Below are 72,089 nucleotides of genomic sequence, written 5' to 3'. Positions count from 1 at the left end.
CAAAATTGGACAGTTGAAGACTGGAAAAATGTTGCCTGGTCTGATGAGTCTCGATTTCTGTTGAGACATTCAAATGGTAGAGTCAGAATTTGGCGTAAACAGAATGAGAACATGGATCCATCATGCCTTGTTACCTTTGTGCATGCAGGCTGGTGGTGGTGGTGTAATGGTGTGGGGGATGTTTTCTTGGCACACTTTAGGCCCCTTAGTGCCAATTGGGCATGGTTTAAATGCCACGGGATACCTGAGCATTGTTTCTGACCATGTCCATCCCTTCATGACCACCATGTACCCATCCTCTGATGGCTACTTCCAGCAGGATAATGCACCATGTCACAAAGCTTGAATCATTTCAAATTGGTTTCTTGAACATGACAGTGAGTTCACTGTAGTAAAATGGCCCCCACAGTCACCAGATCTCAACCCAATAGAGCATCTTTGGGATGTGGTGGAACGGGAGCTTCGTGCCCTGGCTGTGCATCCCACAAATCTCCATCAACTGCAAGATGCTATCCTATCAATATGGGCCAACAATTCTAAAGAATGCTTTCAGCACCTTGTTGAATCAATGCCACGTAGAATTAAGGCAGTTCTGAAGGCGCAAGGGGGTCAAACACCGTATTAGTATGGTGTTCCTAATAATCCTTTAGGTGAGTGTATATATACTATACTATAACATGTACACATATCTATCTATCTATCTATCTATCTATCTATCTATCTATCTATCTATCTATCTATCTATCTATCTATCTATCTATCTATACTGCTCAAAAGAATTAAAGGAACACTTTTTAATCAGAGTATAGCATAAAGTCAATGAAACTTATGGGATATTAATCTGGTCAGTTAAGTAGCACAGGGGGTTGTTAATCAGTTTCAGCTGCTGTGGTGTTAATGAAATTAACAACAGATGCACTAGAGGGGCAACAATGAGATGACCCCCAAAACAGGAATGGTTTAACAGGTGGAGGCCACTGACATTTTTCCCTCCTCATCTTTTCTGACTGTTTCTTTACTAGTTTTGCATTTGGCTACAGTCAGTGTCACTACTGGTAGCACGAGGTGATACCTGGACCCTACAGAGGTTGCACAGGTAGTCCAACTTCTCCAGGATGGCACATCAATACGTGTCATTGCCAGAAGGTTTGCTGTGTCTCCCTGCACAGTCTCAAGGGCATGGAGGAGACTCTAGGAGACAAGCAGTTACTCTAGGAGAGCTGGAGAGGGCCATAGAAGGTCCATAACCCATCAGCAGGACCAGTATCTGCTCCTTTGGGCAAGGAGGAGCAGGATGAGCACTGCCAGAGCCCTACAAAATGACCTCCAGCAGGCCACTGGTGTGAATGTCTCTGACCAAACAACCAGAAAGACTTCATGAGGGTGACCCAAGGGCCCCATGTCCTCTAATAGGCCCTGAGCTCACTGCCCAGCAGCATGCAGCTCGATTGGCATTCGCCATAGAATACCAGAATTGGCAGATGCACCACTGGTGCCCTGTGCTTTTTACAGATGAGAGCAGGTTCACCCTGAGCACGTGACAGAAGTGAAAGGGTCTGGAGAAGCCATGGAGAACATTATGCTGCCTGTAACATCATTCAGCATGAGCAGTTTGGTGGTGGGTTAATGATTGTCTGGGGAGGCATATCCATGGAGGGTCACACAGACCGCTACAGGCTTGACAAAGGCACCTTGGCTGCCATTAGGTATCAGGATGAAATCCTTGGACCCATTGTCAGACACTATGCTGGTACAGTGGCTCCTGGTGCACAACAATTCCTGGCCTCATGTGGTGAGAGTATGCAGGCAGTTCCTGGAGGATGAAGGAATTGATACCATTGACTGGCCACCACACTTTCCTGACCTAAATCCAATAGAATACCTCTGGGACATTATGTTTTGGTCCATCCAATGCCACCAGGTTGCCCCCAGACTGTCCAGGAGCTCAGTGATGCCCTGGTCCAGATCTGGGAGGAGATCCCCCACAGCACCATCTGTCATCTCATTAGAAGCATGCACCGATGTTGTCAGGCATGTATACAAGAACACAGGGGCCATACAAAGTGCTGCGTACAATTTTGAGTTGCTGCAATTAAATTTTGGCAAAATGGACTAGCCTGCCACATAATTTTTTCACTCTGATTTTTGGGGCGTCTTTGAATTCAGGGCTCTGTAGGTTGATCATTTTCATTTTCATCAAACGATTTGGCATCCTTTTGTTCCTAACACATTATCCAGTCTATATCAGTATAGATATCCAGGAGGATTTCTTTTTCCCATTGAGATCTGATGTGTTTTCAAAGTGTTCCTTTAATTTTTAATACACACACATATATATATATATATACACATATATATACACACACACACACACATATATTGTAAGTATTAAGTATTGACTTAACAGGGTGTCCAAACATTTGCAAATGTTGCGTTTACTTTTATGTATGTATGTATTCATTTATGCATTTTTTTTAGTTCATCATATAAATCATAACTGTACTTATTTTTCATAACATGCTATTTTAACATGTAATTTTGCCAGGAGTGTCCAGACTTTTCAGTGTAACTGTATTTCTAAATCTGCTTATTTTGTTTCTAGGTGTCCGGGTGCCAGGGCCTATCTTGGCAGCATAGTACATGAGGTAGAGTGCCTGCCCAAGATGTGGGACATGCATGCATAATGTCCAAGCTCACATAACAGGAAGAGTTAGAGTCGTCATTATTCTAGCCAGTTAATATAATGATGTGGCAGCTTTGTATTTTTGAAGTAATAAAAACGTTTTTTCAGTAATGAAAATTTTAACTTTTTACAGGACAAAGAGCAGGCTTGGTGTAAAGGCTCTAAATGTGAAACTCCACTCTTGGAAATCATCAGGCTGATGTCGATCCAACTTTGAACGTATTGTCGTTTTCCACTTAACACGCGGCATGAAGCCAGGAAAGGTCCAGATCAAATAAGAGGACTGTAAATGGGAGGCTTTTCACCCTTCTTCGTGTCAGGATGTTAACATGAAGCTGGAGGAGTCTGAACCGGAGAATGCTGATAGGAAGGAGAAGCCTTTTCAGAAGGTACCAGTCACCACTGAAGCAAAGCATTGCGAGCAAGTGTCTGCCAACTTTGAAATTTTAGACCATGAGATTGTAAATGCAGTCAAGAAAGGCAGTGTCCCATGACAGACAAGGAGAAAAGTGAATTAGGGTCTGTTCAAGGGAATGGGGGCTGCCATGTATGGCATTCAGTCCATGCTCAACCTGAAACCCGGGACTTTAAAGAAAAGATGATTAAGGAGATAGGAGAGAGGCAGGAAGAGCCAAAGGAAAAATCCTGTGCAGAGAAACTATGGACATGTAAGTAATTAGGTTGGGAGCATTTGTAATTTGTATTGTAAATTTGAAATCAGTGGTAATTGTTACATTTTAATGATAAACGTCACAACTTGGAAGACAAACCTGCCATTTCCTCCCATTTTTCATTCTTCTCAAAGTACATGTTGGCTCCTCATTATAAGTGAATTAATTTCTACCATTAGGTGTTTATTATGTCACAGGCCCCAAACCCCAACCGCACAGACACAAGTGCGGAGTTCAAACAGACGCTTTTTATTTGCCCCAAATTCCTTTTCATAAAACAGTAAATTTCTTTTCTTCTTTTTCCCCCTCCACTCCTTCCCATTTGAGCTTCATCCTCTTCCTCCTCTCTCAACACCAGCTCCCCTCAGTGAGATGGTGGGCTCCATTTTAAGCCAGGCCTGGGAATACTTCTGGCACATCAAAGCCAGGAAGCTCTTCTGGATCAGGTAGAACCTCCCAGCAGCTTCCTATGGACCGCAACAGGGCTGACCTACAGCTCTGATGAAGCCCTGTGGGTGTCAAAACAGAAGCCACACTAGAGGGAGGCTGCCATTCAGCATACTTGGGCAACTCCTGTCTCGCGTCCTTCTGTTAATACCTGCTTTCCAGCTGGAATGGTTCCTATTCCCTTTTCCACACTTCTGCCCTATCCATCCATTATTAGGGCCTCCCAACCAGGAAAGGGAGGATCAATCTTTCAGACCAGGATGCCCAACCACCCAGCCTGCCCATCTGTAATGATGGTCTCCTGGCCAGGTAAGGAAACACCATCAAAGCCCATCCATGACACTATGTATTGAACTTTTGAAAGCACTCAACTCTTTCACAAACACAAATCCACAACAAACATCAAACATTAACATTTTAAGATTGGTGCTTGTATCCTGTGATGATTGTTCTTCTTTACTTACACTCTTCTCATGACACTTTCTTTTTTCCTTCGCTGTCTGCATGAGATGTGGTTTGGTTAGGATTGGGCACATGTGTTATATTTAGAATCATATTTTACTATTTATTTTGTATTGATTTAATCATTTAATGTTGGCTTGTGGTTCTCTTCAGGACATATTTCTTCCTCACTCTTATACAGTAGCTACGTGTATAGGTTAACTTGTGATGTATAACTGCTGATTTGTCTTATTACACATGAAGCTGTTAATATTTTCTGTGATTTGTCTTTCTATTATATTTATCAAAGTTAATTTCTTGTTTTCTTTTTTTAAAGCTGATTTTGAAGAAAGTTGGAGTAGCTCTCAGTACCACACTAAATTGGCCTTTCATTGTGCTGAAACATTGAGAAAAATAACAGAAACTGAGAAATTAGCTCCTTTACAATACAATAAAAGATTCTCAAGTTTGAGATATGTTCAGAAGGCAAGGAGATCCGGCACAGAATTATCCACTACAGTAACTCTTCAGAGTGGCCATGCTGAAGAGTTCACCATGGGGGTCCACCATGTTGTTCAGAATGTGGTAAACAATTTTCCTGCCTAAGTTATCTTAAACACATATGAGAATTCACACGGGAGAGAAGCCGCATTGCTGTAGTGAATGTGGTAAGCGATTTTCATACATGATTACTCTTCAGAGGCACATGAGAATTCACATTGGAGAGAAGCCACCTTGCTGTTCTGAATGTGGCAAGCAGTTCTCCTGCATAAAAAATCTTCGCACCCACATGAGGATTCATACAGGAGAGAAACCCCTTTGCTGTTTTGAATTTGGGAAGCGGTTCTCATGTATAAGCAGTCTTCATATACATGTGAGGATCCACACAGGAGAAAAGCCGCATTGCTGTTCAGAATGTGGTAAACAATTTTCCCTACTGAATATTCTTCAACGACATATAAGAGTTCACACTGGAGAGAAGCCTCATTGCTGTAGAGAATGTAGTAAACCATTTTCATACATGACCACTCTTAAGAGACACATGAGGATTCACACTGGAGAGAAGCCATATTTCTGTTCCGAATGCAGCGCACAATTCTCATACAGCATTAACCTCCAGAGGCACAGGAAAATTCACACTGGTGAGAAACCATATTACTGTTCTGAATGTGGCAAGTGATTTCAAATAACAGTAACCTTCAGAGACACCAGAAAATCCACACAGGACAGAAACCACATTGTTGTTCTGAGAGTGGGAAACGATTCTCACAAATAAACGCTCTTCAGAGACACATGAAAATTCATACCGGAGTGAAGCCATATAGCTGTTCTGAATGTAGCAAGCAATTCTCAGACCGATGCAGTCTTCAGACACACAAGAAAATTCACACGGGAGAGAAGCCATATTGTTGTGCCAAATGTGGCAAATGATTCTCATGCATAAGTAGCCTTCAGCGGCACAAGAGAATACATACTGGACAGAAGCCCCACAGTTGTTCTGAATGTGGCAAACAGTTCTCAGAAATAAGAAGCCTTCGGATACACATGTGGATTGACACTGGGGAGAAGCCATACAGCTGTTCTGAATGTGGGAAAAGATTCTCAGAAATAAGTCGTTTTCACAGACATGCTAAAATTCATAGTGGGGATTGCCAATTGTTTATTGCTTGGATTTTGTTCCAAGTTGTTAATTAGCTTTTGAGAATTATTTGCCTCTATGGATGTATTCACTACTACTTCTAATTTTATAGTGTTTTTATAATATATGTTTGCACTGTCATTTATCGTTATGTATTAGTGGTCAGATAACTTTCATCATCAAGATGTGATTTTGCCACAATTGTCAAACACCAAAGCATAAAACGAGATGTGGAGTGAAAGCAAGGTATGAATATTTGATTACCCAAAATGCTTCTGTTAATAAATGAGAAAACAAATAACTGCAAATTCCACTAAATGTCATTAAAAGCTGCCTTACGCTTTGTTGCTGGGGCTAAAGTACTGATGTTTGAAGTTTTGTCCCTAAATTCTCTTGCATTGAATATTTTGAAAATCCAACATGCTCCCAGAATTAAGATGTTTGGTTCAATAATCAGAAATAATAACAGACAAGTATGAAATGCTCACCACATGGGATGTTACAGTTGCTACAGTAAGGAAACAGTAACAAAATGGCTAGTTAAAACATGTGGAGCATAAACATACACATAAACTGGTGTAACAACCTACTTAATCCAATTCAGTGACACTTAGTGTGTCAGAGCCTATCCTGGAAAGATTGAGAGATCAATGTAGGGCCAGCATAGGGTTAGTAAACCCCAAATAGCGGTAGTGACCACCAAAAGAAATCATCAAGTTAGTAGTGTCGTGGCGAAAAATTCATCATCAGAAGGCTTTTTACCTACAAATAAAGGCTATTAGAACTCAAGATAGACACACAGAGATTTAAGGATTTATTGCAATAAATAAACACAAAAAATAACAAGGACTCAACCCAATATGGCCAAATTAGATTGAGCGACGATCATTTCAGCCATTGAAGCTTTTATAACAATTTCTTATCATTTTGGCTCATTCAATTAGCTGACTCTGCACCTGGTTCAACTGTTCATTGTTCCTCTTGGTGTCTGTTTGGCTTATTCTGATTGGTCTAAGACTGGGTGGATGGTTTCCTCTTTCCATCTTTGGGCTTTCCTGATGTAATCTAATGAGCTGGTTTGCTTACCTCCGCTGACTCCCTCTTACTTCCATCCGACCAAATCTTGAGTTTCTATGGGAACCCTTATCATCTCCTTAGACTGGTCTGCTAGTGGAATATGTTCTCTTTCTATTCTGTTCCCATTTTTTCTAACTGGCCAAGGCTACTAATCCATATATGGGTTTTCCTCTCTTAGGCTTTCCAAACTTTTTACTATAGTGACCTGAAGCTTAAGCTTTAATTAAAAAGAAGTATAGTATGTGCTTTCATTTGATCATTGCTTGCCACGCTTGATTTGTCTTAATTTCTACACTAAAGTTAATTGCTAATATATTCTTATAATATTTTTGCTAATGCCTGCATTTGCTAAGATGCATTACAGTGTGACCTTGCTTGTAGTAAAAGGCCTTTTGTTACCTTTACTGCTGATTCAACAACTCAGCTGAATACAGAGGCCTTTTTTGTAAGTTATCTCTTCCTAGCCTTGAATCACAGGTGTCCTCCACTCTTATCCTGTCCAAAACTGGTTTTGCTGTATCAGTTTAGCTGTTCTTTTCTTTACTTTGGAAAATCTGCTGTAAGCCTATAAAATAATGCAATATAACTGATTTTTTTAGTTAACCATTTGCTAGACCTATCGTATTTTGCTTTTATACTCTAATTTATGCTTAATCTAATGTTTTAGAAGCTTTTAATTACTTTCTATGGCTCGTATGCTAATTTGCTATTCTCTTATGCTAATAAAAATTTTTCCTTCTACAGTAGTTCTCACAAAATCAATAGCTAGACATCTCAAAGTTAAAGCTGCAATGAACGAGGCAAACGATTTCCATAAAAGAGCAAACCATGATTTTAAAAGACCTGCAAAGAATTCATGCTGGATAATGGAGCACTGCTTCTGTGTGGTTCCTGGACTTAACCGAGATCCATAAAAGCTATAGAAAGGGGCCTTATGAAGGACGCAGTGCTTCTGACAGATTTAGGAAAACACTAGAAAAATGTAAAGAAAAGACTAGTGAGTGGGGCTCGTCTACTGATGACAGAGCAAAAACAAACCCACAAGGAGAAAGTATAGAAAAATGTATTCTTATACATTTCTATTGTGAGCCACTAGGGGGTGTACCGTCACCCTAACCCAGACGGGCAGGAGACAGATGATGCCACACTACACACGTTTTGTTTGCCATCGAGTGTTTCACCCTGCTCCCCACAGCACAGTACATAAGCACCAGCACACAATACTCAGTCCCTTCTTCCTCCACTCCTCTCCCAGCAAGCTCAGTATTCCTTCCTCCCGACTCTGGCCACCTGAGTTGTGGCAGATGTCTCCTTTTATAGAGGACCCGGGAGTGCTCCAGCTGTTCCATGAACACCTTCCAGGTGTGACAGCAGCCCTGCACAGGTGGGCTCAGCCGTTTTCCACACGCCCCTGAGGGTGTCCATAGGCCACAACAGGGTGGAGCTTCCATGCTCCGTGGCAGTGTAGCAAGCCAGGGGGGCTGCCCTCTGTCATCCCGGGGGAAGTATTGCCCTGTGTAAGCTCCTTCCCGGCTGCTCATTACACGATGTATTAGAAAAGTATTATAGACAAATGAGAAAAGAAGACACTATATTTGATTAAGTTTTAAGATGTAAGAGGAGTTTAAAAGCTCATTCCTATATATTTTTATTACCCTGTATACCGGTAAGCCACAGACCACCATTATCATCTAAAGTTAAAGTCTGGAAGTGCAGGTGAGTTGAGAAGAGATGGACCCCTTGATAAGGGGTTGGGTTGTAAATAATGGGTCGGTGCTGGGCAAGAAGAGGAGTGCAGGTAGGGGCTTGTCAGACAGATATGATGGACAGTGAAGAGTTTGACACCCACCCGGCCGAGAGATAACAGTAGATTAATTAGGGGCAGGACATAGACCAATGGAATATTGAGGAGGCAGATGAGGAAGAATAATGACTTGTGTGATAAGAATTGTAATGAAAGTAAAAGGTGCCCATTGCTGGGGGCTCATTGTTCCATCTTAAGTGAGTCTGTATGCACGCCATACAATAAAGCTTAATTCTCTGAGTGCGTTCTTGAGGGTGCCATGCTTTTCAACAAAAACAGCCTCTGAGAGACGAATAAATTTCAAAGTTTGGTTGTAGGTTTATTTGTAGTTGGTAGTATTGAACAAATTTACAAATAAATGCAGAACTAGAGAAGTTATTAGTTGTTAAAGAAATGCCAGTGTAAGTGAAACATCCATCCATCCATTATCCAACCTGTTATATCCTAAAACAAGGTCATGGGGGTCTGCCGGAGAGAATCCCAGCCAACACAGGGTGCAAGTCAGGAACAAACCCCGGGCAGGGTGCCAGCCCACCGTAGGGCACACACACACACACATACCAAGCACACACTAGGGACAATTTAGGATCGCCAATGCACCTAATCTACATGTCTTTGAACTGTGGGAGGAAACCAGAGCACCCAGAGGAAACTAAGTGAAACATATGGATAATATTTCTGAGCTATATTTACATATTAAAGTTTATGTTGATTTTGAGATCTAAGCAGCTAATGTTTCACATGGTCACTGAAAAGGTTTAATTTCTTTTACGTGTTTGATGCTGCATTTTTCAAAGGGTAGCTATTCAAATACAGCACTGTGGAAAAGTATTAGGCACTTGTAACAACTGTGTAGAGTGGGAATGTTTTTGAATTCAATGCTATGAATAGCTTTTATGAATCAATAAAATACCTAGAAAGTGCAATAAACAGAAAAAGAAAACCAACTCATTGATCTCTGTATCTGCTGTGCCCACCTCTTACCTCGTCTTTGCTCCAGTGTCATGTAGTTTCTGTCAGCCTTCTTTTAATTTCTCTTGTTCGTTCACCACACTTCCACCACACACTTTGGCGCTCGTCTCTTAAGTAATTTCAGTTTGGCCCATTATGTGGCTAACTGGTGTGCCTCTCCTCCATTTCCGCTTCCCACTGGTTGTTAAGTGACCTTTTAGAGATGAGGAATTTTTTTTTTGGAAATGAGAAGAGATCTTTTAGTCCTTCACACTGCGTTTGTTTAGCTCAGCGGTTCCCAAACTCGATCCTTGGGGACCCCCTGGGGCTGCAAGTTTTTGTTCAAAATCAATAATAATAATCGATAACAACTGATCTCATCTAATTAGCTGGTCTCTTTTTTTCCCTCTTATTCTGCATTCAGAAAAGCACAGCAGTATGTTTTTCTTTTTTACATTAGAAGACATTTAGAAATACTTCTATTTTTTCTAAAACTTTATAATCCTCTCGTTTTATTTTCCTATTATTTCCCCTGTGATAAGGTGCTATATAGGTGCACGACCCAACACAGACCAACAAAAGAGGCACGTGTACAAGCCAAAGAAAAAGATTTTATTTTTCTTCTCCACCTGTGGGGCACGTCTTCCCCATGTCCCACAGGCACTACACAGTCCCATCACCACAAGCCCACAAAAGCAGAAACCCAAATAACGTTTCTTCCTCCACTCCTCCCAGGCAGCTTCATCCTCCTCCTCCTGACTCTGGCGCTTTGAGTAGTGGCTGCAGGCTCCTCTTATTGCCCACCCGTAAGTGCTTCAGGTGATAATTAACCTAATTCAGGCTGCACTTCAGGGAGTGGCTGCATTACAGCCCACATGGGCTCATTAAGCCGGGCAGCTCCCCCTGGTGGTGGCCACGGAGCCCAACAGGGATGAGCTCCAGTGTTCCAGAACAGGGTGTCCCCAGGACTGAGTTTGGAAACCACTGGCTGAGCTAATAGCTAAGCTGTCCCAATGTATCACCCAGGGATGTGCGGTCAGGGAAGGCATCACCTTTCATCAAGAAAAGTAAAAAAAAAAACTAATAATGATAGCTTAAAATAAATGTGTCCACTGGTCTGTGCAATACATTTGTTTTCTGTATGAGTCCAATAACTTTGATCATTTTTATAGTCAAAATTGCTGAATTGGTGCATTTCCTGTTCAAGAACAGCAGAGAAACGTGAGATGTGGCAGCGACGAAACTCACCTCAACTCGGACTTGCTTTCCCTCACACACTGGGCTGATACCAGTAATTGCATGACTGTTGCTGTCTCTGTATGTTGCCAATATAAGGTTTATTATACCCCCTGACTTTCCACAGTCTGGCTAATATCTTTAATGAATGTGTGTGACAGATCTAGTCTTGCTGATCGAACATAAAACCTCAGTGAAAAGGCACAAGGTGAGGCAGACAGTACCGTGCCGCCCTGAAGGGGGAGCATGTGAGCCCAACAAGTGCTCGTTGCTGCTGCTCTTCTATGCTGAGGCACCAATAAGTTAGTGATATCAGAAAGTCAAGTGCGTTGCAGCGGTCTGTTTATTTATATTTTTTGTTTTGACTGATTGCCAAAATAGAAGATTAACATTTTTACAACTAAAGGAAAACAAGAAGGACTTTTACAAGAAAGTGACGGAGATTTTCGTGGAGAAGGATAAGCAGATGGACTTAAGTTACAAATAAAGGTAAGACCATAAATGATCTTCAATTTTAGAAAAAATTTGATCAGACTAAGAAAAAAAAATCCAATATTTAAAAACTAAATTTTGACCTTAAATAAAACACTGTATCTTTTGTTTTTCTTGTTATCCTTTTGTTGAACAGTCTGCATTAAAATTGATTAAAACATCAGAGATAAAAGCAACTAAATATTCCAATTAAGGTCAAAATTGAAATCTGTTTTTTGTACAGCACTCGGTTCTTTCATTTGTACTGAATGAGTATGAATTGTGGAATTATAACGGCAAATTTAGATGCGCTCTCTCCACTCCCGCTCGCCACTATAAAAGTAACATTTGGTACGTGTGTACTAACCGGACGGCAGTTCCTACCCGTTCTACTATTGGGCTCCATGGGGGAGGCGCCCCTGTTGAATAATTTTGGATTTTAAATTATTAGACTGACCTACCCCAACCACAAATACTGACCTTAAAGTAAGTGAGGGGTACTAGTTTTGGGTTATGTAACACGCCGCAATTAAAAAAGGACTAATTCCAACAAGGGAGCTAGTGCCCCCTGCTGGATACAACCTGGTGCTACTCTGGATGGGGGCTCCAACTGCAGTTTTTTTTTAACAAAACATAACCTCTATGTTCCCCTGTAGAAATATGGAAGTTATGCAGAAATGTAGTGGAGGTGTGTATTTGCATATTTAACGACTACACATTCATCTTTGTTTATTAAAGTTGCCCTTGATATGGTCAGCTATCGGATCCTCCTGGTCACCCTCTCTGATTCTGGTATCTCTGGGTCGGTCCTAAGGTGGTATGAGTCCTACCTCTTGGGCAGTTCCTACCATGTGTCCTGGTGATGAGAATTGTTAAGGGTTCATGGGGTGGCCCAATGATTGGTGCTGGGCCCTCTTCTCTCTGTACACCACCTCACTAGGCCCTATTATCCTGTCCCTCGGTTTCAGTGCTGCACTGATGATGTACCACTCTATCTTCAGTTCTCTCCAGTGGACCACATGGTATCAGCTAGAATTCTAAGTTGTCTCAGTCATCTCCAGCTCAACCTGGCAAAAACAGAACTGCTTGTTATCCTTACCAATCTATCTATTCAACATTACATCTTTGTAAAGGTTAGCTTGCTGAGACTGACTTGATGGGTCAGCACCTACAGTTTTTTTTTTTTTTTATGTTTGTTTGTTATATACAATGTCTTGTATTAGGAATTTGTTAGTTTTCATATACCCCTTGCGGTCAGGGTGCAGGGTCAGCCATTGTACAGCGCCCCTGGAGCAATTGTAGGTTAAGAGCCCAGCAGAGTAGGATCTCTTTTGGCAGTGACAGGGATTTGAACCGGCAACCTTCTGGATACCAGCACAGATCATTAACCTCAGAGCCACCACTCCACCCTAGCTGTGGGGCTTGTGTGGTCTTTTGCTACTTCTCATCAGGTCTGCTGCTGAATAGCATCTAATGATGCAACCTCTTCATGCAATCGTAAAACCAATCCAGTCTCTTTTCAGAAGCATCTCCTAGCCGGTGGAACAACCTACTGATGTCCATTTGAAGCGTTTGAAGACTCTCTTGTTTGGTGAATTTCTTCCTAATTGATGTTAGCTGTTAAATTTTGTAACCTTGGAATTGTAATGCACTTGTGTTTGTCCAGAGCTCTTCATTTGTGATTATTAATTTTGTACCCCTATCCTATAACACTTGTTCCCAGATAGTCCACCAGGCTGATGTTTGCTCAATTATGTTGACCTCTTTTATAAGTAACTTTGGATAAAAGCATCTGCTATGCTAATAAAAATAAATGTATTAGATGATACATGGACACATTTTTGCTTGTTGAAGGTCCTATAGGGCTAGGACAATGCGGGTTCTGCTCCATGTTCCCATCTTACTTCTGAGAGCTCTCACACCCGACACTGTCGGTAATGTCACCGATGAGTTGGACAGTGAGGCACAATAAAGCAAGGGGATGGTGCAAAAAGAGCAAAAGTACTTTTGTTTAAACTCAACAAACCAAAACCAAAGTGTCTAAATTAAAGTGCAGTGCATCAAAGTTAATAAATAAATCTAATATATACAGTAAAGCAGAGTCGATGTATGTATGTGTCTAATTATGTATGTTTTGTTTGTCCGCCATACAAATCTGCACCGGGCGTCCAATAGCCACCAAACTGGAGATGGAGCTCCTTTGTGCTGAAGGGCAGGGCACCTGTCCATCACACACCTACCTGCACATTACACTTGATACTTCTGTTTTTAAACTTTATGCTGCCTCTGTTAGTTATTATCTATTTGCTACTTATTATTTATGTTTATCTTTATACTTTGGTTTGTTAACTATTGGCATTTGATGTGGACAGCAAAGTAAGAATTTAATTGTACAGGAAAACGTGTTTCCTTACTGTGCACATGACAAACTTTGAACATTGAAATGATTCAGTAGCCTGTGTACACTGGGCATGTGCATATCGGCAGAAACATGAAGAACAAGTGTCCTGCTTGAAGGCATGGAAACGTCACCAGCCACAGCATTTATCACAAAACTGTAGTGACAATAGATTATTTGCATTTTGCAAACACAATTGAGGTGCATACTCATAAGCAAAACACCAATTGGTGTGTCTTTGTCTTCTGTGTTGGATTACGGTTTTCTTCTGTGAAGAGTCAGAGAACAATCAGGTATTATTTGGCTGATGCCTTAATCCAAGGTGATTTACACATTTGAGATATAATTAGTTAGGTTTTGTTTCTTTTTCCAATTGAAATAAAAGGTACGTGAAGTAACTTGAACATTGACACACAGTGTTAGGATTTGAAGTCCAAAACCTTAACTACTATGCCATACTGCCTAATGACACATTGTAGCAAGCAGGATCCAATTAGGGAAGGGCCATGCAATTAGCATGAACCAATCAGAGTGTGACTAGAGTCTGTGTTTTCAAATTCTGCTATCCACACAATGACGCTGAGCTTTTTAAGAAATTTGTGGCTTTGGAGAGCATTTTCAAAAGTCTCCATTTTTTAAGGGGTTCAAAACGCCAGGATAGTGTGGATGAAAGCTGAAAACAGAAGGAAATGTCTGCCTTTCAAAACAGAAATGTAGTAGTGTAGATGTACCTTTTATTTCTTCCTTGATCCTACCTATCCAAGGTGGACTGTGGCTTTCTTGTTTTTCAGGTTCTCCTTTATTACAGTGCCTATGGCAGTTAGTTTAATTAAACAATCCAGATCTGGCTGTTCGCACTGGGCACATTACTTGAAATTCATAATAGCCATGATAGCTTTGGTCATGAGACTTAAAATGATTTTGTTTACAGTTTTGCTTGTCATTTTTCCTGTCTGTCTAGTTCTGTTCATTCTTCCTGTTACAATGTATTGAATACTTTTTATCCAGACTGCAGACTGTATTGTACTATTATTCATTTCTTAGTTTCTGACTTTTTCAACCCTTACATTATTGAGATTTTTTTGCTTTTTGGCTTTAATTCATATTGCTTTTTTCAATCTCTTTACTCATGAATGGTTTCTGATGTTCTTTTTCTGTAATCCCTATTTGCTCATGTGGCACTTCGCCACACCAGGAAGTGCAGCTGGAAGACCGTCACAGAGCACTTGGAGCACAACCGGCTGGCTATAAAAGAGGCCGCCTCCCTCGAGTAGATGAGCCGGAGTCGGGAGGAAGAAGGCAAAAATTGGGAGCAGAGGAGTAACAGCAGCAGAAGGAAGTCAGAGGGAGCAAGAGACGGACTTTTGAAGGGTGTTTGGTGCATGGGCACTGTGTTGTGTGCATAAATTGTAAATAAATGTGTGCGATTCTGGACATTCTGTGTATGCCGGTTTGTGTCCGGGCTGAACTACCACATTTTGGTTCCTGGAATGTGAAATGTTTCCTCAGGAAGTGCTGAATGAACAACACATCACTCAGACAAGCAGAGCTCACGATTACACTAATCACTTGGGGCAGAAGACTTCAATTCACAAGGAAATTTCAGTGAGATAATATTTAAACTTTAAATGAATCTTTACTTATATTTATTTGCAGGCATTACCAGGCATCAAGTATTAGAAGTCAGAAGAAAAAGTAAACATACAAACTGAATGATTCAAATCAACGTCTGTGTAGCCAAGTGAGAGGCCATTCTTCTTAATCCAACTGAGGAATTCTTTAAACGTATTTGCAATGGCACTGCTTTGTCCTTTTTGTCCGCTGGGAAGCATTTTCATTTAGTAGACGGCTCTGTACTTTCATCTTGATGTTCCGTTGCATCTGCCTACATCATCTCTCTCTCTCTCTCTAACTGCATTTCACATCCCTTTTTCTTTTTTCTTTTTTTAATTAGCAATTTTTCTTTCATCAACTTAAATTTGCTGGTCAAGTTCAGCTGGGTCTGCTTCTATCATTCCTAAGGAGGATTCATGTAAGCAAGTCTGGAAGTTTCTCTTGGTAAGTCTAGTGTGTACACAAGATACTGGAGCATTTTCCACATAATGGAGATTTTAAATAAATAGTGTTGCAATACTTTTTGTCTTTTGGGGTTAATTTCTTTAAAAGGGTTTGGTGCAAAAACTGTCAAACTTGTCTTAAATTTGCACACAAGGTTCAGTGTACTATCTAGATTGCACCTAACAATTTTATATAGTGAAAAAGTGTTCAGAAAAGACACTTTAACCCTTAATGGCTACTTTTATATTGGTCAAGACTGGAAATGCCTGAATTATTAAACTTGTGTTACAGTTAGGACCGTAAATATTTGGACCGAGACAACATCTTTCTAATTTTGGTTCTGTACATTACCATAATGAATTTTAAATGAAACAACTCAGATGCAATTGAAGTGCAGACTTTCAGTTTTAATTCAGTGGGTTGAACAAAAAAGATTGGATAAAAATGTGAGGGAACTAAAGCATTTTTTTAACATAATCCCTTCATTTCAGTGAGATAATATTTAAACTTTAATTGCATCTTTACTTATATTTATTTGCAGGCATTACCAGGCATCAAGTATTAGAAGTCAGAAGAAAATGAAAACATACAAACTGAATGATTCAAATCAACGTCTGTGTAGCCAAGTGAGAGGCCATTCTTCTTAATCCAACTGAGGCATTCTTTAAACATATTTGCAATGGCACTGCTTTATCCTTTTTGTCCGCTGGGAAGCATTTTCATTTAGTAGACGGCTGGCTCTGTGCTTTCATCTTGATGTTCAGTTGCATCTGCCTACGTCATCCCTCTCTCTCTCTCTAACTCTACATTTCACATCTCTCATATCAAAAGCCATATGTCATCGGTCTTTCTCAAAAGCTGTATCGTGTTTGCATCACAACAATAGAGGTGCCTCTTCTTTCACCACTTTCAATGGTTATTTTAGTAAGTGATAGCAGTTAAAAAGTGGACAGCTGAGAAATTCCTGTGGTTTTAATATTTGTTCATGTAGTTATTTTAAGCTAATTATGAGATGCAAGTTAACAAAGTTCAGTTCCCATGCACCAATTTCACATCTTCTAACAAGCATGTACACATTGGTTAGTTTATCCAAGCTTAAACCTATATATTCTAATAGATAACATATGTTTTACAACATTTGTATATTTCTTCCCAGAGTTCTTATGTATTTTACATCCCAGAAATCAACACTGTGAAAACAAATGAATCTTCCAATCAATTTGTTTAACTGATGGTTCAATAGAAGAACAGATCTCATGGCTCCCTTTTCTATAATATCCTCTAAAACTTTACCTCTCTCGCTGGTCCTTGTACCTTAACTTCATTTGCAGTGCCTCTTCAAAGTGGTTTCTGCAGCTTTTCATTCTCTGACTCAGGGTCATCTCTAGGCAGCATGTGCATTATGAATCATTAGCACCGGGGCTACATTTTGCTTTTCCCAGACTTCTGTTAAACTCCTGTTGAAATATACACAATCGCAAGTTACGCTGGTTTTTCACTTATGTGCTCTAAAATATATTTATAGTCTTGGTCCTGCTGTATATTCATTTAAAAACTACATCTTATCTAAATAATGCTAAAACAAAAACAAAACTTAAATATTATAATCTTATTTAATCCAATTACAATGACTATTTTTGCTGTTTGTAATAAGTGATCATTTTTGGGACATGAAGATGGACTTGGGTCTGTCTTTCTCTATGTTATTCTTAACAAGGGGTAAGGCACAAGGAAATGGATGGGGGCGAAAAACAGAGTGAACATTGAGAATATGAATGATATGAAGTAATTAACATAGGGTCCGCCCAAATTAACTTTACATCAATATTATAATAAAGATTTATAGACTATTGCCAGAAATATGATTTACATTTCAGTTAGACAACCTAAGAACCATTCCCATCCACACTGCCAATTCTTTGTATTGTACCCAAAAATTCAGATGAGCAAGAAGTGCACAGCACCAACCTTTTATCCGGTTATGATAATCTTCATCTTCAGGTGATGTTGCATAGTGAAAATAAGAAGATTTGATAACAGTCTTCAAGAAGAAAAAAAAAATCAAAATTGGATATTGATAGCCAAAAAAATAAATAAAATATTTGCATATAAAGGTAACTCAGAATAGGTTTAGGAAAATGCAGAAAAAAAATCAACCATAAACATCAATCATGATGTTTGGCGATTCATTTCACAAAATTATTTTTTGTGCATATTATTAAAACAGGAGGGAACCTCACTCTTTGGTTACTGACATAATATTATACTGCTGTAAATGTCTTTCTTTGCACCGCGGGTTTGATGTCATATCTTCATGGTTCCAAGTAATGCTTCAGTTTATAATTCACATGAGGTTATGGGGACTGGTGGGATATCAAGATGGGCCTGTATCTTCATTGTGGACCTTCCTGTGCCTATCAAGATTGTATTTCTTTGTGAATTGTTTGCCACATTCAGAACAGCAATGAGGCTTCTCACCAGTGTGAATTTTCAGATGCGTCTTGTAATTGCTTCTACTCGAGAATTGCTTACCACATTCGGAACAGGAATGAGGCTTCTCACCGGTGTGAATTTTCATATGCACCCGAACACTGCTCATGGCCGAAAATTTTTTGCCACATTCTGAACAGCAGTAGGGCTTCACTGCAGTGTGAACCCACATGTGATGCTGAAGAGTTCCTATTCCAGAATAACGTTTTCCACATTCAGAACAGCAATGTGGCTTCTCTCCAGTGTGCATTCTCATATGTGTCTGGACTTGGCTTCGGGACAAAAATCGTTTGCCACATTCAGAACAGCAGTGTGGTTTTTCTCCAGTGTGCATTTTACTGTGCATCTGAAGATAGCTTTTATGTGCAAATTTCTTTCCACATTCAGGACAGCAGTGTGGCTTTTCTCCAGTGTGAATTTTCATATGTGACTGAAGATGGCTTCTACATAAGAATCGTTTGCCACATTCCAAACAGAGGTGAGGCTTTTCCCCAGTATGGATTTTTATGTGTCTGTAATAAGAGCTTATGCACGAGAATTTTTTGCCGCACTCAGAACAGCAATGTGGCTTTTCCCCAGTGTGAATTCTCCAGTGCATTTGAAGATTGATTTTCTGAGAGAATCGGTTCCCACACTCAGAACAAAAGAATGGCTTTTCACCAGTGTGACTCTTCATATGTGCGTTAAGGCGGCTTATGTATGAGAACCGTTTGCCACATTCAGAACAGCAATATTGTTTCTCTTCAGTGTGAGCCTTTGTGCACCTCTGAAGACTGGCTACATCTGATGATCTCCTGCACTTCTTATGCTTCATAACACAACCAGTATTTGAAAAACTTTCTTTAGAGTTTAAATCCTTTGTTTCTGACACATATTTTCGTTTTCTTGAATATTTAGGATGTTGAGATGCTGGAATAAATGAAGAGAAGGAAAACATGTTATTTTAGAAATACACTCTAAACTAAAACACAGGTAGATGAGTACAAATAACCATTGTCGTCAGGTTTATATTAATGTAAGAGCCATTTTCCTAGTTCTATAAGATTCATGAATACTTTACTAGATGATAATGCATAAAATATGGGAGGTTCCTATAACCCCCGCGAATAGAATTGTGTTGGTATTTTCCTGTCATTTTCGAACAGCTTTGAGTGAACAATGTTCTCCTGTTAGTGTCTAGCCTTGCCTTGTGTAAGGTATGATGGAAGGCATATGGTTTTAAACCGTGCCTGGGCACATGCCTATGAGCCAATCGGCTTATGGGCCTTTTGAGTGTGTGAAGTACAAACCAGATTCTAAAAAAGTTGGGACACTAAACAAATTGTGAATAAAAACTGAATGCAATGATGTGGAGATGGCAAATGTCAATATTTTATTTGTAATAGAACGTAGATGACAGATCAAACGTTTAATCCGAGTAAATGTATCATTTTAAAGGAAAAATATGTTGATTCAAAATTTCACGGTGTCAACAAATCCCAAAAAAGTTGGGATAAGTAGCAATAAGAGGCTGGAAAAAGTAAATATGAGCATAACGAAGAGCTGGAAGACCAATAAACACTAATTAGGTCAATTGGCAATATGATTGGGTATAAAAAGAGCTTCTCAGAGTGGCAGTGTCTCTCAGAAGCCAAGATGGGTAGAGGATCACCAATTCCCACAATGTTGTGCAGAAAGATAGTGGAGCAATATCAGAAAGGTGTTACCCAGCAAAAATTGCAAAGACTTTGCATCTATCATCATCAACTGTGCATAACATCATCTGAAGATTCAGAGAATCTGGAACAATCTCTGTGCGTAAGGGTCAAGGCCGTAAAACCATACTGGATGCCCGTGATCTCCAGGCCCTTAAACGACACTGCACCACAAACAGGAATGCTACTGTAAAGGAAATCACAGAATGGGCTCAGGAATACTTCCAGAAACCATTGTCAGTGAACACAATCCACCGTGCCATCCGCCGTTGCCAGCTGAAACTCTACAGTGCAAAGAAGAAGCCATTTCTAAGCAAGATCCACAAGCTCAGGCGTTGTCACTGGGCCAGGGATCATTTAAAATGGAGTGTGGCAAAATGGAAGACTGTTCTGTGGTCAGACGAGTCACGATTCAAGTTCTTTTGGAAATCTGGGACGCCATGTCATCCGGACCAAAGAGGACAAGGACAACCCAAGTTGTTATCAACGCTCAGTTCAGAAGCCTGCATCTCTGATGGTATGGGGTTGCATGAGTGTGTGTGGCATGGGCAGCTTGCATGTCTGGAAAGGCACCATCAATGCAGAAAAATATATTCAGGTTCTAGAACAACATATGCTCCCATCCAGACGTCATCTCTTTCAGGGAAGACCCTGCATTTTTCAACAAGATAATGCCAGACCACATTCTGCATCAATCACAACATCATGGCTGCGTAGGAGAAGGATCCGGGTACTGAAATGGCCAGTCTGCAGTCCAGATCTTTCACCTATAGAGAACATTTGGCGCATCATAAAGAGAAAGGTGCGACAAAGAAGGCCCAAGACGATTGAACAGTTAGAGGCCTGTATTAGACAAGAATGGGAGAGCATTCCTATTTCTAAACTTGAGAAACTGGTCTCCTCGGTCCCCAGACGTCTGTTGAGTGTTGTAAGAAGAAGGGGAGATGCCACACAGTGGTGAAAATGGCCTTGTCCCAACTTTTTTTGGGATTTGTTGACACCATGAAATTCTGAATCAACATATTTTTCCCTTAAAATGATACATTTTCTCAGTTTAAACTTTTGTTCCGTGATTTATGTTCTATTCTGAATAAAATATTAGAAGTTGGCACCTCCACATCATTGCATTCAGTTTTTATTCACGATTTGTATAGTGTCCCAACTTTTTTGGAATCCGGTTTGTAAATATGTAAGAAAACAGTACTTAATTCATGTGCTGTGCCGCATGCTTAAAGCACACAGAAGAAGAAACTAAGAATCTTTAAGTATATAAGAATTTAAGAATCTTTAAGTAGAGAAGAAGTAAACTTCTTCTAGTACAGAAATAACTAAAGTCTATCAAGAAAAGCTAAGTTTTAGACAAGATACATTTTTCCCTTTTTTTGCCTTTTATTCTACATGTGTAACTATTTTTTCTTTAATTCTTGTGTGGATTATTTGCTTTTAACTTTCACTAAATATTTTCAAAACAAACTTTTGGACTGTGAGATTTCTTTAGACACGAGTTTTACCCGTGCTTGACCATATCTTATTTCGGCAGCTACAATTAACTTTATTAAACTAGAACAAAAATGAATCACATAGAATGAAATAGTAATTCTAGAAGGCCATTAATCCAACTCCAATTGCCAAATCCAGCAGAGGACTGGTAAAGTTTGTCTATACCTCAGTCATACTGAAAGAATAAAAGACAATATTTAGAAAGCATATTCCAGAAATCACATCAGATGCTGGAGGACCATGAGATTTATTTAACCCTATGCCTCACTCATATAACCTGCTTTTCTACATATGCTACATAACTTGCTCTTTCCATTTTATAGGATTATAGGGTATTTATCTTTTACATCATCTTTGGATCAAATCTGACATGGCTTTCTGATTAACCATTTATGCATGCCATATTTCAAAGTGGTTTGTATATGATGCAATGAACCTGCAAATCAGTCAAAAGAAATAATGGTATTTTTACATACCCAAAGTTGTCTTCTTTCAAACAAATCATAAGTTTCTATGCTGCCTGTTCTCTTTCATTATTAAACTATGCAATTTGCACATGTATACTCTGAGGTGAACAGCAAGTCACAGCTGAGTTAGTCTGCTTTTAACAAAAGATCCCACCTATGATGAGTGGTATACAGTGAAAGGCTAATTACCATTGGACAGCTGAGGTTCAGAGCATTCTAAAGATTTATAGTTGTCTGTGATTGGTCATTTGTACTACTTGTCACAGCTGTGAATAAACAGCAACAAATATAATGCCTATGTAACATCTCATCTTTATGCACAAATCTTGAGTCAAAAGTACTGACTACTGAGAAGGCCTTGAGGCAACACTTGATTTATAAAATCTGCTTAGTATGACTATGAAGTGTTGCAGTGTGACAGTTTGAGTTCAATAATTATGGGTTCAAGTACTATACCCAGAGGCTGTCTGCTGCCTGTTCTAATTATGTTAGTTAACCAAGCACACTCTTTCAATTCAACTTAGTGTACATCAGCAATGTTCTTATTGTACCAATAGGCAATTATGTCGTACTTTTGCCTCCTGAAGTTTTATGCAAGGAACCACCTCGCCCGATGAAATTTGACTTTATCACACCGCTTGCAAGATTTTATTGAGATCATATGAGGGTGAAAAAAAAAACACTTCTTCACGGTATAATCACAACCCCAAGAAGGGATTGACTGTGCCACAAAGTAAGTTTAATCACACTTGCTTCACTCCCAGCTCCTTGACCAACACCAACATCCCAGGAACAGAGAAACCAGCAAAACTTCAAAAGAGAAATAAGATTGAACAGCGGCCAGGAAGTCAGGGAGATTGAAAGAAGCGTGATTAAAAACAGGATAAAAAGTCTTGCAAGGCTGTGTCGATCCCTTTGGTGGTATTGTGGGGAAAAAGTGGGGAGGAAATTATACTGTCTTATACATCTTATTTAGTCGGGAGCCAGCGGCAGCCTTATGTGAATCAAACTGCTGAGAAACACTGGTTTAAGTGTGTGTGTGTCTATATGACTAACTCTGGGCTCAAAGCTGCCTGCTCTCTGTCCTATAACATGTAGATGGAGTGGTGACTCTGAGGCTAGGGATCTGCACTGGCAATTGGAAGGTTGTCAGTTCGAATCCTGTAAATGCCAATAGGGACTCTGCTCTGTTGCGCTCTTGAGCAAGGCCCTTAACCTGCAATTGCTGAGTGCTTTGAGTAGTGATAAAAGCACGATATACAGTGCATCCGGAAAGTATTCACAGTGCATCACTTTTTCCACATTTTGCTATGTTACAGCCTTATTCCAAAATGGATTAAATTCATTTTTTCCCTCAGAGTTCTACACACAACACCCCATAATGACAATGTGAAAAAAGTTTACTTGAGGTTTATGCAAATTTATTAAAAATAAAAAAACTGAGAAATCACACTACATAAGTATTCACAGCCTTTGCTCAATACTTTGTCGATGCACCTTTGGCAGCAATTACAGCCTCAAGTCTTTTTGAATATGATGCCTTTTTGAATATGATGCCACAAGCTTGGCACACCTATCCTTGGCCAGTTTCGCCCATTGCTCTCAAGCTCCATCAGGTTGGATGGGAAGCGTCGGTGCCCAGCCATTTTAAGATCTCTCCAGAGATGTTCAATCAGATTCAAGTCTGGGCTCTGTCTGGGCCACTCAAGGACATTCACAGAGTTGTCCTGAAGCCACTCCTTTGATATCTTGGCTGTGTGCTTAGGGTCGTTGTCCTGCTGAAAGATGAACCGTCGCCCCAGTCTGAGGTCAAGAGCGCTCTGGAGCAGGTTTTCATCCAGGATGTCTCTGTACATTGCTGCAGTCATCTTTCTCTTTATCCTGACTAGTCTCCCAGTTCCTGTCGCTGAAAAACATCCCCACAGTATGATGCTGCCACCACCATGCTTCATTGTAGGGATGGTATTGGCCTGGAGATGAGAGGTGCCTGGCTTCCTCCAAACATGACGCCTGGCATTCACACCAAAGAGTTCAATCTTTTTCTCATCAGACCAGAGAATTTTGTTTCTCCAGGTCCGAGAGTCCTTCAGTGCCTTTTGGCAAACTCCAGGCGGGCTGCCATGTGCCTTTTACTAAGGAGTGGCTTCCGTCTGGCCACTCTACCATACAGGCCTGATTGGTGGATTGCTGCAGAGATGGTTGTCCTTCTGGAAGGTTCTCCTCTCTCCACAGAGGACCTCTGGAGCTCTGACAGAATGACCATCGAGTTCTTGGTCACCTCCCTGACTAAGGCCCTTCTCCCCCTGATCGCTCAGTTTAGATGGCCGGCCAGCTCTAGGAAGAGTCCTGGTGGTTTCGAACTTCTTCCACTTATGGATGATGGAGGCCACTGTGCTGGGACCTTCAAAGCAGCAGAAATTTTTCTGTAACCTTACCCAGATTTGTGCCTCGAGACAATCCTGTCTCGGAGGTCTACAGACAATTCCTTTAACTTCATGCTTGGTTTGTGCTCTGACATGAACTGTCAACTGTGGGACCTTATATAGACAGGTGTGTGCCTTTCCAAATCATGTCCAATCAACTGAATGTACAACAGGTGGACTCCAATTAAGCTGCAGAAATATCTCAAGGATGATCAGTGGAAACAGGATGCACCCGAGCACAATTTTGAGCTTTATGGCAAAGGCTGTGAATACTTATGTACACGTGCTTTCTCAATTTTTTTTATTTTTAATGAATTTACAAAAACCTCAAGTAAACTTTTTTTCACATTGTCATTATGGGGTGTTGTGTGTAGAATTTTGAGGAAAAAAATGAATTTAATCCATTTTGGAATAAGGCTGTAACATAACAAAATGTGGAAAAAGTGATGCGCTGTGAATACTTTCTGGATGCACTGTAAATGCAAAGAATTATTATTATTATTAAGGGCTTTCAACAAAGACATTTTCCTCACCCTAGTCACCCAGCACTTGCGGAAGCTAGGATGAAAATGTATGTATGTACTGTTGTGGAGAAACCTTCTTTAGAAAAAAAACAAACTGAGTTTACAAATAGGCAGTCAGAATAGACTTTATTGCACAGCATAGGAAACCATTGCAGAGCACATATAGCCATCTCAGTTCAATGAAGTGAGCCTTATGACTTGGGCGAACCTTACATTTATTACACTTCTTATCTCAAAATATTCCCGTTTCACACCATTTCTCATCATCTACTCTTCAGGGTTTCTCATATATGATAATGACCTTGCGCAGTACCTATTCTCATAACAATTACCTGATCCTGTGGACTTCCTCACAATAATTACCCTACCCTTTCAACTTTCTCATAACAATCATCTTCCTGGTAGACCTTCTCAGAAAAAAGTTTTCTTTCTAGTCCACTTTTTCTCTTAACAACCACTTTGACTCAAAGCACAAACTGAAGCAGAAAAAATTCCAACCATGCACCTGTAGCTTCTTGTTCCAAATGCAAAGTTTCAAGAATTCCGCCCAAAAATCAAGTTATAGAGAGTAAAATGGAAAGGTGACATAAAGAGTCAAACATGGGACTCTATGGCTAAGGTGGTTAAAACGTGTGTCTAATAAATCAAAGATCTTGATTTCGAGCCTCAGAGGTGCCTCCTCCTTGTGATATTCTTTTCAGTTGTTTTACTTCTTGGCCCTCACAAGGAAGATGACCATATTTCCCCAGTGCAGAGTGTGGACTCAATATAGATGATGGAGGTGAAACCTGTCTTTGCTTAGGCAAGTGGAAGACAGTGAAAAAAGTGAACGCCTGCCTGGTTTGTAACAGATTTCTTGGTTGTTTAAGGTCTGTGCTAAAACCAAAATAGCTTGGGGTGCACGTTTACCAGTAAAGACCATCTGAGTTTGGGCAAAATCATTAAGAAGGAAAGTTAACAAGTAATCACTCATAATTGGAGACCTAATTCATGCTGCACAATACCAATCATGTGCTTTTGTAGTCTTTGTCAAACGTCGTTGTACTAATGAATGCTGCTGTATCTTTGGGCCATGGACTACATACTGTTGTTTTTGTTGTCATTATTAAGCAATATCTGACAATGAGAAAATATTTCTTAAGCCCAGCAAAAGAAACAGCTCATAAATGTCTTTTACTTTAAAGAGATTTTGTAGCATGTGGCAGTGAAACTTCTAGTTAAACATCAAATTGGTTTAGTGTAGCAAAACGCCATTATCGAAAAATGCAAAAATTGTTACCGTACCCTGGAATTTTAAGGACCCCCAACCACTGACACACTGACTTGCTCAGCCCCAGGACGTTTGATTTTTCATCCCTCCATAACCTTGCACCAGCCAAATTTCTTAACATGATATTGGAAGCATAATGCTTGGAGCACTGAGAGCACATCTGTTAGCTCTAACTCTCTTTTATCAGTGATGTGCTGGCAGAGCCTGATCATGGATTGTACTGAACGCTTCTTTTAGTTTAATCTTAGTGCAGTGGTACCTCTGGTCACAACCAAAATTCATTCCAAAACTCTGGACGCGACCCAAATGTAATTTCCCCATAAAATTGTATATAAAAACAATTAATCCATTCCTGACTGTACGAACTGTATGTAAATATATATTTATTTAAGCAAAAAAATAGTTAATGATACCATAGAATGCACTGTGTAATAGTACACTAAATGTAAAAACATTTAATAACTATACTATGTGTATTATTAATGTGTATCCTTTGTCAGAATGCCTCAAATCTAACAGACTTACCACTGTTTATAAGGTATTGTATCATATAACACCTCCGCACTTTCCATTCTGCATTTCTAACATCAGGCAATTAAGTGTAGTAAAAGACAAGCAGGAGGTAATTTACAACTTTAAATGATGTATTATTAGTACTATTCATAAAATAATAACAATAAGCAAAGTACAAGTGAATATTGGCAACCATACAACCTGATAAATGCTGTTGTGTAGGTTCAGGCAGCACACAGACTTGTTTGTTACTTAAAATGTCTCTAGTTAAGGCATCATATTTGGTCAGCTTTCTTGAGGACAGGCCGCATGCCTGTCTCAATATGGCTGCTGAGTTGTGCTTCTCATTGCAATGGTGTGACAGAGAGATGCTTGTTCATGGTGATGTTTGTAAGAGAGATAGGGAGGGATAAAGCAACCGAATTTATGCATTCTTTGTTCAAACCCTTACACTATTTTGCTACAGAATGGCCTCCGATTCAGGCCAATCCCAAACAGCCATACTTCAGACCAATGGGGCACACAATACCTTTCATACTTGCCCCCAAAACCATTTGCTCAGCTGATGCGTGCCAGCTCGGTAGATTGGCTTTCTTGTGGGGGTTGACTGAGAGAACCGTGCAGAGAAACACTTGCCAAACTGGTTTCATGCACTTCCCCCAGCCCTTTCATAAAATTACGAAGACTCAGTCCTAAAAGGAGGTGGTTGTTAACCATCAAACCATTGCTGTTCTTATTAATAATGTAACACTATCTATTGCTTTGTCTAAGTTACAAATAAAGACATACAAAATATTTATCAATTTATATACAAAATCTCACACCACAACAACCTATGAAAGAGACACAGATAACCAGAGTTTTCCTCTCAGACTTGTTTCTAGACACTAGGGAGACTGCATGTGGAGTATTGTGTGTAGTTTTGGTCACCATGTGACAAGAAAGACAAAGTGGGAGAGCATCCAGGGGCATCCCAGGACTTAAGGACATGTTGTACTCTAACAGAGGATTAAACCTGTTCAGTCTCAAACACAGAAGACTGTGTGGAGACCTTATCCTAGTCTAAAAAAATCATCAAAGGCATTAGTAAAGTAGATCTAAAAGAATTCTTTATTTAAACACTAAATTAAGCAAAGAAGAACATCCATGGAAACGAAGGGGAGAGTACAATAAAGATTGAAGCCAGGAAGACCTCCTTAACGCAGTTCTGTTCTGGGAGTAACTACTATGTCATCAAGTTAAATCTTGACCACTTGTAGATGAGATATTGGGAAAACGTAGCTATTAAGTAACCAAACAAGCACAACTGGCTGGCTAGTCTACCTTTGTGTTTTTTACATTCTTACTCAAAGACTGAAGATTTAATAAGCAACAGGTCAGCATGCTTTGATGAACACAACATAGACATTAATGTCCACCTCCAAACATGCACAGGTTGGTCTAGTCCAGTGGTCGCCAAGTCCAGTCCTGGAGTACCACTGTGGCTGCAGGTTTTCATTCTAACACTTTTTTAATGAGTGCCCGGGTTGTGCTGCTAAGTAACTTCTTGTGAATTTATTTTAATTGACTTATTTTTTAAGATTTGCTCCCATGGATTTCTTCATCGTTCCTCTGAATTGCTTCAGTTCTTTCCTTAAATGGCACCCAAACAGAAGTGAAATGTGAAGTGAGTGAGCCAACAGAAGTCAGGGCCTCAAACTCCAATCATTTACACTCCAACCAGCTGCTTAATGAGGTGCCAATTCTTGTCGTTAATTAAACCAATTCTTTAATTTCGTGGCTTGTTGCTCCTCTAGTGGAGCATTAGCAGACTTTTCTGATGTTGTTGATTTTCTCTTTCTAAGAGCACTATTAAAATGTTTTGAGGACCTGAGAAGATCGACATTCCCGAGACCTTCATCTTTCATTATTTTCAGATATTGTATGATGGACACCATTTGTTTGGCTCATTTTGTATCTTGTTATTGTTTGGCTGCTAATTAAGGAAAAAAACAATTAAGGGGTCAGAGTCTTCAAGAGCAAGTCAATTAAAATTAGTTCAAAAGAAGTTAATTAGCAGCAAAAACTGGTCACCAATTAAGAAAAGGGTTAGAATGACAACCTGTAGCCACTGCGGCCCTCCAGGACTGGAATTGGCGACCCCTGGTCTAGAATGTCACTCTAAACTGGCCCTGTGTGGGTAATCCCTGAGTGATTCATTACATTATAGTAAGCAGAAATTTGGGTTAGTAATATCAACAATACCACCTTAGCCGAGGCCACACAAATAACACATTTTGACAATCTTCTGAGGTATTAATATTGGATATTAATACAGAAATAAATACTATTTCTAGTTTATTTGCAAATATCCAGGGCCATACTCATTGTATTTATCTATTTTAATAATCAGTAGACATTGGGTGCAAGGCAGGAACTATACCAGGACAGCAATCCATTGCAGGGTTCATTATACACTCACCTAAAGGATTATTAGGAACACCTGTTCAATTTCTCATTAATGCAATTATCTAATCAACCAATCACATGGCAGTTGCTTCAATGCATTTAGGGGTGTGGTCCTGGTCAAGACAATCTCCTGAACTCCAAACTGAATGTCAGAATGGGAAAGAAAGGTGATTTAAGCAATTTTGAGCGTGGCATGGTTGTTGGTGCCAGACGGGCTGGTCTGAGTATTCCACAATCTGCTCAGTTACTGGGATTTTCACGCACGACCATTTCTAGGGTTTACAAAGAATGGTGTGAAAAGGGAAAAACATCCAGTATGCGGCAGTCCTGTGGGCAAAAATGCCTTGTTGATGCTAGAGGTCAGAGGAGAATGGGCCGACTGATTCAAGCTGATAGAAGAGCAACTTTGACTGAAATGACCACTCGTTACAACCGAGTTATGCAGCAAAGCATTTGTGAAGCCACAACACGCACAACCTTGAGGCAGATGGGCTACAACAGCAGAAGACCCCGCCGGGTACCACTCATCTCCACTACAAATAGGAAAAAGAGGCTACAATTTGCATGAGCTCACCAAAATTGGACAGTTGAAGACTGGAAAAATGTTGCCTGGTCTGATGAGTCTCGATTTCTGTTGAGACATTCAAATGGTAGAGTCAGAATTTGGCGTAAACAGAATGAAAACATGGATCCATCATGCCTTGTTACCACTGTGCAGGCTGGTGGTGGTGGTGTAATGGTGTGAGGGATGTTTTCTTGGCACACTTTAGGCCCCTTAGTGCAAATTTGGCATCATTTAAATGCCCCTTACTACCTGAGCATTGTTTCTGACCATGTCCATCCCTTCATGACCACCATGTACCCATCCTCTGATGGCTACTTCAAGCAGGATAATGCACCATGTCACAAAGCTCGAATCATTTCAAATTGGTTTCTTGAACATGACAATGAGTTCACTGTACTAAAATGGCCCCCACAGTCACCAGATCTCAACCCAATAGAGCATCTTTGGGATGTGGTGGAACGGGAGCTTCGTGCCCTGGCTGTGCATCCCACAAATCTCCATCAACTGCAAGATGCTATCCTATCAATATGGGCCAACATTTCTAAAGAATGCTTTCAGCACCTTGTTGAATCAATGCCACGTAGAATTAAGGCAGTTCTGAAGGCGAAAGGGGGTCAAACACCGTATTAGTATGGTGTTCCTAATAATCCTTTAGGTGAGTGTATGCATAAAATCTCACACATGCGTGTGTTGTGACCCACAAGGATTAATGCGATCAAAAGGACTGGGAGATAACACGAAAAACAAAAATGTTAGTCAAAAATGGAAGATGAGGCTCAAAAATACCAAGAAGCAAAAAATGGGGAAAGACAAAATCGAGAGTTCAAAACCTGACACTAGGGCCTACTTGTTTTGAAGCTACCACTATTAAAGAAAAGGTTTTCGATCCTCAGAGGGATAATGTGAATACATGATCATCTTAATATTCATACATGGTGTTCACAAGACCATTATTAAGATGTTGTGTAAATACTAAAAATTAATACAATAAAAAATAATGATGTTATTGATTTCCATTCAAAACATACACTAAACATAAGAATTAAATTCTAAAGAAGCAAAAACCTTTATAAGTGCAAATATATATTCATAGAATTGCCTGTATATTACAGCTTAGTCCAATTCTGAATCAAGGAGCACATAGGAATCCTCGTTTCCAAACAGGGTGCAAGTGAAACCCACTCTGACACAGAAACAAATTTCAAGTCACCAATTCATTTAACTGACACATCTTTGGAGACGGTGGGAGAAACAGCAGTAATGGAAGTGTTAGTAGTATTATCACCTGTAATCACTACATCAACCAACATACTGTTTCTCACTGTTCGGTGTCATGATGATGATGAACAAGAATATACAAACTGACTGATGTCCCCATTAAATTACAGTACTGCCTAGCTTTAACCCAACAGCTCCCCGAGTTGCAACATAAACACCATAGCAGAAGCCTTTGGTGTAATGTCTAAAATTCTAAACACTTACATATTTCTCTGTGTCCAGTACATGACGGGTCTTCTTTTGCTTCAGTTTCATTGGGTGTACATCTGATCAACTTGTCTTTATACTCTGTTTTTGCAGGTGTTATGTGGACAAACTGCACATGAGGAGACCACTCTCCCATCTGAATGGACCCTGACTCACTCATCTCCTTTTTCACTTTAGCACATTGCCATACACACCGGTCATTCCCAGTAGACCAGTCATTCTTGAGGGTATGTACAGCTTCATGACTTACACTTTCAAAGCTTTTGGGTGCCAGTTCAAAATCCTCCACTTTACAGCTGACAGTTTTGTCTTCAAAATCGTTGCTTATTAAATTATCATCCCCATCTTCAAAAGCTTCTTGCTTAATGCTTAAGGGCTGTTGTGAAACAGGGAGAGACTCCTCTTCACAATCCTCTTTCTTGATCGCGGCCACCACTTGTTCCATAGTATCTACATTAAACACAACTTTCTCCTTGACTGCACTATTCCCTCTTTGGGTCTGTAGTCCTACAATGAAGGGGAAAAATCTCATTTTAGAAGGTTCTTTATTAAAAAAAATGCAGCTTATTGCCAGTGTAAAAAACACACTGCATTTTTTTCAACACTGGAAAAATTAAAATACAGTAATCCCTCGCTATATCGCGCTTTGACTTTCGTGGCTTCACTCTATCGCGGATTTTATATGAAAGCATAACTAAATATATAACGCGGATTTTTGCTGCTTCGCGGGTTCTTCGGACAATGTGTCTTTTTACTTCCTGTACATGCTTCCTCAGTTGGTTTGCCCAGTTGATTTCATACAAGGGATGCTATTGGCGGATGACTGAGAAGCTAACCAAGACTGAGAAGCTGCTGAATGCAGTGTTAACCAGGAAGTCTCGTCTCGCTCATTCATCATTAACGTGTTTCGCTGTGTAAAGAGTTGTGCTCTTTTGTGTTTATCTTTATCTTTGTGCATAGTCAAGCCCTTCATTATGGCTCCAAAACAATCTGCTACTGCTTCAGGGGCCGTGCCCAAGTGCAAACGGAAGATGTTTAACGATTGCCAAAAAGGTAAACATTTTGGATTTGTTGAAGGCTACGATTCTTTTTATTTAAAAAGTAGGAAAGGAATATAAGATCTACGGCCGCAGTGTCCTTTTAACCAGGGTGCAAAACGAGTTGTAAGTGGATGTAATAAGGCAGTAGTCCGGATGGAATCTGCTTTAGGGATTTGGATTGAAGACTGCCAGAAGAAGAACAACGGCAGTGCTACACAATCGCCTGAAGGGGCTCCTTTGGAAGAGCTGTAATGCTCTCCTTTGTTGTGCAGTAAAATTAAACTCATTGTTATCGGACAAGTCATCGTGTTATTGTTGGTGAGTAACCATAATTAATTTTCTACTTACAGTACTTAGTACATGTACGTACGTTTAGTGTCACTGTACACACATTTACTGTATACTATTTTTCTTGCGTTGTACGTATTTATTGCTGCTGGCCTGTCTATCGTAATGGCTGTAACATATGTGATATCGGAGACACTCAATATCTTTAAAATAATATTTAGGTTTTACTGTATATAAACAGTGTGTTTATATACATAATTTCAATGGATCTTACCTAATATCTAAGAGAATACAAAGGGATTATGCTGTATAACTGTGCGGGGAATATTTATAAACAGTGTGGGAGTTTATAAGCTGCGGCTTTGTGTTCCGCCCTCACCCCAGGCTGCCAGGAGGAGCTCTCCCGACAGCAGGATCGTCCCCAGAGTTCCAGCAGGGCCTCATGGACTATGTAGTGTTTTTACACAGCCCTGCTGGATACCTTGGGGGCCCCGGGAGTCACTGTAGGGGGGCTCGTGGGCTCTTGTGTGCCTTATAACCCGGGAATATGGAACAACGTGCTCCCTGGTTGAAGAAAAGGACTGTTTACCCTGACCCGGAAGTAATAAAGAACTGTGGACTTAATTGGGCAGGAACACCTCCAGGTCAGGGGCTATAAAAGGACTACGGGCCAGTCCAGACACTGAGCTGAGCTGGGAGGTAGAGAGGCGAAGTGTCTGGGCGAGGAGGAGACAGTATTTTCATCGTGTTTTTGTGTAATTTATGAGTAGTGTGGAGGGTGCTTTGTGCACAGTATTATTAATTAATAAAAAGTCTGGGACTGTTATCCAGTGTCTAGCTTGGTACCGGAGAGTTCAAGGGAGCACTAGTGCCCCCTACTGCCACTATATTTTATATATATATATATATGGATAGATATAGATATATATATATATATCTACAGTATATAGATAGATAGATAGATAGGAGATATATATAGATTTTTTTGAGAGAGAGATCAGAGCTACGTGTGTTTTAGAGGGTAGCTGCCAATTGCCAGAGATATCATGGCCTTCTGCTTTTCTCCCCACATGGGGAATGCTCTCCCATCAGAGCTGAACATGATCAGATACAATGCCAACGTTTGTCTTGTTTCACTACTGCATGGGTGGAGCCGTGGGGGACAACTAGTGTGTGTGTGTGTATATATATATATATATATATATATATATATATATATATATATATATATATATATATATATATAGTAATCCCTCCTCGATCGCGGGGATTTGCTCCAGACCCCAGCGATAGGTGAAAATCCACAAGTAGAAACCATATGTTTGTATGGTTATTTTATATATTTTAAGCCCTTAGAAACTCTCCCACACTGTTTATAAATATAAACCCTTATTTATCGTGGTTAATCGGCTCCAGACAGATAAAGAATCCTACTTCGTGGAAATTTATTTATTTATAAATCTTTATTTATGAATATTTTTGCAGTTAGAGCATAGAAAACCTGTTTATGACTTTCTAAATACGATTTTAACATTATTAGAGCCCTCTAGACATGAAATAACACCCTTTAGTCAAAGTTTAAACTGTGCTCCATGACAAGACAGAGATGACAGTTCTTTCTCACAATTAAAAGAATGCAAACATATCTTCTCTTCAAAGGAGCGCCGTCAGGAGCAGAGAATGTCAGAGAGAGAGAGAGAAAAGTAAACAAAAATCAATACGGCTGTTTGACTTTTAAGTAAACGAAGCACCGCGATAAAGCCGCCGCAGTGAAGGGCTCAATGTGAAGGTAGTCTTTTCATCATTTTTTAGAGGAGCGTCCGTACCTTCTAAGCTAACAGCCTCTGTGCAAACAGCCCCTCTGCTCACACCCCCTCCGTCAGGAGAAAAGCAAACAATCAAAAATCAATACGGGCTGTTAGAGCTAAAATAACGATGGAGTGGCTTCACAACAACTCTGTGACTGTTCTTGAATGGCCCAGCCAGAGCCCCGACTTAAACCCAATTGAGCATCTCTGGAGAGACCTAAAAATGGCTGTCCACCAATGTTTACCATCCAACCTGACAGAACTGGAGAGGATCTGCAAGGACGAATGACAGAGGATCCCCAAATCCAGGTGTGAAAAACTTGTTGCATCTTTCCCAAGAAGACTCCTGGCTGTATGAGCTCAAAAGGGTGCTTCTACTAAATACTGAGCAAAGGGTCTGAATACTTAGGACCATGTGATATTTCAGTTTTTCTTTTTTAATAAATCTGCAACAATTTCAAAAATTTTTTTTTTGTCTGTAAATATGGGGTGCTGTGTGTACATTAATGAGGAAAAAAATTAAATGATTTTAGCAAATGGCTGCAATATAACAAAGAGTGAAAAATTGAAGGGGGTCTGAATACTTTCCGTACCCACTGTATATAAAAATGAATTGGAAAGGAATAGAAGTTAAAAACTTGAATCAATTGAATTATTACAGAGGGACTTGCAGACAGGCTTTGATAGATTTGTGGCAGATGAAATTTAATGTCAGTAAATGTAACATATTCCATGTAGGAAGTAAAATGTTAGGTCTGAATACACAATGGGAGGTATGAGAATTGAAAGTACACCTTATGAAAAGGATTTAGGAGTCTACATTATCAACTGGCAGACAGTGTTCAGAAGCCATTAAGAAGGCTAACAGAATGTCCGGTTATATCGCGCCTTGATGTGTGGAGTACAAGTCACAGGAGGTTCTGCTCAAGCTTTATAACACACTGGTGAGGCCTCATCTGGAGTACTGGGTGCTGTTTTGGTCTACAAAGAGGACACAGTTGCACTAGAAAAGTCCAGAGAAGAGCAACTAGGCTGATTCACAGTTTAAGGAAAAGAAGATTAAGAGGAGACATGATTGAAGTGTTTTAAATTATGAAGGTAATTAGTCTAGTGGATCCAGACTGTTATTTTAAAATGAGTTCATTAAGAATGCCCTCCATCCCCTCCAGGAGCACTTTTAACCACAGACTCATTCCACCATGGTGTGCTAAGAAGCACCTCTGCTTGCTTTTTTGCTCACTGCTATGAGGCAATTAATGCTTCCACCTAATGTACTCTATAAGATTATTTTTACTGATTGATCGATTGATTAATTGGCTGTATTATCTGTCCTGTGAGTCTGTATTCCCCATGGGATTAACAAACTTGTCTAATCTAAGAACACAGCAACACAATTTACACAAACATTAGGAAGTTTTCTCTACACAGAGAACCATGGACACCTGGAATAAGTGACCAAGTAGTGTGGTAGACAGTAGGACTTTATGGTCTTTCAAAACTCGACTTGATGTTTTTTTAGAAGAAATAAATGGAAAGGACTGGCGAGCATTGTAGGGCTGAATGGCCAGTTTATGTCAAGATTGTTCTAATGATTGGACAAAGCAATATGAGCAATTTCCCCTCTCCTTGTAAACTGACAGACATTCCAAGGAATTTCTTCTGATGTTCGGCTGAGTTCTCTCCCATGCAGCACACCACTCCTGGATGCTTACACCAGATGACTAAACAAAGAGATGAATTACTGGGAAAAATTACCGACTGATTGTGAGTAACCACTGGGATAACCCGTCTATCCACTTCATAATTACAGTGGAGTTAGAGCACAGGAAGAGGAAACCATAGGCAGGGAGCCAGGACACATTCATGCATTATCGCTCAGTTGCCAAGATAATTAAACATATTAAAAAAAGGCCTGAGCTTGGATATTTCTGGTAAAAGACCAGTTTTGAAGAAAGCAGAATAGAGACTTGTGTAATATGAACTCATGGATAGGAAAGCCTCATTTCCCATGTCTCTGGTATATTTCACAAGTCACCAGTATTGGAAGTAAATATTTTGAAGTGCCAGCCAGGTGGGCAGGAGCCGAGTAGGTGTATCAACCCCGTAGTTATGGATGACATCATAGGAGGAATGAAATGGACTGCTACAACCAACTATCTCTCACTATAGGATGCAAGATTTGACAGGGATTGGTGTGGGCAGGATCAGATGTCAGACCCATCCCTTATTTAGTTATTGTCTGTAATGATTTGCATTCATGTTTATTTTTTCCTAGGTTTGCATTTATATTATCTTAAATTGCCTTGCTTTTATAAACCAAATAAACTCCGCTAGTAATTTTTGAGCTTAATTTTAACAGTCATTTTTGACCCTGTTGTTTTTCATTAATGGATTTCACCATGTCGGAGATCCTAGCATGCGCCGTTGATATGGTCATTTCCCAGAATCCTTTGGTAAGTCATTTTTTTACACCATGGTGTAAAGCAGGACACTCAACTCAGATCAGTGTGGTCTTCTGTAGCCACCAGTTAATAATTTGGTGCAAATGACAAAAAATGAAAAGAAAAAAAAAAAAACTCGCCCAAATACCGACAACAGCCACAAAGCAGGTACACCCTTGTTCGGGTGGGCACTTCATCACCGGGCCTATTCACGCATACACCAACAGGGGAAGCAATTTAAAATCGCCAACTGACCAAGCACACGGTTGTTTGGGTTATGCAGTGCCATAAACCACTGGATCTTTCGTTAAGAAAAGCAAATAAAATATGTTCAGAGATTCCCATGCTACTGTTCTCCCGATGGGTGAGATGGTGCAATTTGTCAGTTTGGTAACTAATCCCCTCTGGCTGCTGCCTTCTCCCTTTTTCTCTCACGACCGCCTTCGATGTCCCCATCGTTTAATGCGCCGATTGCTGTAGACGCCGCTCTCTGTTGTTTGAGGAGCCCTGCCAGCCCCCATCGCTCACATCAATGAATACCCTTCGACCGACACTCACCTCGCATCTCTGTCCGATGTGCTGAAAAATCTGAACACGTGCCTGTTATGCGAGTTGCACTCCATCAAAAGGCGCGCTCGCAGAATCAAATAACACCGAAAGGAACTCGTCACTCGCACGCTCTCTTCGAGTATTCCAAGCACCTCCTCCCTGCCGAAAAAACTAACCAATGGGGTTGCGAGACGGAACTGTTACGCCTGCGTGGCAGGAAAAGCCCGCTAGCCGGACTTCATTTCCCAGCAGCTGAAATAAACCCTCAGTAATTCTTCCCGATAAGGAGATAAGGACTTCATTTCCCAGCATGTCCTGTAACCGTTGCGTTTCAACATTAGCTCGTATTACAGGGCTCCGTTTCTAAAAAATTATCAATCTTAGCTATTAACAAGCAATTTTAAGATGCAGCACATAACGTACTAACTATTTTTTTGCGTTTCCTTAATCCCCTCTTAGATGTCCGTTTTACGAGTGAATAATATCGTACTACTTTGTTTATCCGGCCACTCATGTAGCCTACAAATAAAACCATAAATCAATTGAAAAGCTATCGATTAAAATACTTTTCAAATATATTGGGAAAACTCGAGAATAATGCAATCCAATGAAAAAAAAAATCGATCTGATTCATGAAGACAGCGGCAGCTCATTTTCCACATACAGTAGCTCAGCCTCCCCATTTACACTTCACCGTGATGCGGCTTTGCGGATGTGCGGCGTTGTAACTGACCTGAGAGTGGAGCACGGAAAGACACCCACTATCATAATAGACATTTCCCAAGAAATGCATTGTTCCTTGCCTTTTGACGAGCTATTGAATCGCTTTAAATAGAGATATCGTGGTTACCCACATACTATTTTTCCACAATATTAGAAAAAGTAAGCCCCATTATGTGTTTTACATGTGCCAGATTAGTATGGAGGAATATTTCGGACAAAATGAAATAAATAAATAAATGCGTAAATAAATAAAAGTACTGTGAAATGTGAGCATAAATAAATAAATGTGTCATGAAATGAGAGCCTTAATAAATAAATATGTCATGAAATGAGAGCATAAATAAATAAATGTGTTACGAAATATGTTTTTCGTTGCTTATTTATTTATTTCATTTTGTCCGTAACATTCCTGCAAACCGTCATGAAATACGGCTTGAAATAAAACTGTCACTTTCACTCGTCAAAGTTGAGAGGGTGGGCTCTAACACGCCCTCTAGTTACTGATTGGTGAATCGATAGCACAAGAATTAATTAGAAAAATGCTTATTACTGCCGATGAAATGTATTCTGCTGAAGATATTACGTAATTCAGAGAGAGAATTGAAGATTTATTGGAGGAAATTACAATGTTGGCGGCCCTTTTAGAACTGAGTATTTGACCCTTGTTTTACAAGTATAAAGTCAGTTGCATATTCGCAGCTACTTTTTCAAACAACTGTACTGCTCTGATCAGTGGTAAAGTTGTTCAGTTCAAAATATTAGTTGGAGCTGCTTTGGGCATTCCATGTCGAAGTGCCTAAACTAATACAGCCGTTGCAGCTTACCGTATATCAAACTGGCTCATTCGCCTTGTGATCGTCTTCTCCGATACACCATATAGATCTGCAATCTGTCGTACTTTTAAACCGCATAACAGAAGGTGTTCTATTGACTCAGCTGGAATGTCAAAGGATGGACGTCTAGAGCAGGGAACTGTGTCACCTGAACTGGAGTGTAGTCGAGTCCGTTCCACCTGTTCTTTGATAATTTCAAAAATAGTTTAATCTATATCGGAGTCTAAAAGGGCCGCCAACATTGTAATTTCTTCCGATAAATCTTCAATTCTCTCTCTGAAATACGTAATATCTTCGGCAGAATCCATTTCATCGGCAGTAGTAAGCATTTTTCTAATTAATTCTTGTGCTATCGATTCACCAATCAGTAACTAGAGGGCGTGTTAGAGCCCACCCTCTCAACTTTGACGAGTGAAAGTGACAGTTTTATTTCAAGCCGTATTTCATGACGGTTTGCAGGAATGTTATGGACAAAATGAAATAAATAAATAAGCAACGAAAAACATATTTCGTGACACATTTATTTATTTATGCTCTCATTTCATGACATATTTATTTATTAAGGCTCTCATTTCATGACACATTTATTTATTTATGCTCACATTTCACAGTACTTTTATTTATTTATGCTTTTATTTATTTATTTCATTTTGTCCGAAATATTCCTCCATAGATTATGGGTCCCGTATGAAACCCATCAAATTGTGCCCCTATAAGGAACATATGGGTTAGTACACTGTTACTGATTCCATATTACAGGTGGGCTGAGAACAGGCAAAAAAGTGGAAACTGGGGGTCCCTGAGGATTATGTTAGAAAACGCTGGTCTAGATAAAATGTGCCTAAGCTTGAAACAATCATTTATGAAAAGGTTTATCAGTTTACAGTCACTTGTTTGGCTGACTCCTTTATCCAAGGCAAACGACAACATTTGAGGTACAACTGGTTCCATTCATTTTATTTTACCAATAGGAGAACCTGCTCATGGTCACACTGCATCACAAATGAAATTTGAATCCACAACACCTTCAGGGTTTGAAGTCCAAAGTTAACCACTGTGCTAGCATTTAAGCCAAAAAACATCAAAACATTTTTTACATTGAACGTTTTTCAAATTCAAAATAGCATTTAAATTGCACCAAATTTTAAATACAAAAATGGTAATTTAAGATAAAGTTCAATATTTTGCAAATTCATAACCTACACATACAAATGTTAAATGTAAAAATATTTTTGGATTCTTGGCCTTCAAATCCTGATACAGTGTGACCATGAGTAAATCACTACTTAAGTTGGTTAAAGAAATGGAACCAATTGTATCTCAAATGTTTTAAATTGCCTTGGATAAACATGTCAATTAATACATCCTTCATTATTTTTAGTAATTGTTTCAAACTTAGTTGCCTGTTATCCAGGCCGGAGTTCCCAACCCAATTCTCATTATCCCCCTAACTGTCCAGAATTTTGCCCACTCAGCCCAGGCTATCTGTACCATTTCATCAGCAATGCTGTACTAACCCAAATGCATCCCATATGATCCTTGGGTGCACAGTTTGATGGATCCCATATGGGCCCACCCATAGGCTGGCAATATAAAAGCATAATGGGGCTTGTATGGGCTACCCTTTGGGTACTGTTTGTAAAATTAGGTGCACATTCAATGCAGAGAACCTTTGTGGCAGGTCAGATGCTCCAAGAGGCTGGATCTGTGAATGGATATCCATTACAATCAAGTGGCTTAGTTTAAATAATGAATAAATGTTGGATTCATGAGGTAGCTGTCAGGGAAACTGACACACAATTCACCAGATGTTCCCTGGGTGGGCATTCTTTATTGAAACTGTACTCACAAACCCCCGCAGTTCCTGCCATTCCCTTTTCTTTCTTCTGGCTCACAATTATCACTCATTTCTGCCAGTTATGCAGTTAGCTGCAGAACTTTACTTTGAGCCTCCATCACACCTGGGAGTGATTCCAGGTAACACTAATGAGGCACATGGATTGCTCCTGGGAGCAACATAAAGGGGGCCACCTCACTCCATTCAGGGGGCCAGAGTTGGGAGGAGCTGGATGAAATTTGCTGGAAGTGGAAGTGGAAGTGGATCTCCTCACTGTAAATAAATGTGGTGTGTGCTGCACTTGTGTCTCTGCCTGTCTGTGTTGGGTTAGGGTGGCTGTACGCACCCCAGTGGTCCACAATGGCTTGTTGGTGCAACAGCAGACTTTTCCAGAACTTTTCTTTATTCTAAGAGGATCATCAGAATGTTTTCAGAACCTGAGCAGATCAACATTACTGAGATCTTCACCTTTATTTTCAGATATTGTACAATGGACACAGGTTAGCTGGTCATGTGTTGGTTTGTTTGTATTTAATTAATAGCTGAAATGGAGGAAAATAAAGTTTTTTTTTTAATTGTTTGAGAAAAGTATAATTTAAAAAACATAACTTTAAAAATTAACAAACAATGTAGACTCACTAATGTGCTTGTCTTGCGGTCTTGTATACAGTGGTGTGAAAAACTATTTGCCCCCTTCCTGATTTCTTATTCTTTTGCATGTTTGTCACACAAAATGTTTCTGATCATCAAACACATTTAACCATTAGTCAAATATAACACAAGTAAACACAAAATGCAGTTTTTAAATAATGTTTTTTATTATTTAGGGAGAAAAAAAAATCCAAACCTACATGGCCCTGTGTGAAAAAGTAATTGCCCCCGAACCTAATAACTGGTTGGGCCACCCTGAGCAGCAATAACTGCAATCAAGCGTTTGTGATAACTTGCACTGAGTCTTTTACAGCGCTCTGCGGGAATTTTGGCCCACTCATCTTTGCAGAATTGTTGTCATTCAGCTTTATTTGAGGGTTTTCTAGCATGAACCGCCTTTTTAAGGTCATGCCATAGCATCTCAATTGGATTAAGGTCAGGACTTTGACTAGGCCACTCCAAAGTCTTCATTTTGGTTTTCTTCAGCCATTCAGAGGTGGATTTGCTGGTGTGTTTTGGGTCATTGTCCTGTTGCAGCATCCAAGATCGCTTCAGCTTGAGTTGACGAACAGATGGTCGGACATTCTCCTTCAGGATATTTTGGTAGACAGTAGAATTCATGGTTCCATCTATCAGAGCAAACCTTCCAGGTCCTGAAGCAGCAAAACAACCCCAGACCATCACACTACCACCACCATATTTTACTGTTGGTATGATGTTCTTTTTCTGAAATGCTGTGTTCCTTTTACGCCAGATGTAACGGGACATTTGCCTTCCAAAAAGTTCAACTTTTGTCTCATCAGTCCACAAGGTATTTTCCCAAAAGTCTTGGCAATCATTGAGATGCAAAATTGAGACGCGCCCTAATGTTCTTTTTGCTTAACAGTGGTTTGCGTCTTGGAAATCTACCATGCAGGCCGTTTTTGCAGGCCAGTCTCTTTCTTATGGTGGAGTCATGAACACTGACCTTAATTGAGGCAAGTGAGGCCTGCAGTTCTTTAGACGTTGTCCTGGGGTCTTTTGTGACCTCTCGGATGAGTCGTCTCTGCGCTCTTGGGGTAATTTTGGTGGGCCGGCCACTCCTGGGAAGGTTCACCACTGTTCCATGTTTTTGCCATTTGTGGATAATGGCTCTCAATGTGGTTCGCTGGAGTCCCAAAGCTTTAGAAATGGCTTTCTAACCTTTACCAGACTGATAGATCTCAATGACTTCTGTTCTCATTTGTTCCTGAATTTCTTTGGATCTTGGCATGATGTCTAGCTTTTCAGTTGCTTTTGGTCTACTTCTCTGTGTCAGGCAGCTCCTATTGAAGTGATTTCTTGATTGAAACAGGTGTGGCAGTAATCAGGCCTGGGGGTGGCTACGGAAATTGAACTCAGGTGTGATACACCACAGTTAGGTGATTTTTGAACAAGGGGGCAATTACTTTTTCATACAGGGCCATGTAGGTTTGGATTTTTTTTTTCTCCCTAAATAATAAAAACCATTATTTAAAAACTGCATTTTGTGTTTACTTGTGTTATATTTGACTAATGGTTAAATGTGTTTGATGATCAGAAACATTTTGTGTGACAAACATGCAAAAGAATAAGAAATCAGGAAGGGGCAAATAGTTTTTCACACCACTGTATATGTTATCATCCAGGAGACGCTCGGAACCGGCCAACTCGATTTAATTTCAAAAGCAACAGGGGCGCAGTGCTGCTTAAACACAAAGAATGCTGGCAGTTGCCTGGTATATTCTAACTGTGTAAGACTATGCTGTTAAAAGCATGGGACCCTAGAAAGTATTGAAATCATCAGAACTACTCTGGGCATCTCTCTGCTATGAGGATTCATGTTGCCAACGTGCTCAGATCGTTTGTGCATTAGCAGCTAAGCGATTGTCTTTCTTAGGAGGATTCCTTTTGCTGGCTTTGCTTGCGTGTCCTCGAAGCTGTAGCCCTTACCCCGACTCTACGTCTCACTTCTGGCCCAGACAGGCACACACACTTCCACACGCAGAACTCTATTTAATTTCAAAAGCAACAGGCGTGCGGTGGTGCCGCTCAAACATAAAGAATGCTGCCAGTCACCTCCAGTTCACCCTCTAGTGGTCATTCCGAGTGTCAACTGGATGACAACATTCATACAAGCCCGTAAGATCACCCCCAGAGAAGGGGGTGGGTTAGTGTTGATTTCACCCTGCAGTAATTTTATTCAACCATTGAGAAACATGTGTACCAGAAGTGATGCTGGAACATACATACACAACCACACGTACATTGACTTTTATATATATTGTCACAGATAGAGGGCGCTATCGTCCTCTTGAACCCTCAGACAATATGTCAGACACCAGGTAAAAGTCCAAATATATTTTATTTCCGGACTATACAGTGCACAAAGCACCCTCCTCTGCACAGTACTCATTAAATAACCAATACACAATCAGTAATCACTCCACCACTCCCAGACGCATTGCCACCCTTCCACCCAGCTCAGCTCTCTGTCTGGAGATTTCCCACAGTCCTTTATATTCCCTGACCCGGAAGTGTTTCCCATCCTTTAGTCCATGTGACCTCCTATCACTTCCGGGTCAGACAAAAAGTCCTCTTCTTCATCCCGGAAGTATGTCATTCCCACTTTCGCAATGACTAAGACATACTTCCAGGTTATAGGTAAATCCACAGTCTCTGTGTCTTCCTGCAGCATCCCCTGGAGGTCCCCATGGTATCCAGCAGGGCTGTGATGAAAAACTCCACTGTCCATGATGCCCTGCTGGAACCTGGGGCACCTCTATGTTGCATGCAGGGCTCCACCTGCCGGCCTGGGGTTATTGGCTGTGATGAAAGGCCAGCCATATCCCACAATATATATATAGATTCTTTGGCTGCCAATTATGGAAAAAAGAAATAATTAAGTGGTCTGACTCTTAAATAAGAAGTCAATTAAAATGAAGACTAAAGATTTAATTAGCATCAAAAACTGGTCACTAATTAAGAAAAGGGTTAGAATGAAAATCTACAGCCACAGTAACGCTCTAGGACAGAAGACCCCTGGCATAGTACCTACTGTAAACATTGGTGGAGAAGGGGGTCGTGTCAAGCTTTAGACTAGGCCCCTTGGTTCCAGTCAAGGGCAATATAAATGCTATAGCATACAAAGACATTTTAGATAATTGCGTGCTTCCAACTTTGTGGCCACAATCTTTGAAGCCCCTTTTCTGTTCCATAACAGAGTGAGTGAGCCCCATGCAGTGGCAACAAGGCCAGGTCTTTAAAAACATGGAGGAACTCAAGCTTCCTGCACAAAGCCATGACCTCAACCACATTGTGAGCACCTTTGGGGTGAATTGGAATGCTGATTGTGAGCCAGGTATTCTTGTCCAACATCAGTACTTGACCTTACAAATGAATTTTGAACCGTCTCTCTGGCCACGCCTATTTTGCTTAGCTGCTCAATTTGGCCAGATCAGCCAACTGTAGAAAGGCCCCTGGTGGTTCAAAACTTTTTCCATTTCATATTTCTTGTGGCTTCTGTGCTCCTAGTAATGTTCAAAGTTTTAAAATGATTTAACCTCCTTTACCTGATCTGTGCCTCAACACAGTTTGATCATAGAGGTCTACAAAGAGTTCCTTGGACTTCGATGTTTGGTTCTTAACCTGACACACAGTGTGAATTGTGGACCTCATAGACACAGGTTCATGTGTGCCTTTAAAATCAATTAAATTTGCCACAGGTGTCTGAAGAATACAGTCAAAACAATGCTGGAGTGGATTCAGGACTAGTCTCTGAATGCCGAATGTCCTTGAGTATCTCAGCCAAAGCCCAGACTTGAACCTGTTAGAATATCTGCGGAGAGACCTGATGAAGGAAGTTTACAGATTCTTTCTTATCTAGTCTCATAGATCTTCTGAAGATCTGCCTGGAAAAATTGGCCCAAATCCAGGTGTACAAAGCTTGTAGAGACTTAACCAAGTCTCAAGCCACTCAAGCGTTGCTCCACTACCTCCCAGCTCCCTTGCTGCATTTTCAGCAGTCCTTTTTATAGTCCTCCACCCGGAAGTGCTTCTGTCCTTCCATCCACGAGACTTGCCAGCACTTCCAGGTCAGATCGAGAAGTTGAGTTTTCTTTAGCCCAGAAGTACAGTACTTCTGGATTTCTGTCCCCATGACTCACTAGTACTTCTGGGCTATGGGGAAAGCATGACTCCCCAGGTCCCCCTGTAGCATCTGCTGGAGGCACCCATGGTACCCAGCAGGGCTGAGAAACTGAACTCCAAGTCCCAGGATGCCCAGGGAAGCTGCCATTTAGTGTTTTTGGGGAGGCAGTGTTCATCTGAGGGGCGTTCTGGCCAGATTGAGCTGCCAGCCGTCTCTTACAATGTGTATATTTGAAACTTGCACTAACTGAAAGAATTACTTCTAGGTATACAGTACACAAGGCAGGCCTCTTCACTTTTCATATAAGCTTATTAAAAGAATGCAATGAAGGCTGTGTTTAATGTTTGGTTCAAGACTTTTAATGTTTCTTGCACCAGCAGGACTAGCAACACATATTTTAATTGGATTGTAAGATATAACGACAGCTAATTGAAATGAATTGAAATGTAGCAGCATCTACACACTGAGGTGTCTTCTTCATCACTGGATCATTCAGTAAGAATTGTGACAACACTGAAGTCGTCATAATGTTGAACCCGACAAATGGAAGGTGCAACCTGAGAATTTAGCAGACTTTTTACATGTTATTCCCTCATTAGAGTTACTGGTAATAATTGAAGCAGTTGGATGCCGCCAAGATACAGACCTTAGAATTCTGCTACTTTGCTGTATAATCAGATTACAAGAAATACGATAATCTCCAATTTTACATTAGCATTTTGACATGTTAGTGAAACAAGATATGCATGGAATGGTGGGTTCACTGAAGCAAATTTTTACATACAATTACACTTCCTACCTTGGCCTTCTTTCAAAACTGTATTTTTATGATGCACCCTCTCTTATAAGTAAGTTAATTGCTAGAAAACTAGCACCAAATATTTAAGGATAACAGTGGAAAATGAATACTTGCCTCTCTATAAAGGCAGTAGGTCTCATTTGCTGAGAAGGTCAAAAACAGGTACCAGATGGCCCAGGATTCCAATTTACTTAATAGTAGGTATATCCATCAAGTGAAAAGGCTGACTTATTTAAGCCCATAAAGGTACATTGGTACAAGGACTTAAGCATTTAGATACAACTCGCTTCATTTTAAGTGTAATGACTGAAAAACACCAGCCTTTCCTCAAATGCTGGAAGAAAACATGACATATGATTAAGGCATGCTCGACTTTCTACTAAAACAGTGAAGGAGTAGATTTTGCTTTGTACCCATTTCTGCTGTATTCCTTCATTTTTGTGAGGGACACGGCCAACTGCTTTTTTGTCTTTCCTGGGCCTTTCTCATGCCAACAGCTTATAATGGGTCAATAGCCAAAGATACAAAGGATAGAAACTATGTTTACATTCATGAAGATTGCTGATGCATGAGAAGTATTTCCCATACTCAGAACAGTGTTGCGACTTCTCACAGTTTTGAATCTATTATCCTCATAATTACAGGGTAAGATCCACTATTACATCAGATCAACCTTAAGTATTGTTTTTTGTTTTTACTCAGATTTGTTACTTTGGTTTCTTTTTTTGGATTCAGTAAGGAGCAATTGTAATAGACAATTCCAATCAGTTAAATAAATATAAGTTAGATAATTACAGTTTTTCATTTCTTATGTTCAATGCCAGAATGATATCATATTTCATCATCTCTTTTAGTAACAAGGTTAGAGAAGATTTTTTTTTTTTTTTTGGTCACTGAATCCACTCTTCTGGCATATCTATGTCTGCACAGAATACCCTACGAGATTAGTGATTCTTTCTTACTGGTTATTTTTTCTGGCGATACCACCTTTCCGATACCGGTATGTTTTATTTTTGGAATGAATTTTTGAGTGTGTTCGGAGATGGCTATGTTGTGAGAATCGCATGCCACAGACAGAACAGCCATGTGGTTTCTCTCCTGTGTGAACTCTTATGTGTCGCTGGAGGTTGCTCTTGCGTGAGAACCGTTTCCCACATTCAGAACAGCCATGTGGTTTCTCCCCTGTGTGAATTCTCGAGTGTGTGAGAAGGTGGCTAAGTTGTGAAAACAGCTTACCACATACAGAACAACAATGCAGCTTCTCTCCAGTGTGAACTCTTATGTGTGTCTGAAGGTGGCTGAGTTGTGAGAATCGCTTGCCACATTCAGAACAGCAATGTGGCTTTGCTCCAGTGTGAATTACTTTGTGTCTCTGCAGACTGCTCATTTGGGAAAACTGCTTGCCACAGTTAGGACAACAGTGTGGTTTTTCTCCAGTATGAATTACTGCATGTCTCTGAAGACTGCTTATTTGTGAGAACTGTTTGCCACAGTCAGGACAACAGTGTGGTTTCTCTCCTGTATGAATTCTCTTGTGGGCATGTAGGCTTCCAATGCGAGAGAATCGTTTGCCACACTCGGGACAGCTGTGTGGCCGCTCTCCAGTGTGAATTCTCATGTGTGCTTGAAAACTGCTTACATACGAGAAACGCTTACCACATTCAGGACAGCAATGTGGCTTCTCGCTGGAGTGAATAATTGAATGTAAATAAACATGTCCTAGCTGTGAGAATCTCTTCCCACACTTAGAACAGGAATATGGCTTTTCTCCAGTGTGAATTCTCATATGTGCCTGAAAACTGCTTATGTAGGAGAATCGTTTACCACACTCAGGACAGCAATACGGCTTCTCACCAGTATGAATGATTGCATGCCTCTGAAGGCTGCTTGAATGGGAGAACTGTCTCCCACACTGAGAACATGAAAACTTTTTCTGAATTGCCGTGTGTATCTGAAGACTGGTTCTCTCTGAAAATTCTGAGTGAGATATTTTGTTTTGTAAATTGCTGATATTTAATTCAGTTCTGCTATCTTGCAAAGAACCCAAATTCTCATTTTCTAACACAAGATCCCTGTTTTTCATATTTTCATGAGGAGTGCTCTGGGCACTTGAAGATGAGGAGCAGCTGCTGTTTTCTTGTAAATCTGTTGAAAGACAAAAAAAAAAAAAAAAAGGAATTTGTGGCATTAAAGAAATAAACATTGACTGGGATCAATCAAATTATGAAAAATATCAATAATTCCTCTTATGGTAAGGAAGTAGACAAGATGACCACATATAAAATAAACATGCAAACAAGTGTTAAGCCACCAAGAAAACAAAATCAAATCAAAAATAAAAACTTTGCTTTCAAACCATTTTAACTCATGAGGGGTCAACAGTGGCAACACACTAAGTTGGGCAGAACAGGCCATCTTAACATCAGCAACATTTTCAAGATCCTCCAGGGAAATTCACAGACATTTCTAGGCTTGCCATTTATTCCAGGTCTGCACTTGATTTACTGATAATGTTCCATGTCTACTACATACTTAATGACAAACCACATCATTCTGGTCTTCTCACTCTGGAGAAGCAGTGTTTGTCTTCCATGGTTTTCCAATTTTTGCTGCTCTCCTCATCTTATCACTAAGAGTGAAATGAGCAACCCTGCACAGTAACCTCATTTTGTCTGTTGTTATTCACAACTTTATTTTAGTCACTACCTACAGCCTTTGAACATAGGTGATGGAGTGTAGGGATATGTGGACTGAGCAGTAAGACAAAACTTTGTTTAACACCCTTTTCAGTAATCTCCACCTGAATGGGGGTACCCCAAAACAAAGTGTTTTTATTCAAAAAGGAAAGACAGTCAATTTTTCAATAAAACTTGACAGATAACTTCTCAAATGTGACAGAATCTGTGTTTGTGTCAAATTTAAACATTCTTTTACTCAGAAACTGCTGCTAAACTAGAAAAACAAATCAGTGCACACAGTAATTATTTCAAATTTTTGATTTCTGATACAGTATATCTCATGCACAAATAATATGAGGGTGGTATTTTTTCATTCCATACACCCACAGCTGTGTCTCATTATGTCCGTTGTGTACCACCAGGCTGGCACCACCACAGACAAGTGTAGGACACAAGTTCAAGACACACACGTTGTTTATAACTCATGGGAAACAACTTCTGTATCCAGCAGTGGGCGTTAGAAAATAATTCATTCCAACGAGGGAGCTAATTCCGTCATGTTACATAACCCGAATCTACATAGATATGATATTAAAAAGCGATACCCCTGCCTTAGTGATACGGTGGTAAGAAATCACACAGGAGAAACAACTTAGTTTTTTTTAATAACGGCTTACGCTGCATAACAGATGAAGGAAGCCAATGGCAAGAACCCAGTTTGGGAGTGGAGGCCCGATGTATAGAGTCTGCCATTTTCAATGCTGTGTTGGAAGGATTTTCAGGATTGGATGACGTTATCTCCCATCTCTCCGTCAGCTTCAAAGGTGTGCCGGGCAATGTTTCAAGGCTTTATACTCTTTTTTCATGTGTAGGCCCCCACTTAGGTGAATAATACAATTCCAAACAAGGCAAAGAGGATACAATTTCATGCTGACTCTGACAGAAGAAAAATAGTGCACGACTGTTATCAGTCTGATGGCATGTTTCCCCAGCTGTCTTTATCTGTCTTGTCTTATGCTTTGCCTAGAAGTTCTAAATGAGGAGCACCTGTGCTAAATCTGGCTCTGTGCATGTGAGTAGAAAGAAAAGTAGATTTATAAAATATATTTGTAGTGAGGAAAGTGACATATTAAACTTATGTTCTGATTACACCTTTCCCCGTTTCCCACAAGTACAACACGGTTGCAGCACAAGCATAGCACAATACTTTTCCTTCTCTCTTTCTTTTCTTTCTCCTCCACTTCTCTGGTCAAGCTGGACCTTCCCTTTCACTCTTGCTGATACCCGTCTGTCACAAATCACTCCTGACACTCTTCTCCACCCATTCCACCCTGCCTGCACTCTCTTTTTCACCTTTCTTCCACAATCCCCATTACTCTGTAATGTCGATCTCAAGTATTTAAACTTCTCTACCTCTGCTAACTCTACTCCTTGCATCCTCACCATTCCACTGACCTCCCTCTCAGTCACACACATGTATTCTGTTTTGTTCCTACTGACCTTCATTCCTTTCCTCTCTAGAGCATATCTCCACCTCCCTAGGGTCTCCTCAACCTGCTCCCTGCTCTCACTACAGATTACAATGTCATCAGCAAACATCACAGTCCACGGGGACTCCTGTCTAATGTCGTCTGTCAACCTGTCCATCACCATTGCAAATAAGAAAGGGCTTATAGCCGATCCCTGATGTAATCCCACCTCCACATTGAACACATCCGTCACTACAACCACAGACCTCAACCCATGACACAATCACTTTGTACATATCCTGTACAACTCTTACATACTCCTCTGCCACTCCCAACTTCCTCATACAATACCATAACCTCTCGAGGCACCCTATCATATGCTTTCTCCAGGTCCACAAATATATATATATACTTCTCCATCAACATCCCCAGAGCAAACATCGCCTCTGTGGTGCTCTTTCTTGGCACAAAACCATCCTGCTGCTCACTAATCATCACCTCCCTTCTTAACTGAGCTTCCACTACTCTTTCCCATAACTTCATGCTGTGGCTCATCAATTTTATTCCCCTGTAGTTACTACAGCTCTGCACATCCCCTTTATTCTTAAATATCTGCACCATTAGATAGATGATTATTTATTGTAGCGGGATCTACCACTCTTCTATACACAGACACAGCACTCAGGCAGGGTTGTGGCTAAGTAAATCTGTTCCCTGCATTGATAATGTTCCTTGCATCACCAATCAACGACAGGTGCTCATAGCGTGACCACAATCGGCTCAGATTTGTTTTTACAGTGAGCTGCCACAGCGGTGGGAGCCCGCCGTTGCTCCAGCAATTGAAAGGCTATCTTCCATAAACATGGCGATCGCACTTTGGAACGTTCTTCGGAATGTCATACCATTGGAGGGAGCAACCAAAGGAGTTTAGAAACCTTACAGCTTATTTATCACTTCTGTGTTATATCACTTAACAACCTTTTCCAAAGACTACTCAGAAAAGCCCATTCATCTGTTGCGCAATCACACACATTATGGTTTTTGTGGAAGATTCAGTCATAAATGCATACAACAGTCAGATGTAACATTAAAACCACCAGCCAGATATTGTGTAGGTGCCCCTTTTGCCCCGAAAACAGTTCTGTCCCATTCAAGACATGGACCCTACAACACTTCTGAAGGTGTATTGTGATATCTGGTACCAGCACATTGGCAGCAGATCCTTTATGTCCTGTAAGATATGAAGTGCACCTCGATGAATCTGACTTGTATTTCTAGCTCATACTCAATCAGATTGAGATCTGGGGAATTTGGAGACCAAGTGAACACCTTGAACTCTTTTGTCATGTTCCACCAACCATTCCTTATCAATTTTTGCAGGGCGGTAGGGTCCATTATCCTGCACCACCATCAGAGAATGCCATGAAGGGGCGTACTGTGGTGTGCAACAATCTTTCGGTAGGTGGTATGTGTCAAAGTCACATCCACGTGAATGCCAGGATCCACATTTTCCCAGTAGAACATTGAACAATGCATCACACAGCCTCCACCGGCTTGACTTCTTCCCAGTAGTGCATCCTGCTGCCATCTCTTCCCTAGGTAAACAATGCACATGCACCTGGTCACCCGTATAGTTTACAAAGAAAACATGATTTATAAGACTAGGCCACCTTTTTCTTTGCTCCATGGTCCAGTTCTGACACTCATGTGCCCATTGTAGGTGTTTTCGGCAGTGGACGGGGGTCAGCATCTAAGCAGCCCCATACACATCTAGCTGTGATTTTCTGTGTGTTCGGACATCTTACTCTCATGGCCAGCATTATGTTTTTCAGCAATTTGTGCTACAGTAGGTCTTCTGGAGGATTGGACCACATAGGATAGTCTACATTTCCCATGTGCATCAATGCATCATAGGCATCCATGACCCTGTTGCTGGGCCACTGGTTGTCTGTCCTTGGACCACTTTTGGTAGGTACTAAGCACTGCATACCAGGAACCCCCCACAAGCCCAGCCATTTTTGGAGATACTCCGACTCTGTTGTCTAGCCATCACAATTTGGCCCAAGGCAAAGACACAGGATCCTTATGCTTGCCCATTTTTCCTGCTTCCAACACATCACCTTCAAGAACTGACTGTTCGCTTACTGCCTAATATACAGTATCCCACCCCTTGACAGGCACCATTGTAATGAGATAATTAATGACATTCACTTCACCAACAGTGGTTTTAATGGTGTGACTGATCGGCATTATATATATATATATATATATATATATATATATATATATACTGCCCAAAAGAATTAAAGGAACACTTTTTAATCAGAGTATAGCATAAAGTCAATGAAACTTATGGGATATTAATCTGGTCAGTTAAGTAGCAGAGGGGGTTGTTAATCAGTTTCAGCTGCTGTGGTATTAATGAAATTAACAACAGATGCACTAGAGGGGCAACAATGAGATGACCCCCAAAACAGGAATTGTTTAACAGGTGGAGGCCACTGACATTTTTCCCTCCTCATCTTTTCTGACTGTTTCTTCACTAGTTTTGCATTTGGCTACAGTCAGTGTCACTACTGGTAGCATGAGGCGATACCTGGACCCTACAGAGGTTGCACAGGTAGTCCAACTTCTCCAGGATGGCACATCAATACGTGTCATTGCCAGAAGGTTTGCTGTGTCTCCCTGCACAGTCTCAAGGGCATGGAGGAGATTCTAGGAGACAAGAAGTTACTCTAGGAGAGCTGGAGAGGGCCATAGAAGTTCCATAACCCATCAGCAGGACCAGTATCTGCTCCTTTGGGCAAGGAGGAACAGGATGAGCACTGCCAGAGCCCTACAAAATGACCTCCAGCAGGCCACTGGTGTGAATGTCTCTGACCAAACAACCAGAAAGACTTCATGAGGGTGACCCAAGGGCCCCATGTCCTCTAATGGGCCCTGAGCTCACTGCCCAGCAGCATGCAGCTCGATTGGCATTCGCCATAGAATACCAGAATTGGCAGATGCACCACTGGTGCCCTGTGCTTTTTACAGATGAGAGCAGGTTCACCCTGAGCACGTGACAGAAGTGAAAGGGTCTGGAGAAGCCATGGAGAACATTATGCTGCCTGTAACATCATTCAGCATGAGCAGTTTGGTGGTGGGTTAATAATTGTCTGGGGAGGCATATCCATGGAGGGTCACACAGACCGCTACAGGCTTGACAATGGCACCTTGGCTGCCATTAGGTATCAGGATGAAATCCTTGGACCCATTGTCAGACCCTATGCTGGTACAGTGGCTCCTGGTGCAAGACAATTCCTGGCCTCATGTGGTGAGAGTATGCAGGCAGTTCCTGGAGGATGAAGGAATTGATACCATTGACTGGCCACCACACTTTCCTGAACTAAATCCAATAGAACACCTCTGGGACATTATGTTTTGGTCCATCCAATGCCACCTGGTTGCACCTCAGACTGTCCAGGAGTTCAGTGATGCCCTGGTCCAGATCTGGGAGGAGATCCCCCACAACACCATCTGTCATCTCATTAGAATCATGCACCAATGTTGTCAGGTATGTATACAAGAACACAGGGGCCATACAAAGTGCTGCGTACAATTTTGAGTTGCTGCAATTAAATTTTGGCAAAACGGACTAGCCTGCCACATCATTTTTTCACTCTGATTTTTGGGGAGTCTTTGAATTCAGGGCTCTGTATGTTGATCATTTTCATTTCATTCAAACGATGTGGCATCCTTTCGTTCCTAACACATTACCCAGTCTATATCAGTATAGATATCCAGGAGGATTTCTTTTTCCAATTGAGATCTGATGTGTTTTCAAAGTGTTCCTTTAATTTTTTTGAGCAGTTTATATAGTTGAGACCAACAGCTTCCATCCCCTCAACTAAAGACTTTCAAACTCTCAGGTTTCCCAGCTCCACACATGTCATATTCCCATACATTCCCTGCGCTATGTCAATTAGGGTCTCTGCTTTATTTCTTAAGTGGTGATGTCACAATAACAGCTAAGAGGCCTATTGATTTCAGATTTCATTTGCTACCTCAGATTTTCATTGGGTCAAAAGTGGCCATTCACTAGGCTGAATGGCTGTTTAAACAGCCCAGAAAATTCCAGAAATTGATGTTATGGTTTAAATAAATCACTGATTGGCCAACTGTCTTCATTGGATTAACTCGGAGTGTATGTGTGGCCATATTAAAGGGCCTACCTTTAAAGTCAGTGACTTGTTGCCTTGGGGAAAATCCAAGACCTCTGAAAACAAATTCTGGACCACCTCAAGTCAGGTTCCTCCTTAGAAGTCATTTTCAAACAAATAAAGGTACAAGCCTTCTGTACAAACTATTGTACACAAATACAAATATTCCAGGACCACACAGACACTGAATCATCCAGGAAGAAGGCACAGATTTGCTCACTGGGATGAACAAACTTTGTTGTGAAAAGAACAACTGAACCTCAAGACAACAACAAAGGGTCAGGTATCAAAGTATCTACAGTACATCCACCATTAAGAGTGCCCTTCATCATCACCATGGCCCAAACGGCTGTTATTCAAGGAAGAGGTTCCTACTCAAAGACCATGTTTAGACATCATGATCGCTACTATGTACGGAGGGAGAAGGGTGAGGCTTTTAAGCCAAAGAACATGATTTCATCAGTGAAGCATGGGGGTGACAACAATATATTGTGGGGGTACAGGAACTGGGACACTTCAAAAAATAAACAGCATCACACGGAAGAAGGATCATCTAGAAATTCTGGAGCAACACTTCAAGACATCAGTCAGAAAGTTCAAACTTGATCAGAAATTGGTCTTCCAGCAGGACAATGATGCTAAGCATACCTACAAAGTTGTTAGAAAATTGCTTAAAGACAACAAGGTGAAAGTTCTAGAGTGGACATTACACAGCTCTGACCTAGATCCTAAAGAACATTTGTAGGCGGAACTTCAAAAGTATATCTGAGCACGGAGGCCCACAAACCAGCCTCAGACCAGTTTGGCAAAGGTTTTGGTCTATTGGCTCTAGACGTTGGACAGAAAACCTACAGATTTGCTTGCTTTACCTCTCTCTCTCACCAAACTGATGAAAGACCATCTCACACACCATGAACTGAAAAGGGCAACACAATGAAGAGCACAGCTCAGCAGCCATATTGAGACAGGCATGAAGCCTGTTCTGAAGAGAGTTGACCACAAATGATGCCTTAACTAGAGATATTTTAAGTTACTAATAAGTCTGTGTGCTGCCTGAAACACATCTAAATTTATCAGGTTGTATGTTTATCGATATTCAAATGTACTTTGCATAGTATTATTATTTATAAATATTATCAATAATACATTGTTTAAATTGTAACATAACCCCTGCTTGTCTTTTACTACACCTATTTGCCTGAAGGTTATACATGTAGAAGTGAAGGTGGGGAGAAGTTATATGGTACAGTACCTTATAAACAGTGGTATGTCTGGGAGATTTGAGGCAATCTGACAAAGACTACACATTAATAATACAAAAGGGGAAAGGAGAGTAATAGAGAACTCTACCAAGACAAAACAATGACAAACATAAAATTTGAATGTCTGTAGCAGAGATGATGGAATTTTTGGCCTCAACTTATATATCCAATTTAGAGTTGTCTTTCCTGACGACACTGGCCATTTTTATTTTAATGTTCATTTTCATGACTTTTGTCTATCTGTAGAATGTGCATACAAATGCGTAGTTGCTGATATAGTCTTCCAAACTTCATGGACTATGAACACCAGGCCTCCTCTAACACCAGATACAAACAGACGCAAGGCTCAAGTCCAGTGCAAACAAAAGCTTTAATTTGTGGGAAACGTTTCCAGCAACTATTCCCACCACTAAAGCACAGTGACATCAAGCACCAACCACAGTAGTAATCAGCACTCTGTCTTCCCTCTGTCACGGCCTCCTCCACTCCTCCTGCACGTTTCATCCTCTTCCTCCCGACTCTGGCTTCCTGAATGAGACGTGGCTGTTTCTTATATTCAGAATTCAGGTATTACTTCCGGTGCCACATAATTGTGGCTCGGTAGTACTTCCGGGTAAGGTGGTTTCCCTATATAAAAAGGGCTCAGCATTTCCTACAGCACCCATTGGTAGCTGGAAGCTCCCATGGAACCCAACAGGGCTGAGCCAACAAATATCAATTCCCATACCTGGAAAGGGGTCTCTCTTTGAACTGCCTTTCCCAAGGTTTCTTCCATTTTCCCTACAAGGTTTTGGGAGTTTTCCTTGTCTTCTCAGGGAGTCAAGGCTGGGGGACTGTCAAGAGGCAGGGCCTGTTAAAGCCCATTGCGGCACTTCCTGTGTGATTTTGGGCTATACAAAAATAAACTGTATTGTATTGTGTTGTATACAGCCCTGTGGGAATCCAAGGCACTGTTGCAACGAATGGGGGGCTGCCAAATACCAGCTCGGGGAAGACAGAGCACCATTTCCCCCATCCTTCCATTAAGGAGGTGTCCCGGCTGGATAATGATCCTGTCCATCCCTCACAGGACTTAATGCATGCTTAAATAAGAACACTGATTTTCTGTGTGTGTGTGTGAGAGAAATGCATATACTATGTACTTTTAAACAGAGTTCCAACATCAGCACGTGACATCATGTCTCTGATCACCCTGGCATGGTCATCTGGTAAAATAAAGCAATACAAATTAAAATTGTATGCAAACTGTGAGCTCCAGGTGCAAACATAAAACCACTCGGATGCACAGTTTGTAACTCTGTTACAGTGCTGTATACTGAGTGCTTCTTTAGGATTAACCCCTTGAGGGATACAAATGACCAATTTAAAAATAACAGTAAACTCCCTTGGTAGGTAAAAAGGATGGCACAATACAGTTAAGACTTACCAGCAAGGGGCTGCACGGTGGGGCAGTGGTAGCACAGCTGCCTCACAGTAAGGAGACCTGGGTTCACTTCCCAGGTCCTCCCTGCATGGAGTTTGCATGTTCTCCCCGTGTCTGCGTGGGTTTCCTCCGGGTGCTCCGGTTTCCTCCCAAAGACATGCAGGTTAGGTGTATTAGAGATACTAAATTGTACCTAAATTGTGTCCTGCAGTGGGCTGGCACCCTGCTTGGGATTTGTTCCTTCTTTGCAACCTGTGTTGGCTGGGATTGGCTCCAGCAGACCCCCGTGACCCTATGTTAGGATATAGCGGGTTGGATAATGACTGACTGACTGACTTCCCAGCACTGCAGTGTTTCTGCACCATTTGTTATTCACATAAACACACAGACCATCTCCGCACACATTACTTGTCTTGCACCGGTCCTGCATATGTACTATTTGTACATACGAGGTGAGGCACAAAAATAACCTGATTGGTAAAATAAAAACATTTATTGATGAATTACAGCATTCTAAACAGTGTCACCTTCTCTATATTCCCCCTCCCGATCTCTACACGTGTCTACCATTGATTGAAACAGAGCGGGAAGTCTTCTTGCTTGAGGCTCTTCAACAGGCTTGCTGTTTCTGTCTTCACTTTATCCATTGAAGAAAAATGTGTTCCCTTCAGGTCACTGTTGATTTTCAGGAACAAGTAAAAATCACAGGGAGGTAAATCGGGTGAATAGGGAGGATGATCGAGGGCAGGAATCTTTTTATCAATCCAAAACTGCTTTATGGAAAAAGCATCATGCGCAGGAGCATTGTCTTGGTGAAGCATCCACTCCCCTCTCCTCCACAAATCAGGCTAATTCTTCCTCACTGTCTCTCAAAGGGTTTTTAGGACCCGATTAGTAAGCCTGATTGACAGTTTGCCCTTCAGGAACCCACTCTTGGTAGACGATACCACAAATGTCAAAAATGACAATCAGCATTGCCTTGAATTTGGACTTGGTCATTTTTGCCTTTTTCATTCTCGGTGACATCTGGGTTTTCCAGTGCATGGACTGTCTTTTGGTTTCCGGGTCGTATTGGAAAACCCATGTCTCATTACATGTGACAACATTGTCCAATGCTCTTCAATTGTGTTCAAAATGTAAGAACAGATGTTTTTCCGGCACTCATTTTGTTCGGGTGAAAGAATTTTTGGTACCAGTTTTGCAAAAACTTTTGTCATGTGAAGGTGACAATCATTTTGAACAATCTGATTCACCGTTTTGATGCTTTCATCTGTCCGAAATGAGCATGGGTGACCTGGGCGTTGATCGTCTTCCACATTTTCTCGTCTTTCCTTGAAACGTTTCTGCCACTCAAAAACTTGTGTGCGAGACAAACTGTTATCACCGCACACTGTTTTTATCATTTCAGAAGTTTCTGTGGCCGTTTTGTTCAATTTCGCAAGAAATTTGATGTTGATTCACTGTTTGGTTTTTTCACCCAACATTATCACAGCAACTTGTGTAGCGATTGTTGTGCAGACACGGAGTGGGCTATTCACAGGATATATGTGGCTGGTCGGTGGTTTGAGAGAGTGTGTAGGTGGGGGATATAGTTCTACGATGTCCAGCCAACCTCCAGAGGGTTTTCCAGGAAAGCCCCAAGCATAGTCTAGACCGGTTATTTTTGTGTCTCACCTCGTATGTTGCACCACGGTCCTGGGGAACATTATTTTGTGCTACTGTATACTGCAACACTGTGCATGGATGGTATAATAAAGCCATTTGACTTAAAAATGAAATCAATAATTACTGTCTTACCTTAACCCATCATACAGATTTACTTAGGCAATGCTGGGTAGTTCACTTATACATCTGTATAAGAAGGATCAATATTTTCACATATTTTATCACTTACATTTTTCAAGTTGACTTGAAAAGCAGAGCTCATCATTTTCTGTCTGGCTGCACATCTCCTTCATGACTGTGTCATCAACCTCGACTGCTTCAGGCTTTACATCGGAAGAGGACAGAGAATGAAAGCATCCTCTCATCTGATTGGACCCAAAATCAGTCAGCTCTTCCTTTACTGTTGGACTGCAGCTGAAAATGGAGTCATGTTCTGAAGAGGCATCTTGTTTAAAACAATGCTGATTATTATCATTTGTTATTTTACTACTGGGAGACACAAGCTCAGATGAGGTCCTTTTAGTGCAGATGACCACCTGCTCATAACTCTTTGTTTCAGAATCAGAGGAATCTTCTTGTTTTATGTCAAGACCTGCCTGTGTTAAGCAAAATGATTCCCATTCACAATCCTCTTCTTTAATCTGGGCCACTCTTTGATCCATAGTATGAGCTGCTATTGCTATGTTCACAGAAGGATCCACCTCATCCCTGTGTTGACGCCTTTCTTCTAAGTTTTCTTCATCAACGTCTTGCAACAGAGATGCCACAAATCACTGTGTTGAACAATGTCAACTAAGAACGTAATCTGCTCACCTTCTTTTATGAGAAGGTTATAGTTGTCACAGCTGAAAAAAATGAAAATGAATATGGTTTAGTTAGTGATTGGTTTCGAATTTCTTTTGCACAAAAAGAAATAATAAGACAGCATGTGACAATTAAAAGGAGTGATAAGTAGGGACTGCTATTGCAAGGAAAAGAAGTCCATGAGGAAACATAAAATACTGTCGTGGTGTGCAGAGGATATGTTCAGGAAAATGGCTTCCAATCTCAGTCAAGGGGCACCCTCTGTGGCTGCAGTTTTTGATCCCACCAACTCCACAAAGAGCGAGCTGATTTTCCCAAAATTAATGTCATTCCTTAATTAGCTGGTCTTTTTTAACCCTTCTCATTCTGAAATTAGAAAAGACAGACACAATGAAATTCACATTCATAAGAAGTTTAGAAATATTTGTATTTTTGCCATTGCTTTAACTTACAGTTGTAGCCAAAGTAAAGACTTTCAAAGTCCATGTTTCTCAACTCCATGCATGTCAAGTTACCACACATTGCTTGTATTATATCTGTTAGGGTGTCTAATTAATTTATGCAAGTGGTCATGTCACAATACAGTCATGGCCAAAAGTCTTGAGAATGACCCAAGTATTAGTTTTCACAAAGTTTGCTGCTTTAGTATTTTTACATCTTTTTGTAGTAGAATGACAAGTATTTCATAAGTTAAAAGCTTTCATTGACAATTCCATGAAGTTTATGCACAGAGTCAATATTTGCAGTGTTGACCCTTCTTTCTTTATCAAGACCACAAGTTCTCAATGAGCCACTTAGTTGTCACTTTTGCCTTATGCTCCATCATGCTGGACTGTTCATTGTTGGTCACCAAACTGTTCTTGGATGGTTGGGAGAAGTTGCTCTCAGAGGACATTTTGGTACCATTCTTTATTCATGGCTGTGTTCTTAGGCCCAAATTGTGAGTGAGCTCACTGCAATGGCTGACATGAATTGTCTCGGGATGCTTTACTGTTGGCATATATGACACAGGACTGATGGTAGTGCCACTCTTCTTTTCTTCTTCTCCAGATGCTCCAAACAATTGGAAAGGGGATTCAACAAAGAAAATGACTTCGCCCCAGCAGTCCAATCCCTGTCCCTTTTATAGAATACTAGCAAAATACCCGCGTTTCGCAGCGGAGAAGTAGTGTGTTAAAGAAGGAATGAAAAAGAAAAGGAAACATTTTGAAAATAACGTAGCATGATTGTCAATGTAATTGTTTTGTCACTGTTGTGAGTGATGAGTGTTGTTGTCATATATATATATATATATATATATATATATATATATATATATATATATATATATATATATATACATATCTATACATATACACATACATATACATACACATATATATACACACAATATATATATATATATATATATATACACACACACATATATAAACATATATATACATATACATACATATCTACATATATACACACACAGCTATTTCAGATCAGTGCAATACGCTGTTTGTTAAAACGGATGACTCCGCTCTTACGTGCAAGTCTGCGTGGATATTATGAACTATCGATTTGTTCAAGTTCTATTTAAATTTTAAATAGAAGGAATTTTTATTTAGTCGACAGAAATATCTTTGGTAGGAATGGTAAAACAGACAGGAATATTATTCCTGAATAAATCAACTCAAACCTTAAACAACTTATAATATTTTGCTCTCCATAAAAATATATCCTGTCTAAATTATACAAGTTAGAAATAAAGTAAACATTAAAAGAACAAACATTCAAATTTCTTTACTCTTATGTAATTTTATATATAAAAATAAACTTAGATTTTAAATATCCCAAAAGATTTTGCTCTCCATAAAAATATATCCTGTCAAAATTATACAAATTCAAATATGAACATGCTGCATAACAAAACCTGGAAATATAAATAAAATGTGTTCCTTTCAGCAATAACAAATCAAATCATTCAGTTGTCTTTGCTCATATGTCATTTTAGAGCTGGACGCCTGGCATCTTTTTGGCAACAGGTTCGTTTCTGTTTGGTGTGAGGTTCTGTGTTGTGGAGATTCTCAGGATGGATTGCAGGTGCTCATCAGTGAGGCGACTCCTGTGTGCTGTTTTGTTAGTCTTTATCACTGAGAAGAGCTTCTCACACAGATATGTGCTACCAAACATGCACAAGGTTCGAGCCGCATGTAGACGGACTTTTTGTTCTTCAAAGTCACCAAAGCGCCGTGCAAACTCAGTGCGCCAGTTTATCAGCAAAGTGCGATTTGGGAACACCGTAGTGACGACTTGGTTTAACATTACTTGGCAACAGGGAAAGTGGGGCAAGTGGTTGTGTCTCCCATAAAAGCAGCTCAATTGAAATCACTTTGTGATTGTGCACGGTAAAACGTCCGCTGAAGTGTCAGATTCTTATTTAATTCTTCTGCTTTCTGTATCTTCTGCATTGCATTCAGGTCTTTCAGGTTACCCTGATGTTTTGTTTTATAGTGCCGTCTTAGATTAAATTCTGTAATTACAGCCACATTAGCTCCACAAATGAGACACACGGGTTCAGTAAACATATACTCAGCCTCCCATCGGTTTTAAAGGCTCTATTTTCAGAATCAACTTTTCTCTTCAGCATCGTGTGAGCTAGCTTCGCAATAACTTGCAGCATCATAAGGTAGACTTGATTAACGCGTAACTGTTCGGCAAGGCAGCTGAAGCGCTGCATTATGGGATCTGTAGTTTATTGTGTTACCAGCGCTTCATATACCCGGCTTTAATAACAATAATACAGTATATAAAATGATCTCGGGCGGATATAATTACACGGGCGGATGTGGCCCGCCCTTGAGTTTGACACATATGGACTAAATAGAACTTGAAAAGATATATTTTTCAAATGTGATCGCGCAATTCAGATAGAGTTGACGCCACTACAGCCTGCATGCCTCAATAAGTCATCCTCCCTCGCTCTTACTTTTTACCGCTCATCTAATGAATACACTGAGTATGGCTTTACCAAAACAATCATTGATGGCTAATAAAGTATCCATTATTCGAGTATGTAGATCGGGATATATATATATATATATATATATACCCGCGTATCGCAGCGAGAAGTAGTGTGTTAAAAAGCTAGAAAAGAAAAGGGAACATTTTAAAAATAACGTAACATGACTGTCAATATACAGTATTTGTTTTGTGAGTGTTACTGAGTGTTGCTGTCATCAAGGATTTGATTATCATTATTTCTTTCAATCAGGTTCGTATTTGTAGGATGTGTTGTGTTCAAGTTACATTCCGTGTTTGTCAATCGCTGTAAAGATGACAGGTTTCATTCATCGATTCGTTTCTTACTGCATCAATAAACAGCTCGTCTTCTTCTTTATCTGAGACCTGACACACTGCATGCACGGGTTTTTTACACTGTCTTCCTTTAGCGGACATTGACTTTTTCCAACGTGTGCTTTGTTTCCGCAGTAGTTGGATTTATGAATATGCTTGTATGTATCAGACGCTTCATATTTTTGCTGCCTTTTCAATTGTGTAATTCGGTTTTGTTCAGCTCTTTGGAACTGTTGCTTTTATCTGTGCACTCGCCAGTTCACGTGAGCCACTCGGTGTACATGCATCGAAGGTTCCCAGCTGTGCTGGTGCCATCTCGTGCTATGTCCATGGCTGTATTTAATGTTACCTTAGTCCTGGCACTTAAAACTTTCTCTCGCAGTTTCGCTGAGTTTGTGTCAAACACCACCCTGACCATCTCATCTTCCTCTCCATAAGCACAGTCCTTCACCCGTGAATATTTACCCGTGGCAGTTTGCTATTGAATTGCCGCTGATGGACGGCCTTATATGGGCAGGCACTAAATTACAAACGCCAGCGGCAGCCTGTCTATGAACTTAATTTAAAGTGTAGGTTTACATCGTGCTTTGTTTCCGAAGTAGCAGAACTCATGAATATGGTTGTATATGTCACTTTCGCCGCTTCTTATTGTTTCGCTGCCTTCTCAATTATATAATGCATGTTTTCTTCAGCTTTTTGAGGTCTTCCTGGTTTTCTATGTACTGCGTGATTACGTGGGAGGCGTGATGATGTCACACGAAACTCCGCCCCCACGGCGTTGAAGCTCATCTCCATTACAGTAAATGGAGAAAAACTGCTTCCAGTTATGACCATTACGCGTAGAATTTCGATATAAAACCTGCCCAACTTTTGTAAGGAAGCTGTAAGGAATGAACCTGCCAAATTTCAGCCTTCCACCCACACGGGAAGTTGGAGAATTAGTGATGAGTGAGTGAGTGAGTGAGTGAGTGAGTGAGTGCTTTGCCTTTTATTAGTATAGATAAGACTGTCCCTGATGTTCTTCTTGGCTTCTTTGCTGCCCTTATTGACACCCACCAGGCTATCCTCTAAAAGTCTTTGTCTCCCTCACTGTGCATGCAGATGCACTCTCACCTGCCTGCTGCCATTCCTGAACAAGCTCTGCACTGGTGGTGTCCCACGAATCAACTTTAGGAGACAGTCCTCGCAGTTGCTGGACTGTCTTGGGCGCCCTGATGCCTTCTTCACAACAGCAGTGGAAATTAGTTTTTTTGGGGATGAAGTTCATTTTCATGGCAAACAGGGACTTTGCAATTAAATTAAACTCATCTGATCTCTCTAACATTCTGGAGTAGATGCAAATTGCCATAATAAAACCTGAGGCAGTGAACTTTGTGAAAATTAATATTTTGGCCACGACTGTAATAGCTATAAGACAGCTTTGTTTTGGGTTTTGTTTACTGCAACAGATTTTCACTGGATCAAATGTTTACTTCTACCAGGGTGATTATCTGTTTAAACATCCTGGAAGGTTCCAGAAATTGGTGTCATGACTTTTAGAAGCTTCTGAAAGGCTTGCACACAACTACAAATATCTAGGGACCACACAGGCATTGCATCATCCAGGAAGAGACACAAATGAACTCCAAGGGATGAATGAACTTTGTTGTGAAAGGTTCGACTGAACCCCAAAATAGCAAAGGAACCGGAAGAGATTGAAGGCATCAGGTACCAATGTATCTACATCCACCATTACAAGAATCTTTCATTGCACAAGCTGTTGCACAAGGAAGAAGTTCCTACTTAAAGGCCGCCATAAAAAAACAGACTGGAGTTTACAAGACACCACCAGGACAAAGACATGGGCCTTTTGGAGGCAAATTCTGTCGTCAGATGAAACAAAAACGGAACTGTTTGTCCATAATGATCACCACTATGTATGAAGAAAGAAGGGTGAGGCTTTTATGGCAAAGAACACTATCTCAAACTGTGAAGTATGATGGAGGCAGCATCATATTGTAGGGGTAAAGTGACCAAGGCACTTCATAAATTCAGTGTCATCCCAAGGAAGGAGGATTTTTTAGAAACTGCAAAACAACACCTCAATACATCAGCCAGAAAGTTCAAACTTGGTTGCAAATTGGTCTTCAGATAGGACAAGGATACTAAGCATACTTCCAAAACTGTAAGGCAATGACTTACAAACATCAAGGTACAAGTATTCGGGTGGCCATCACAAAGTTCTGACCTGAATTCCACAGAAACTGAAAAAGCAGATCTGAGCAAGAAGACCTGCAAACCTAACAGACTTAACACCTGGGGCCTCATGCATAACTCCATGCGTAGAATTCACACTAAAACATGACATAAGGACAAAAGCGTAAATGTGTCTACGCACAAAAAAATCCAGATTCATAAATCTGTGTGTACGCCAACTTCCACATTCTTCCGCTACATAATTCCCGGTCAGTGTGAAAAGTAACGCACATGCATGTGCCTGCCACACCTCCCCGACTCCTCCCAGGAATACACCTCTTTGAATATGTAAAGCAATATAAATAGCCCCTTATGCGCTCTGTGAAAAGACAATGGCAAAAGCACAAGGGAAAGAAGAATTTCAGCGAATATCATGTAGAGGCAAAGAAAAATGTACTATTTGTTGGTTTGAACAGTGGTATAAACAACAAAAGGAAGTTGATTGAGTGACAAAGAGTGTCAGAAAATACCGAAAGCTCAAGTTCACAAATTTGTTTTGTTTTGTATGTGTTCATTTATGTGCTCTGTGTGTGTGAATCACTACGTGCTTCTTAAACGGGCTTTCTCTTCCTCTGACAGGACACAGATTCCATTACATTCATGATATTACAGCCCTCTGAACAATTTAAATACTAATATGTATACTTGATATAATTTTCATAATAACAGGAATTAAAGCATATAAATCGGGGACAGATTGGCGTAGTGATAGTGACGAGCTGGCGCCATGTCCAGAGATTGTTCCTGCCTCCTGCAAGATGTTTGCTGCGCCGTGTGCAACCTTCGATGAAATATAGCCCTCAATTCCTGTCCTTCATTTTCTTTTTCAAGTAACCAATCACCACACAATCAGCTCTGTAATAGATGTTAAGCCATCTGTAAGCTTAGAACGCCGATTCTTCAAAACTTTTAAGGAACATTGAAATATCTTCGTAATACATTTTTAATTATTCCATCCATCTATCCATCCAGTGTCATGCCAGTCTCAGTAAGAATACTGCGCGAGGCAGGAACAATCCGTGAACGGAGTGCCAGCTCCTCACTAGCGCTGTGGCACCGTGTACTCACATGTTTAATTATTAACAAAATAGATTATTTAAATGAAGTTAAACATTATCTTTACAATGTAATAAACATATTTTACTGTATTTTATCTTAAAAATTATATCAAGAGCTCCAAGAAGATAGCACTTGGAAATCTAAATTGACTTAAAAACTAGTCATCACCAAATGTAAATACACGCTTTATAAAGTGGCTCAGGTTGTGCAACATTATAACTGTATCGCAAGTTTACAGTGAGGTAATTTTACTTATGAGTACAAACAGTTCTACAAGGAGCACTTGATGGACTGATTGAGTGTGTTTAGAGCTCTTGAGATTAAACTGTTTCTGAACCACGAGGCCCCTACAGGAAAGGCTCTGAAGCGTTTGCCATATGGGAACAGTTCAATAGACAGTGCGCAAGACTGAGGCAGCGTGTGCTTGATGCTGCATACCGATAACTCTCTTTCCGATCAGCTACTGTAGAGCTGTGATTCCACACTCAAATACAGTGGGATAAATACAGAGTGGTGCACTGAGAGTGACAACGCTAAAGCAGCTATGGTTTTTGGAATAGTCTGGCCATTCCGTGGACCATTATGTAGTTACGGGTTGATTAAAATCAGATGCCTTAAACTAATAAACGATATGTGGTTAATTTCAGTGCATTTGATAAAGCCGCATCAGGGATGTGAATGTAAAAAAGAAAGGGAAACCACACTTGAACAAAAGCACTGCATTGACGCTTGGTCCTGCCAGTTTGCAAAACCGAGTGAAGAACTTGTGTACACCAGGGATTAAGCTGGCTTGAGAATGTGCATGGCTCGGGTGTATGCAACATTTTTGTGCATACACACCATTTATACATAAGGCCCCTGGTCTGTTGGGATGAATGGGCAAAAAGCCCTGCCAGGTATTGTGAGAAACATGTGGAAGATGACTCTCATTATTTAAATCATGTAAAGCCATTAAAAGGCAAGTCCACTGAATATTAAGAAAGTGCATGGAAACCGCTGAAAATCTGACACAGTAGATTGTCACTTAGTGATTATCGTGATGTTAGCACTTACAGAAATAAAGCAGACACCCTAAATGATATAACACTGGCCATGTCTTTCAAAACAATGTACACAGCTGGGAAACATGGGAGTTTGAAAGCCTTTAACTTAAGTGGATGAAAACATTTGACTTGAATTGTATTAAATCCCTTTCTTTATTTTGTTGTTAATTCACATTTGTCTGTGTATTTTTGTCCCTTAAGTGACAGTGTGCAGAGTCGACATTGGGGTAACTAACACTGAATGGTGAAAGTGTGACACCACTTGTGAGTCAGACCCACCAATGTGTTCACTAGTTCTTTCTTCTTCAGGCTGCTCCCATTAGGGGTTGCCACAGCGGCTCATCTTGTTCCATATATTTCTGTCCTCATCATCTTGCTCTGTCACACCCATCACCTGCATGTCCACTCTCACCACATCCATAAACCTTCTCTTAGGCCTTCCTCTTTTTCTCTTGCCTGCCAGCTCCATCCTTAACATCCTTCTCTCAATATACTCAGCATCTCTCCTCCGCACATGTCCAAAACAATACAATCTCACCTCTGCACAAACCAGGGTGTTTCTTCTTGCCAATCCCAAGCCCGGATAAATGGGGAGGGTTAAATCAGGCAGGGTGATCGGTGTAAAATTTTCTTAGATCAATATTTGCACAACAATTCAGATTTCCAAGGCCTGATTTAACAATGGCCACCACTAATACTGAGAGAAGAAGAGGAGGATGGCATGTCCAGAGGCAGGAGGAGAGGAGGAAGGGTAGGAGAGTGAAAGCGAGGGTAGGAACATTGAATGTTGGCAGTATGACTGGTAAGGGGAGAGTGTTAGCAGATATGATGGAGAGAAGGGTGGCTGATATATTGTGCATGCAAAAGAACAAATGGAAAGGGAGTAAGGCCAGGTGGATTGGATGCGGGTTTAAATTGTTCTACCAAGGCGTGGATGGGAGGTGAAATAGGATAAGGGTTATCCTATGCAGAAGGGTCAGTCTGAAGAAGACTGGAGACTTCAAAGTGGTTGCAGGGGCAAGTGTTGTTAGGCAGCATAGGATGGTGGTCTGTAGGATGATGTTGGATATCAAGAAGAAGAGGAGAGTGAGGGCAGAGCCAAGGATCAAATGGTGGAAGCTGAAAAAGGAAGACTGTAAGGAATAGGTAAGACAGGCACTGGGTGGCAGTGAAGAGTTATCAGACAGCTGGGCAAATGCAGCAGAAGCGGTAAGGGAGATGGGTAGAAGAGTGCTTGTTGTGACATGTGGACAGAGGAAGGAGGACAAGGAAACCTGTTGGTGGAATGGGGAAGTGCAGGAGAGTATACAGAGGAAGAGGATGGTGAGGAAGAAGTGGGATAGTCAGAGAGATGCAGAAAGTAGACAAGAGTGCAAGGCAAAGAGAAACGTGTCGAAGGCTAAAGAAAAGGCGTATGATGAGTTTAATAAGAGGTTGGACATTAAGCAAGGAAGAAAAGGAATGGTGGGATAGACAGAGGGGCCGAGCTGAGAAAGATGTGCAGCAGGTTAGGGTCATAAAGGATTAAGATGGAAACAAACTCACAAATGAGGAGAGTGTGATGAGCAGATGGAAAAAGTACTTTGTAAGACTGATGAATGAAGAGAATCAGAGAGAGAGAAGGTTGGATGATGTCGGGATTTTGAATCAGGAAGTGCACAGGATTAGCAAGGAGGAAGTAAGAACAGCTATGAAGAGGATGAAGAATGGAAGGGCCGTTGGTCCAGATGACATACCTGTGGAAGCATGGAGGTTTTTAGGAGAGATGGCAGTGGGGTTTTTAACAAAATTGTTTAATGCAATCTTGAAAAGTGAGAGTTTGCCTGAGGAGTGCAGAAGAAGTGTACTGGTGCTGATATTTAAAAATAAGGGGGATGTGCAGGACTGCAATAACTAGAGGGGAATAAAATTGATGAGTCACAGCATGAAGTTATGGGAAAGAGTAGTGGAAGCTCAGTTAAGAAGGGAAGGTGATGATTAATGAGCAGCAGGATGGTTTCATGCCAAGAAAGAGCAACACAGATGTGATGTTTCCTCTGAGGGTGTTGACGGAGAACTTTAGAGAAGGTCAGAAGGAGCTGCATTGTGTCTTTGTGGACCTGGAGAAAGCATATGACAGGGTGACAAGAGAGGAGCTGTGGTATTGTATGAGGAAGTCGGGAGAGGCAGAGAAGTATGTAAGAGTTGTACAGGATATGTACGAGGGAAGTGTGACAGTGGTGAGGTCTGTGGTAGGAATGACAGATGCATTCAAGTTGGAGGTGGGATTACATCAGGGGTCGGCTCTGAGCCCTTTCTTATTTGCAATAGTGATGGTCAGGTTGACAGATGAGATTAGACAGGAGTCCCCATGGACTATGATGTTTGCTGATGACATTGTGATCTGTAGCGATAGAAGGGAGAAGGTTGAAGAGATATGCTCTAGAGATGAGAGGAATGAAGGTCAGTAGGGACCACCAAGACAGAATACATGTGTGTGAATTAGAAGGAGGTCAGTGCAATGGTGAGGATGAAGAGAGTAGAGTTGGCGAAGGTGGAGTTTAAGTACTTGGGATCAATTGTAAAGAGTAATGGGGATTGTGGAGGAGAAGTGAAAAAGAGAGTGCAGGCAGGGTGAAGTGGGTGGAGAAGAGTGTCAGGAGTGATTTGTGACAGACGGGTATCAGCAAGAGTGAAAGGGAAGGTCTACAGGACGGTAGTGAGACCAGCTATGTTATATGGGTTGAAGATGGTGGCACTGACCAGAAAGCAGGAGAAGAGCTGGAGGTGGTAGAGTTAACGATGCTAAGATTTGCATTGGGTGTGATGAGGATGGACAGCATTAGGAATGACTACAGTAAATGATAAATAAAATAATGAGAACACCTGGAAAAAAATTATAATAATGAAAATCTTAAAACACAACCATACAAAAGCACTAAATTATCTCCAAGTAGCAGACAATTGCTTTTAATATTTTAGTAAAATTTAGCAAATCCGTTTTTAAATTCCTTCTATCAAAACCTTTGTCATTCATTGCTGTTTGCTCATTGTTAATTGTCTTTAATATTCTGCAGGAAAACTATAAAAAAACATGAATGCATTAAAAAAGAGAGAGTAAGGAACTTATAATGTGTAATACATCTATATTTCTCATGAATGTAAATCCCTTGCTATTGCTCCTTCCTAAATGGAGAAAAAGAGCAAAATAGCAACTAATTAAACGACGATATTAACATAAAATTACTGACTGACTCTAAAACGGGTTAGAACAAAATCTGCAGCTACATGGATCTCCAGCACTGGTATTTAGAATCCATTGCTTTATAGAATTAAAATTCATTCATACAACTTTTAAATCGATACTTCACATATGAAGGTTACTCCCACGCTGAAAACGATGGCGAGGTATGAGACAACACGTTTCGTCCGTTCTCCCTCAGCCTGATCCTTGGCGTTGCACTACGCCCGACACAACTTGCCGGCTGCTCTTGAATCCCCACCCCCTCCGGCCTCCTGTCAATTTGCAGTACACCCCGTCTCGGGACGGGAGCCCACACGCCCTCCTACCCCAACCTGCACGGATCTTTACGCTCGGCCTGACTCACTCGCGACGCTGCCCTTCTGTTAATTGGACTCCCTGCCGAGTCGCTGTCTACTCTCTGTTTTCACATCTCCCTCCCCACTAGTTCCCCATACACTTTCATACGCAGCTTTGCTGTCTGCTTGTCATCGGGACGTACGCCCACGCTGTTATTCTATTTTTAAAACTAGACACCTGGTCGTGCACGGACCTCTCTCATTCAGACTACTGGTCGCTTACTGCCCACTCCCAGGGACTCCCCGGCCGTGCGCTGCCATCTTCTTTCCTCATTCCCCGTGAATCACACTAGCCTCCGTGAGCCTGAGCGGGCTTGTCCACCGCACCTACCTCTTGTGTCAGCAGGTCACCCCTGTAGCCGTCTATCTAATGGAAGCTACAAATTACCGCAACAAAAAGGACTTTCCCGAGCAACTCGTTTACAAGTTCTCTTCTGATAACGTTGTTGGCAGATTTCATACCCGAAAGCATGTTACTGCCATCTACTGTACGGAGGTTAAGTAAAAGCGCTTTCCTTACTGGAATACTGTATAATGGCTAGATATCGGGAATTCGCGGTGAATAACCAGATACTGTGAAGCAGAGATCTGGGGAAACGGACATGAAGCAGGAAGCATTATTATCTCTAGAATGTTTTAATAATGTCTTTAAAAGTTAACTCTATATTAAGACCTTTAATACCAGAGCTTTGTCACTTGCAACCTGATTGAATGAAATGTTAAGCGACTCCAGTCATATAAGCTTTGGGTGCCTTGCCCTCAGAACAAATGACAAAATACAAAAGTGAACAAAGTGTGTGTGTGTGTATATATATATATATATATATATATATATATATATATATATATATATTATGGGCAAATAAAGTTGTATCTATCTATCTATCTATCTATATTGTGATGGACGTCTGGGGCCCATGCCCGGCCTTATCTGGTCTTACCTGGACCACTTGGTGG

General features: G+C 40.7%; 2 protein-coding genes across 3 annotated transcripts; both read right to left on the bottom strand.

Moving 5' to 3' along the window:
* Nucleotides 1–16,353: 16,353 nt before the first annotated feature.
* On the bottom strand, nt 16,354–37,474 carry LOC120528113 (gastrula zinc finger protein XlCGF57.1-like). Of its 2 annotated transcripts, XM_039752152.1 has the most exons (5): nt 37,391–37,474; nt 31,253–31,762; nt 18,132–19,275; nt 17,845–17,917; nt 16,354–17,333 (listed from the first exon to the last, which is right to left on the bottom strand). In XM_039752152.1, exons 1-3 carry the CDS (start codon nt 37,395–37,397, stop codon nt 18,251–18,253), a joined length of 1,542 nt encoding a protein of 513 aa, XP_039608086.1. In that variant the 5' UTR covers nt 37,398–37,474; the 3' UTR covers nt 16,354–17,333; nt 17,845–17,917; nt 18,132–18,250. The 2 variants fall into 2 exon arrangements, with proteins under 2 accessions (XP_039608086.1, XP_039608085.1); XM_039752151.1 differs by having other exon boundaries at nt 17,845–19,275.
* Nucleotides 37,475–45,908: 8,434 nt separating this feature from the next.
* LOC120528112 (zinc finger protein OZF-like) lies at nt 45,909–71,579 on the bottom strand. The gene is made up of 3 exons (XM_039752150.1): nt 71,464–71,579; nt 59,300–59,915; nt 45,909–48,516 (listed from the first exon to the last, which is right to left on the bottom strand). The coding sequence occupies exons 2-3, from the start codon at nt 59,730–59,732 to the stop codon at nt 47,330–47,332; spliced, it is 1,620 nt and encodes a 539-aa protein (XP_039608084.1). The 5' UTR covers nt 59,733–59,915; nt 71,464–71,579; the 3' UTR covers nt 45,909–47,329.
* Between the last annotated feature and the right edge of the window lie 510 nt (nt 71,580–72,089).

The sequence above is a fragment of the Polypterus senegalus genome, chromosome 4, assembly GCF_016835505.1.
Source record: "Polypterus senegalus isolate Bchr_013 chromosome 4, ASM1683550v1, whole genome shotgun sequence".
Classification (NCBI taxonomy): Eukaryota; Metazoa; Chordata; class Cladistia; order Polypteriformes; family Polypteridae; genus Polypterus; species Polypterus senegalus.
Note: the sequence above shows the minus strand (reverse complement) of the source record. Positions and strands in the feature narration are given on the sequence as shown.

Coding starts and splice junctions, on each gene's coding strand:
- LOC120528112 (XM_039752150.1), bottom strand. CDS start 59,732: ATGGATCAAAGAGTGGCCCAGATTAAAGAAGAGGATTGTGAATGGGAA. Junction 48,517..59,299: donor TTCAAGTCAACTTGAAAAAT/GTAAGTGATAAA, acceptor GTCTTTCAACAG/ATTTACAAGAAAACAGCAGC.
- LOC120528113 (XM_039752151.1), bottom strand. Junction 19,276..31,252: donor TACTGGACACAGAGAAATAT/GTAAGTGTTTAG, acceptor CATTTATTCCAG/CATCTCAACATCCTAAATAT.